Below are 52,340 nucleotides of genomic sequence, written 5' to 3'. Positions count from 1 at the left end.
GATAAAAAGTTGATACATACTGAAACTTAGTTTTAAGTGTAGGTTTAGCAAGCTAAACTTACTTGAAGTGAATTCAAAGTTTATGTTATGCGTACCTTATGAAGGTGAGAACTCCTTACCGTACGTACTGCATTTGGTACACACATTATAATTTTGCGTTTTATTGCAGATCATAACCATTAAAATACACTAAATACAATACAGTTACTGTAGGTAACCATAATTACTAAAGTTAACATACTATTTTGTTGCTAATTGTCAATATGTACACATCTTTGGAAAAAAAAATTGACGATTTTTACCAGGAGGTGTTTGCATTGTTTAATTACAATGGTCTCTATACCCCGATATACGAATTTTTCACCATACGATGCCAACCCTGGAACGAATTAACATCGTATCTCGAGGGTGCACTGTAGTTGTTATTGGCTAATTTGAGTAAGCTAGTAGCCGTATTGCTAAATTTACTAATAAGAGCCGTGAGAGCAAGCTTTAGTGACATTACGCGTAATGTAGGGTGGCTATGGGTATTTTAACCCAGATAGTGACTAATATTGCCCAATGAATCCATTGCATCTCGTATGGCATAATGGGTTAGCGTCTCGCCATGCGAAAGGGTTTGGGAGCCTCGAGATCAAATCTTGGGTGATACGGATTATCATTGCCAGATCTTAATCAGCTATAGCTGAATAGACAAATGTCTAGCTTTGAAATATCATATAGATACATGTAGATATCATATAGATAACATGTAGATATCATATAGATATCATGTAGATATCATATAGATATCATGTAGATATCATATAGATACATGTAGATATCATATAGATGCATGTAGATATCATATAGATACATGTAGATATCATATAGATACATGTAGATATCATATAGATACATGTAGATATCACGTAGATATCATATAGATACATGTAGATATCATATAGATACATGCAGATATCATATAGATACATGTAGATTGGCAGTAATAATAACAAACAAAAATTACTGTTCAAGACTCTGGTGCGAAACTCGCGCGCGCTCGTTGCTCATGCAGTCTGTAATGAGAGCCACCTATAAGTCAGGTTTCATTTTTTGGACAGACACGTTTTCTTAAATAATCGTATGGACCAAGGATGTTTCCTGGACTATCGAAAGTGGAAGAAGTTTGAAGCATCGGGGTAAACTCTAGTAAAATTAGTCATTTTACTATGCTATTAGTTAATGAATCTAATGGAGTTGAATAAAGAGCAGCCTTAAACAACAGCTTTGGGTTCAGTTTCCAAAATGACCGCTGACACAGACAGCGAGGGCATCAGACTTCAACTGGCTCTCTGCCAAGTCAAACCATGCAGATTGACCTACTCTCAGACAAGCACCCGTCTAACTGGAGTTTGATGAGAAAAAACTCATTTTAATGTAGAACTTCTTTGGCAACATTGTTTTCCTATTTCAATATCATTTGTAGTTTGACCTTGACCAATAATGTAGCTGGAACAATGCGCTGTACCAGAATAATTGGTTTTATTGTTTATAAAACAGATATAAAATTTTAGGACTTGCCCCAGTCAAACTCTCGAAGCAGATACTAATACTATAACCTGTTTCTATGATAAGACCTTTCGTCCAATTTCATATCTTAGTCCGTCATTTTGTGTTTGCATCTTGCACCGAGAGCTTGCATGGCTCGATAGCCAGTTTAACACCGAAAACATTTTTTTGATGTAAATACAATTTATATAGACTAGTATGCTGGCAGTCGGTGCGCCATGAGAAATCATCAGGTGTAATAACTATGCATACAATTTAGCGAGAAAACCTTAGTGGCGCAGCTGTTAGTGTGTCAGTCTTCACTCTGAAAGTTGCGAGTTTGAATGCTGTCAGAAGCAAATTTTTTTCCTACCCAACCTCCAATCGTGCCTTCGCACAGATGGACGAACTCGACTCTCAACTAAAGCACAGATTGTAATTGACTGGAGACTTCATTGGTTGATTTTTATTAAAGGTAAGATAAATTTACTGGCTTTTTCATGTTGGTAGCAACTTTATATTATTATTACTACTACTACTATTATTATTATTACTATTACTACTGTCCTTGCTGATTTCCTCAGCTCTTCAGCCGGTGATACGTTGTTATCGGGCTAGGGCCCTTAACCTGAGTTATCCAACACCTTTTTCAGTATCCTCGCTGATCCTAGTAGTGCAGAGAATTGTACTCTATCTACATGTACTTCTTTCTTCTCTATGTCCAGCAGCTGCATTTGCTCGCTCAGGTTTGCCACTGCTCTCAGTGCTCCCACAATGATTGGTACTACCGTCGCTGATGTTTTCCATATTCTTCTTATCTCTCTTGCCAGGTCTTGATACCTCTCCATTTTTCCTTTTTCTGTTTTCCTTGCGTATTCTAGATAACAGAAAAAAGAGAAAGTGGAGATAATAGTAATACTTATTATTATTACTGTTATACTAATAATAATAATTGTAATAATAGTAGTAGTAATAATAATAATTATTATTATTACTATTATAATTACTACTATTATTATTACTCCTATTATTATTATTATGTTTTACAAGAGTATCTCTTACCTGTTGAAATCATCATTGTTTGTTTTATTTCAATGAAAAAAGTACATAACAGTGAGGAACAAAAGAATAGTTAGGTACAATGAGAACGCACATGCGCAGTAGCATAGCTAGTCATGGTGCTGGGCCTGGCTAGCAGTTAGTTAATTTATTTTGGCTGAAAAAATTAAGCACCGACTATTCGAGGGAATCAAAGACCAATATGCCATAAGAAGCATATTAAAGTTTGATTATTTATTGTGTGCATTCCCTAACTTTACATCTACATTACATACATGTAGATATTTATCCTCAGAGGTTTATTTCGCTAAATAAATACCCATTCAAAAAGCAGTTGATTCTGAACAGAAAAATACGACACAGTATGATATTTGCTACCTGGAGCAGGTTCGACAAACAAGGAGCTGTTCTATCTTACCATACAGAGTGTTGCTTCCTCTGGCCATTAAGTATACATCGTGGCTATTGGAGTATTATGTAAGGCAACCATAATGAATACACAAAGTTTTTGCTGTTTCTTCTGACAGTCCTGGCAGCAGCTAGACGCACTTGGCAGCAGACCGCAAGTGCGCACCCATCTTATGCAAAAGCTTTACCTTGCAAACAAAGCTAGCCAGTAAGCCGCAACACGCTTGTGGTGACTTGCTGACGTCAAAATGCGATATCGCTATGTTGAGATCTACTGTTAGCAAACTATGTAAAAAATATAGCATGGGAAGCATCTTAAATGAATTTAGCCTTAAAACTACATAGGATAAGTGTAGCTCAACAACTATCTAGGATAGGTGTAGCCCAAGGGACATTTAAGGTAAGTTTAGCCTAAGAACCATCGAGGATAAGTGTAGCCTAAGAGCTATCTAGGATAAGTGTAACCTAAGAACCATTTAGGATAATTATGTGTAGACCAAGGGCATCTAAGATAAGTCTAGCCTGAGAACCATCTAAGATAAGTCTAGCCTGAGAACCATCTAAGATAAGCTTAGCCAAAGAGTGAGCTTGAGTGACACACTGTCATTTGACTCTATTTCAACCATAAAAAGCCATAAAATAACATACATTTATTGAAGTTTATTGCTACACCAAGAAAGTTTGGTGCACCAAACTAGTTGCACCAAATTAGTTAGCGAAGTGAGACACAAGCAGAAATTTGCTTCTAGGAAATCAAAGAAAAAAAACATGGTGTGTTTATAAGCGCACATAACTTAGGGCTAAAATAAATCATAAAACCTGTTTCTTGTGGTCAGCATGTGACTGTGTGTACTGAAGTGCAATTACCTGTTATGAACAACACGTTTAGCAGGTTAAAATAATCTTTGACAAATAGTTACCATATTTGGCGGAGGCCGGCTCAAAATAAATCAACTTCCAGGCACCTTGAGAAAATTTTTTATTGCACAGTTCCTTATTATTTTTGTTAGAAATTTAGAGGCAGTTGTCTCATCAAGTAACATGCTGTCGTTGCTTGTCTGCACCTATGGAATGGTTGTGCAGTGCTGCTTTCCTAACTCCAAGACCAACACAAGGTTGTCGCTCTGTTCTTACAGCTTACACTTACACTGTTCTTACACTTCTGTTCTGGTCACCTACAGTAACCTCTGACCTACAGTGACCTCTGACCTACCTATTGGTTATCACTTTTCATCTTTAGTAGCCACTCAGAAGTGAGTCCAGTTTTAGCTCATGTTATTATTATAAATAGCCTGTAAGTATCTGTAAACAGGCTACTATATTATATTACATTGTACTATATATACTATATAATATGTACTATATAGTATATATATTACATATTATATATTTTATATTGCACTATAATATGAAATGTACAATATGCTATAATAACGTATAGTTTATACTACATTTTACTGTATATAAAATATATAGGCCTACTAGATCATACTATATAGTAATATATAAAGTAAATAATATATAGTATTTATACTATTTGGTAGGTATACAGTACGAGTATATAGCACATAGTATAGGCCTACATTATATATACTAAGTGCTATATATACAGGTATGTATAGCACTTAGTATATTAGTATATACAAGTGTATACCAATGTGTATACTAAGTATTTATGTAGCATAATACAGTTATATGTGCCATAGTATAGCACTTATATACTATATTATACATAGTATATATATAGTATGTTTAATATGTACTATATATACTATATTATACATAGTGTATATAGCATATTATATATGTACTATTTATACTGAAAATACATATATTATATTATTATATATAGCCTGTATGTAAGTATACAGTCAACTCTTTAGATAGAAAATTAGCTCAATCTCAAATCTATTACATATGTTATAACATCACAAGCCGTAGCAAATATTTTCACAAAAATACGTTACAAGTCATTTAATTTGTTCTACAGTCGAGATGTTGATCACACCTAATAATGAATAATATAATAATAATGAATAACGATAACTGCACATGAAAGTAAAACAAATGCATATAAAATTACATACGAATGAAAGTGACAAACTAAATAAATAGACAATAGTTTTATTGTTTACTTTTTTGCACATATGAAAGCATACAAACTTATAAACGTATAAACGTATAAATGCATAGGCACCGTAACATTCACATAGCATGTCATCCACATCTGACCCGCCGCAAAATAAACATTGTTTCGACAGTCGACCAACATAAATAGTAACGAGCACACTTCTTTCATGTTTTACTTGCACAAAACTCGGTGATGCCTGAACTTTTTTCGTTACCAATCAGATAGTTCAGATTGTTTAAAGGGTTCTTAGGAATTGGATGGAGTTTTAAAACTATATACTTAGAAACATAGAACATTTGCGGGTCAAGTTTGTACCCAATCAATCAAAAAATGTGCAAGCATTTGCATACTTTTTGATTGATTGCGTCCAAACTTGCTTGCGGACACATAGCATTGACAAACAAGAAGGGAAATATTGGTTTGGCCAGGTGTAAAAGGTTGGGGAGAGAAAGAAATGGTTCCATAAAGGTACAGGATGTAACTTGCTTCAAATTAGGCTATGTCAATAATTAAGCAGCTTCACTCTTACATTTTATTTTCAATTTTCGCTGCCTCTTTACTTTCACTTAAAAATCTTACTGTTTTCTTAATGTTTAAAAATTTCGAACATCGAACTCGTGTTTGAGACTTTTTAATGAACATTGTCAAATATTTGCTTGAGTTTTCCATTTTTTCAATAACTCCATCAATCACTTTGAACACAGTCAATCAAAAAATGTGCAAACGCTTAGCGTTTGCACATTTTTTGGTTGAATGCGTCCAAACTTGAAGCATATATTATAATATATGCCTGAAGTTTGGACACAATTAATATTAATTTAGAAAACTTTGGAAAACTTCAAAAGTTAATATACTTTTGAAGTCTTCCAAAGTATATTATAATGGTAATGCTCAAAATTAACGCAGAGTTAGTTTGACAGTCGAAAATGTTAATTTTTGTGTCAGGTCAGATGTTGATGACTGGCTATATAAATGTTATATCATTTATACATTCGTACATTTATACATTCACACATTTATACATTCACACATTCACACATTTATACATTCATTCATTTATACACTCGTACATTTACACATTCATACATTTATACCAGCTTAAAGAACTATACCTTTCCTTCAAAGATCTCTAAAAGTTGCTACAGTATAAATAAACATCATGATACTTGACTATAAAAACCATAGCGATAGTTTGTCATACTGTTTCATTTTAGTGTTTTTTTACAAGCGATTACCTTGCACATATCCTAATTGTTACTCTGTCTACTGCAAAGACTAAAATTGTTGCTATATAATAGACAACACGAGGATATAATTCTAACTGCTTAGAAGATACTGTTAATGTGTCAGTTATGCCAATAAATTATTAGAACCGGAGTGGGCTAAAGTGCTGCCGGGTACTGGGCCATTCACATCTCCCAAACTGATGACAAAAAGCTGATGCATTGTTATGTAAGATATAAAAATGTGACCTCTTGTCTGAGGTCACATTTTTATATCACAGAGGTCACAGAGGTCAACTGTGTAAAGGATGTCGTGAAAGATGAAGATGAAAATATGGTTTTAATTTCAAAAGTATTTGCTTTGTACTCCTAAATATTATGCATTTATACGTATTATAGTTTTACTACATCCTTCTCAAAACGTGTAAAAGTGTGCATAGTTGTTTATTTTGAAAACTCTCACTTATGGCTACCCTATTGAGCTTTTAGTATTTTTGTATTGCATAATATTTGCGAACAAGGTGATGAACTACTGTCCACGCAGTCTGACTCTCAAACTAACAGAACACTTGTCTGTGTATGTCGCAGGTTGACCCATTCACTCGGCTCCAATAAGCTTGACGCTTGGCATCTCAACCTTCAAAACAGCGCCCTGATTATGCCAGTAGCTACAGTTTCTTGTTTGAAAAATTTATTTAATCATAACTATTTTTGGTTGTTTTAAAACCTAACTCTTTCACTATGGAAATTGTTGTGTGGAGTCTATGGAGATTGTTTTCTCCTTGCTTGTTGTGACCGACTTTAGATTTACCAAAAACCTTTAGCTGATGTTCACTAAGTATTTTAGTATTTTAGTTCACTCTTCTATTTTAGTTTACTTTTTCTACAAAAAGTCAGCGTTTTTGTCATTGCGCTTCAATCTAAAGCTTTTTTAAATTAGCCAAAAATTCTGCACAATAATCAGTGCACTTTAGAGTACAGTACGCGTGTTCAATATTTTTTCTGGTTTAATGATAACGGCTGCCAAAGAGAAATGGCATCATTTTCGCAAAATAATCAAATGGCATACCTCAACTATTATTATTACTAGCTGTGCTATCAGGCGTTGCCCGAGTATTAAAAATCAGCTTATAAACAATGAGGAGTAATGAGAGTTGCTTACCACTTTCTATTAGCCTACCAGAATGCCAATGTAAAATTTTAGTAAGCTAACTAAGTACTATCACTTACTTGCGCAATCACCCTGCGTGGTATGCAAAGACGGTGGGTATGTGCTCTCATATAACGACTTATATCGGCAGGCCAACAGCTCATACCCTGTGGCCTATTGGGTAGGGTGTTGGACTAACAAACAGTGGGTCCAAGATCAAATCTTTTACGGTATAGATTATTTATTCCAAGATTTTAATAGCTATAGCCGGAATGCTGACATACAGACATAAAACATACTTTGAGAAATATATATATATAAATTATTATTATTGTTATTACCCCTATTCTCTACTCTTCTATTCTCAGAACTACATTTAGGTCGCTGTTTACAATTTTTTTTTATCTATACTATACCGAAAGGGAAGAAAAACCAGCTGCTTCGCTTTGTTGTGGCAAAATGATGACTTGGTATTCTAAATCTGTAGCAAAATTTTAGGTGAATTTGATAAATCTGTGATACGTAATGATTGTTTCTTTAAAGATGAACTTGCACAAAAATTTGATAGATTTTATTCAAAAATGTTGGTATTTTTCACCATTTCCAATTGTTTTTGATGCTTGAGGTGATCAGGCTTCCAGGATGTTTCAATATTAAGATTGATAAAACTTGATTGCCTATAAAACTCTCCGATCAAGTGAGAGTGTTATTATGATGTCAAAAATAGCTGCAAAGAGACTGACAGAATAGGGATGCGTAATGTATCTCTTTTTTGCTGGTCTCTAATCTGCTGGTCTATTCATTTTGCTGGTCTCTAATCTGCTGGTCTATTCATTTTGCAGGTCTCTAATCTACTGGTCTATTCATTTTGCTGGTCTCTAATCTATTGGTCTATTCATTTTGCTGGTCTCTTAATCTACTGGTCTATTCATTTTGCTGGTCTCTAATCTACTGGTCTATTCATTTTGCTGGTCTCTAATCTGCTGGTCTATTCATTTTGCTGGTCTCTAATCTGCTGGTCTATTCATTTTGCAGGTCTCTAATCTGCTGGTCTATTCATTTTGCTGGTCTCTAATCTGCTGGTCTATTCATTTTGCAGGTCTCTAATCTGCCGGTCTATTCATTTTGCTGGTCTCTAATCTACTGGTCTATTCATTTTGCTGGTCTCTAATCTACTGGTCTATTCATTTTACTGGTCTCTAATCTATTGGTCTATTCATTTTGATGTGTTAGATCAACTCAAACATCAAAAACAATCACAAATGATAGAAAAATGTCGATACTTTTTGATGAAATATACTAAATTTTTGTGTAAGTACATGTTTAATGATGCTAAGGATTGCCATTGCAAAGGCTTCCTGTCAAAAGAACAGTAGACAAGCTGTTATTAAGGCTCTCTGTATCAAATGAGTTGAACAAGGTCATAAAGCGAAGTGATAGTTCACAATATTTCTCGCATGGCTTCAGTTGGATTCTTTTCACCAATCAGAGGGATTATAGTATCCCCTCCCAATTACAATGTCATTAACTTGTAAAAGAGCTTGCCTGCTCAGTATATATCAAACTGATGTCGACACTTAATTCGTTGAATTGTTTATTAGCCTCAGCATCAGATTCACAGGCTATCGCCATGCCGGTCGTAACAACATCAAGTCAGTTGGGCATAGGCTCTTCCCTCGGTGCCATCTGCTTCCCTAGGTGCATCTATCTCTACAGATTCATCATAGTTTGTCATCAAACTGATAGTCAGCGATGCACTACCTCATCTTATTTTCTCTCCTTGTTATAAGCTCAACTCAAGGTTTACCAGGGAAGCTTGAACGTAAGTATTATATACTACTTCATTGGCAATAATTTTATTTTAAACACAAATGTTTTAAAAATTATGATATAGTTCATGGACACTCAGCAAAAGTGCTATTTTAGAATGATTATAGCGTTTTTTTCTGAGCGTTTTAACTGTGATCAAGTTTTGTCAGTTGTTTTCTTAAACATTCTGGCAGTCAGATCAGCTCAAACATCTGTCAAAATCATATTTCTTTTTGTTCTATTATGAGATACAGGGGCCTATTGAAAGCTTTGGGATTGTAGAGTGGTATATACAGTCAGAGTGTAAAGTAAAGAAGGAAATATTTGTAATACAGCAAAAGTAACTCTGTCAGGCGTGTGATTTACTAAAGTTCCACAATGCCATAAGTATCTATTTCCTTTTTGAGTGAGCGACCACCAATGAGCTAACCAACCAATAACTTACATTTAGCCAAAATCTTTTTTAGTGTGATTGCGTGCAGTGTTTGGGTAGACCATTTATTGACCAAAATAAAGTGTTTACTGCAACAGCATAGCAACAGCTTCATTGAGCATTTATAGAATTATTTGAGGGCAAATAAAAGCATCCTCCATGAAAAGGCACATTTTATCATGATATGTATGATCATATTCAACAAATTACAATTTATTAAAAAAATTGGTTTTGGCTTACAAACATGTTGTAGAAATCTTCAACTCCTGAGAAAGCAAGCTGCGCTTACAGATTTTTTGTCTGTTTAGATGGATTAGGCATTTTGGTATTTGAAACATAGCTTTTTAAAAAAAATTGAGATTTGGAGAGTCGTTAATACTTTTTACTAAATTTTAACTGAAAATTCATAAAATCTCTAAAAAAGCAATGCAGAAACTCTGCTTTTTTATCTGTTTCTGTTTTAGCAAAAATTTTGAATCATCCATAATTGAACTCAGGTATGTTCTGAGCTGTTTTTTTTAGCAAAAAGGTGTGTTAATTTGAGCAGCTTAATGCTGTTTCATAGCAACTTTTTTACCAAATAGTTTTTTAATTGAATTATTATTAAAAGCTAATTTATTTTAAAGCATTGAAGAAACGCTCGGAACGATATTTCAGTTTTAAGTTTTAACCCTTAGCCTTTCTAAGAGTATCTGGCTCATGACCCAGATTAATATTACACACACTTACACCACACGATTAGTATTTACAGTGTTACTGTTACTAAAATAACTATAATTTTTATTGCTAATGTTAGTATTATTAACAATGTCTGCCAATTGTAGTTTTTTTCCAGTATAGTAGGTGCTCGTACAACGTAAGTAATCCGTTCCAGAAACGTTTGCGGTATAGGGAATTTACATCATAAGATAAGTAAAATACATATAAATTGCCTAATACGTTTCAAGATTTTCCAAACTCACCCATTAGCCATACAAAAAGAAAAGCCTTGACTTGTTAATTTGTGAGCTGGTATAATTAGTTTCGACAATTTTTCTTTCTCACTTGTTTCATAAACAATGATTACGGTAATTTTACAATAAGTTGATGGGGACATCCTCAACTCATATTTATATTGATTTGCTTATTATTTTGTAAACGGCAGTTTATTCTGCAAAGTAAACTAATATACGTCTACTATAAAGCAAAACAACAAAATATTTTTACTATAAAAAAGCGGTAGACCTACTACTTGTTCGTTGTTTTTTGTATCCAGGGGTCCAGGTTAAAAGTTGACTTGCAACAAAATTCACATTACAGTTATTTGGTAAAAGCGTTCAATTCACGTGAAAACATACGTGACAAGACGATAACCAAATTTCGTGGGTATGTCATCGAAATAAGGAGATTCCAATCTACGGCGGCTTTTCGTTTTTGAGCTTTTAAGAGCTTGTAATCATCTTTCCAAATATTTTGCGCGTACAACATAACAGAGTAAGACATGGTGAATCTTTTCATATCAAATAACGGTAATGTGAATTTTGTTGCAAGTCAACCTTTAAGATAAAAAAGAAATATTGATGATACTCTCAACTCGGGACATTCAGATTGGTGGACCGACAATGTAACACCACCAATTAATCACCTTTAAGTATTTGTGAACAATTGCGCAGCTATCTATTCCCTCTTCTGTCGACACATCGGACGCTCTATTACGACGAAGTAGAATGCCATAGAAATTGTATATGTAATAGATATAATGCTATACGCTCGTCGCTTTTTCTCTCGCAAGTGTGGCGAGGTACACTATATGTTTTATAATGTATTTTCTACCGTATATGTTTTCTTGTGCATACAGGATCTAGACATATTGAAAGTTTGTGTAGATTAAGTGTTTAGTGAAAATCAACTTTACAACTGGTTGCAACTGGTTACAATTGGTCACAACTGGTTACAACTGGTTACATTTGGTTACAACTGATTACAACTGGTTACAACTGGTCTAGACCAACTGCCCTTGTAGATTAGTATTCCTTTGTCTGATGCACTTGTCTTTCTAAGCTGAACCTTTGCTCCACTCTCTTTTGATAGTTTTCATTGCAATTCTTTTTTTCCTTGCTTTCATTCACCTTCTACATTTTTGCTAATTTAGGTCTCCGAAGTGGACTCTTGCCATGATTAGTTTTTTTTTAAACTTTTACGAAGCCGCTACACCAATACTTGGAATGTATCGTTTAACTCTGGGATGATGCGAATCTGTACATGGTCTTAATATAGTATTTTACCTTCCTTCCAACCTTTACTGGTAGAGTTTTTTGGCGCTGTATTGGTTCTCATTTTAGACTGAAACTATTCCTTCTACCAACATTTCAAAATCATTGATGCCGTCTGTCATCTTTAATCCTCTCTTCTCGCGCCTCTGACTCACAGTTTCTATAACTCCTTAAACTTTGTTCGTGATCTGATATTACTCTGTTTTGGCATGCTGCTCTATAGCCTTTTTTGAACAATCTGTTTTTTAAGAAGACTTTTACAGGATTTGCAAGCCAAAGTCATGTCATTTCATTCAGTCTGGCATAAGGCAGCCTCTTACTCTCAAATTACTGTCATAGTAGCATTTGATGTTACGTCATTTTTGAAAACTTCCTTTTACAATAAGCTCCTAGATTCTGCGCAGTATGAGGCCAAAAACTGATTGATACCTGCCAACTCTTGTTGCATTACCTAACAGGTTTGGTAATGATACCTTTACAGTCCTGGCTCCAACAAGTCTAAATATCAGCCCAATTACAATTGTAAAGGCTCAGACACTCCCTGCTAAATAGACCAAATGAACAATGAAATTTGATGTCGTGACGATTTCCTAACGCTTTTGCATCAGGTCAACTTACTGCACTTTTTACCCACGTGTGTTGCTCGCTCCCTATTTTCAAACGATAAATCAAACACTGCCAAAACCGGATATACTGCATCGTTAATAAGAGGTGATTTTTAAATTAATGTTAAACGACAGAAGGTAGAATGAATGTCAAAGCTTTTATTTTTGTTTATGTACATGTATATAAATATATATTATGTTTATATATTATATACATATATGTATAACTTTCTACTGGCATTGGGAATCATCAACAAGCGTTTCAATCGCGATCAAGTTTTGTCAATTTTAATTTTAAAACATCCTGACATGCAGATCACCTCAAACATCAGAAATAATCGCAAATGATGAAAAAGTACCAATCTTTTTTGATAAAATCTACAAAAACTTTGAGTAACTTCACCTTTAAGAGCATGAAGTTTAATGTTTCTCCCTGTAGATGCTGTTAGGAAACTGTTTGTGGTTTGTTATAAAAGTAAATGGGCTGACACAGCTAGCTGCACCTTACTGGGCAAATCAAAACACACAAAAATGCATCAATTATAATTTAGCCATTTTATAATCAGATTTTTATGAAACAAATTCAGCATCACAGCTTCCTTTGTACAAATGTTTATTGTCACTATTATTATTAATATTCTTATTTTAATGTTATTATTATCATTATTATTATTATTTTTATTATTATTATTGTCCTTTTGATTTCCTCAGCTCTCCTCTGCCGGTGATACGTTGGTATCGGACTAGGGCTCCTAACCTGGGATATCGAACAAGATTCTCAGTATCCTCGCTGATAGTAGTAGGGCAGAGAATTGTACTCTATCTACTTCCTTCTTCTCTATTTCCAGCAGCTGCATTTGCTCGCGCAGGTTTACCACTGCTCCCAGTGCTCCCACGATGATTGGTACTACCGTCGCTGATGTAGTACCATTTTAGTAGTAGCATGCTTGTTAGTAGCATCCATCTTTTTGTTAGTACATACTATTTCAAATGAGATAACAGGGTTAGATATATATGTAAAGTTGTCTAATATATGTTGCAGATAATTCCACCAACTCATTTATTAAGCTGGTTTCTCCAGAAGATCAACTCCTTACTGTATACTACGACACACCAGAAAACACCCTCTCTATTGTGCTCTTTGCTGATGAGGACTTGAAAAATTTTTCAATATCTGTGAAAAGCAGCCAAGAAAGTGTGGCAACAATAACAGTAAGAGTAATGTTTTCTGCCTGCAAGCCGCAGCCTTGAGTTACTATCACAAACTGAGAATTTTCATGAGCTGAATCTAAATGTGCCAATAAAGGCTGGCTCACACACTATCGCCGTAAGTCGGGGTTGCCCTCCCAACAAATATTCGTCGACTATGTTCACTGTAAACCAATGGCATCGTCGAGGCAGTGCTAATACTTCAGAAAAGTTTTCAGCTGTCAAGCTTTCTCGATATTTGGCCAAGCATTCACGACAGCTTAAGGAGTGTGCACCATTTTGGTGATTGACCGTTGCGGATTGCTCGTTCCATATTTACTTTTACGAGAGTTCTTGCGAGACTAGTATTGTACCATGAGAACGCTATGCTGCTGACATTTCGCTGAAGGAAACACGGATGAGCTTGTTATAGTGTGAACATTTTTATTACAGACGATCACCAAGTATTGTGGGATTAACGCAATGTGTGCCCCATTTTTATTTACATCGTTCTTTGGTTGGCGACAATCAAGCCTTCTTGGCAATTAGGTCAAAGTGTGAATTCCAACCTTGATGCAAAGGTTAAGGTTAGAAATTGGCTGTAAACTAAAAATAGGGCTTTGTTTGTATTTAAAATATCAAATTTCAGTCAAGTCTCTCTTCTTTGCTTGAAGCTAAGTTGGGCTGAATATTTGAAAGATGCACAATTATTTGATGTAAGATTTTGTGCCATGAGACTCATTGGAAATGGATGATATGCTCATAAGTTTTATTGATTTTAATATAATATTAGTTTTGAGTAGTTGGTTGACAACTATTACACAAAGCTGGGGAACCTAACTGTCTATTAAAGTTTAGGTACACTATAGATACACCATAGATACACCATAGATACATCGTAGATACACCATAGATACACCATAGATACATCGTAGATACACCATAGATACACCATAGATACATCGTAGATACACCATAGATACACCATAGATACACCATAGATACACCATAGATACACCATAGATACACCATAGATACATCGTAGATACACCATAGATACACCATAGATACACCATAGATACACCATAGATACATCGTAGATACACCATAGATACACCATAGATACATCGTAGATACACCATAGATACACCATAGATACATCGTAGATACACCATAGATATGCCGTAGATACGCCGTAGATATGCCGTAGATACACCATAGATAGGTCATAGATATGCCATAGAAGGTAGTTTCAGTCGTACTCTTGACAGGTTTTTGGCAGACATTCTACCATTACCGATATTTTATATTTAAAACTGCTTTCAGTTAAAAAACAATTGACTATAGAGTTCCATTTCAATGGAACTCTGTATTCAATATAGCGTATATATTGAGAATATAGAGTTCCATCTCAATGGAAAAGTCTTTCAAAAACTTATAAAAAATTGTTAACGGTTAGCAGCGTTTTAAAAAGATGTCTAGAGTCACTCGTTAAGCCTGGAATAATCAAGATCGACCTACTATTTGAATTTTAATAAAATAGTAAGTGTTGACTTCATTGCCGAGTTATTCCAACTTCTGTGGGTCCAGCGCCTCAACTAGCTACTGTGCTACTGTACATGTGGGCCTCATCATACCTTAATATGTAAGACTTAGCTTTTCATTTAGTTTTTCTACTTAATCAATATTGTAACTATATCTTTATTTTTGTTTAATGTTTTATTTTTACTAATTGATAAGATAAAACACCCACGCATACACATGCACGCACACACACACCTGCATTGGCGAAGGTTGCAGTAAAACGATGTGCTTTCTAGAGACAGCCTGTCATCACTCTCTGCCAAGAGACGGAGAACATGACCTTCACTACTAACATAACCCTGAGAAGCGACGGAAGCTTAAAGGAATTTGGCACCTGCTATAACCTGACCTTTCTCAGTGAGTTTGTTTATCCGCGTATACGTAACACGAGCCGAGAGTGTATACTGTGTAGGCGGAGTTGTGTTACTACAATAGAACATGTGAGACACCACCTGCGGTTTCCCATTTTACTTGACTTCGGCCGCCGACATGCCAAACTGCTAAATCACCGGGGAATTGGTCGATCTTTTGTCCTGTTTTTTACACAGAGCAGACGAGATTAAATGGTGTCAAATTTGTTTACGGGTAAAGTAATTTCTCATCACTTAGCCTGTCAACCTTTACTGCTTCAGTACTTCCCGGTTAAAAAATATTTATTAAAAGTTGAAGAAAAAAAAACAAAAAACAAAATGAACTATACAATTCTCTCTCATGCTCTGGCTCAGTGAAGTCTCTCTGAGAACATCACTGTGACAGCAGTCACTGCGGTTCGCTGTTTTTTTGGTCAAGTTTTGTGAAGTGTAAATGTGCAAAAGTATGCCAAAATGTGCAATGAGTAAAAGTACCTGTGACACTCTTCATCAGTGTCTCAAAGCCATCTGATAAACTTGAAAAAAATTAAAAAAAATTTACGAATAATGAAATCTATTAGATATGAGTTTATTAACTTGTATTTCACTGATTTTCACTTTTCGAGGGGTGCCAGTCCCTGTGAACTGTGAAAAATGAGTGATTCCTGTAGAGCAAGTTGAGAGCGAACTGATAATCTACAGAACACAGACGTACAGAATATCCTTGCATAATTAATAATAAAAGTAACCAAATGTGCTCGCTGCTATGCGTCTCAGCACCGGTTAGCTGCCAGTTAGCTGTCGCAGTGACATTTATTGCTCTAATGATGCCATTCTTTTGGTTAATTTTAGGAATGTTGGCAATAGTCCAGCACCTGATCTTTGACACTAGAGCACTCCCCCATTCATGTTCATTACTGAATCCTCTACGATGGATGAGGGCAATCTCACTCCCTTCTACTTTGAATAGAACAAAAACACGCTCAAAACAATGAAAAATAGACGTATTCTGAATATATAAAATTAATAAGTTATTGGAAGGTCATTCTAAGAAAAGTCTGTTTTCATACTGCAACAATATATGAATGAACAACTCACTTTATAATCTCTGTCTTTTTCTTGCCTTTTTTCAGTTATCATCTAATCGAAGGGTGGTTTCTTGCGGTTACATAAATTGTGCTAATCCTGTTCAAGACTGATGGTGTTGCGCTATTAGTTTTTTATGTATAGAAAAGATAAAAAATCTGACAACAAAGTGCTATGACAAATACACTTTTTTGTTCTTCCAATGGATTCGTGCACCTGTGAACAACAGCTCACACTTCTGATCAGAAGTCACGAGCTTATGCAAAGTCTGATTTGTGTAGCGTCATAAATTTAATATTTGGCATATCCTAGTATGTGAGCGATGCTAGTGACATACACCAACAATGACACGTTCAAGTACTGGCTCTCCCATAAATAGTTGAAATGATTTAGGGGATGATTTCCATCATTGTCGTAGATGTCTGTTTGAGCAATGATGGCTGTTTTTATGTAATAGCCTACACTAATATAGACAGCTTTATCTGTTTCTTTCAACCCTGTGCCATCCACTATATGGCACATATAGTGGATGGCACAGTATCTACTGTATGTGCCATATATAGTGGATGTCTAAATCCACTATCCTCATATTATGCCTCGGAGAGTAGCCGCAGTCTTGTGGTTTAAAACCCCTGAACTACAAACAATAGGTTGGGTTCAATTTTAAGAAAAGACAACTGGTGGTGCCAGCAATGACATCCTACTCTTATTTACCATCTGCAACTGGGCATGTGTCTCCAGTCATTAAGACTACATTGCCACTGAACTCAGATATATTCCGCCAATTTTCAGCAACATTACTCCTAAAACAAGGGCAGCTGCTCGCTGTCAGCTAAGCAGACATTACACTCGAACTTCCAGCAATCTTCGAGTGCACCAATCTCAACCTTTTAATCTCACCTAGAAATCCCCTGATTACACTATCCCTCCTTCAAGACACTAAAAAGGAAATTTTTTTGACTGAAATTAGAGAACTATTTTACCTGATGATATCGAGTTTTTATATTTTACTAATTAAAATTAACAATCAAATGAAATATTTGATTGTTGTCCAGATACTCACATGACAGAACCTGTAAATTTTCTCTTTTAGGCACCGGGGTGTTTATAGGTTACTCGACGCTGGAGTTCTACGCTGCCTTTAATAACAGCTATGAGGAGATCTACATTGACAGCGTTCTTTTGCGATGCATCAGAACCCGCAGACTGGTTGATACAGCATATGATCTAACGCTTATGATCTTGGTGAGCTATTCAGAAACAAAAATTCTTCTCTTTTATAAGTTGTTTCATATCGATGCCAGACTTGCAACACCACTTGTTCCTAAATATGCATTAAATCAACTACGGTATTTGATTTGATCTGAAATTCATTTCACTAGGCAATGCTACCAAAAGCAAATCAAGTCGTGTAGAAAAAAAACAATAACTTCTGAATTCAAAAGTGATTAAAAAAACTCCTATGATATAAGGTTGTTCTATATATACCCTACAGGATGAAAATATTTGTTGGTTATAAAAATTCGCGAATTCGTGAACAGTCAATTCCGCGAATTATGAAATTCTGTGAATAATTAGTTCTATTTTTAATCACAAGGGAGAATAACTACTGCATCAAATTAAAAACTAGCCGCTAGGCATAAATACTAAACGTTATTGAGTTCTAAAACATTTTCAAAATCATTGCCTGGGCTTTGAGCTACATGTAAAACCATTGCCAATGCATCACATTTCTTTACAAAATTATTCAAGGTTGTCACAAGATATGCAGAATGGCGTCATCGCAAAATAGCCGCTGGGCAGAAGTACTAAATGTAGCCGAGTTCCAAAACTTCTTCAAAATCATCGTCGGTGCTTTGAGTTTTATTGCCATTGCATCAAACTTTACAAAATTATTCAAGGTTTTCACAAGTTATTCGGCATGGCTTCGTCATCGCAAAAAATCTCTCCTAGTCTTTTTACATTGAAATCAACTCCATCAATCTCTAATACCGAAGTTGAGGACGATCATGATTCTGATCTGGAAATTATGGTATGTATTTGACTTGCAGCGCAGATACGTTTTTTTCCATAATTAACTTCATTAGTTAATTCTTTTGTTTAAAAACTGATCACTTTCATTAAATACTTCAGCTATTGTTTTTGCACTTCTGCACCGCAGCACCTTTTTGGTACTTATTAATATGTTTTTTTTTTTGTGTTTACTGCAGATTGAGAATGAAACAACCTACTCCGATTACGAAAACTAGAGACAAGTAGTAATATTCATCAAGGCAGGAATATTGGCAGAGAAGCAACCAGTCAACCTAGACCTCTTCATCGACAACAACTTCTTGATATCGCTGCAACAAACACGATTATATTATATATTTTATTTCGTGTATAGATATATTATAATTTATTACAAACTTGAGTGTACAAATAAAATATTTCAAATACAAATAAAATTTTACAAACGATGAATGGAGTAAATATAAACAGTTTAGCCCATATGGCGGTTGTCTAGCAATAAAATTAAACTGGTACTCTTGATAAGTGAATACTAGCGTGTAATGGTGCTCTCTGACTAGTTATTTTGATAATAGCAGCTCTATATCGCTGTCACTGTCTTGGGTAGATATTAAAGGCGATTCCATCGCTACTGCATGACTGGTAAGGAAGTTATCATCAGAATTCTGCTCGTGGCCTACTATTGCAAAGTTCTGCTGGTTGGCCAAAAGTTTGTGCTCGTAAAGGCGTTTTTGTTCCTTTTTAAAACAGATATATTCTTTTCGTTAGCAGCTGCAGTCACTTCTACCTTATTTCAAGACCTCCCTGAATGATTGGTGATCTTCTAAGAATGACATCTACCACCTTTGTAGTCATGGTGCCTCCGTGTATGATGAAAAATCTCTCTCTCACACTAAAACAAATAATGAAGCGGTAAGGATGGCAAAAATAAATATTACATTTTACCGAAGAACCAAAGTAAAATGCAACTAGTTTAGTAAATGGTTTTGAAAAAAATCATTTCTTCCCACAAATCGTTGGTTCATCAAAGGCCTCCAAATCGATGAATATTCGTAACAACCTCCGAGTGCAGCAAAAAATTTATAGCTTAGCATGATCGACTCGTAGTTGCAAGCTGTGGTGTATACCGTGTTTCGGTGTATGCGCACACCGAAACACGCAATGTGCGCATGCGAAGGGTTAACTCTATTGCAAGACGCAATAGAGTTAACTTTTCATAGAGAGTGACAGTTTTCAGCCGCAAATAAATTAATCCGCGAATATGCATGAAATGGCAATTTTCGCGAAATATAACTCCGCGAATAAATTCATCCTGTAGGGTAGTATGGAAAAATTGTTGATGTAGATATTTATGTCTGATGTGTTCAGTGATTGTTGTTTGTAGGTGTAACTATGAAGTGGTTAGTTTTGTCGGTTAGTCTATTAAAATAGTCTACGAAATAGCCTGTTGAAATACTTTAGACAGCAAAGATTTAGAAATACCGAACGAACGTTCGGGAAGCCTGAGCTCCTAATTCTCCTTATTAGGCATCATCACGCTAACGCAAATTCTTTGTAGACTTTCTAACTTGTCTATATCTCTATCTGACAAGTATGTAAATCAGCACGACAAGATGGATATCCATCTGATATCCATCCATGGTATTATCCATCGTGTCCACCCATGGCAAAACGGATAACACCCTGCTGCGGTAGAACAATGATTAGCTACTTAGTTTTATGCAAACTTTCTGAAGATTGAATAAAATATGAGTAGCGTGTCTAGCTATTATTACATCATACCCTTCTATTAATTACAAAAACTTTAAAAAATGCATATTTGTGTGACAAATACTTTTCATTGGAAGGACAGTACTTGAACATGTCATTGTTGATACTAACCACTGTCACTCTCACACAATAGATGTCAAAAACTAAGTGTATAACAAATCAGCCTTGTCTTTGACGGTCATTCATTCAACTTCTGAAATGTTCATAAGCAATTTATCAAAAGGCTCTATGTACAAATATAGATGATAGCAAATGGAATAAACAGATCTGTAGAACAGGAAATAAGAGGTGGGTATAATGTACAAAGTGCCTATCTACTTACGCCAAAGACTTTAACCTGCAAACCTATGTTAAAGTAATAAATGCTCACTATAACACATGGTTATGATTTAAAATTATCCTCTGTCATCTATATCAACACATCACACGATGTCACCGTGTGTGAGCTTGTGCATGTGTGCGTGCGTGTGTGTTCGGATGTGCTTATTACGTACTAATTATGCGCACAACTATTCTTTAATGTAGCAAGATGACTGAGCAGTGCACTTGGCTACTAAGTTGAATATCCTGGCTTGATTCCTGTGCAATGCATTTTTTCCTAACTCATAAGCGTGGCGTTGCAGATACGAAAGACAGCGGCTCTTTCATCTGTTTTAGATGAGATTTGTTTCCTTGGGTTATTATATTACATTTAGAACAGAGTTAATTTATTTCTTTGGTAGGTCATCGGGGTGACTTTAGCGATGGGCGCGAGTTTGGAGGTAAACACAATAAAAGAACATCTGAGGAGACCCAAAGTTCCGGCGGTGGGACTCATAGCCCAGTTCACCTTAATGCCGCTAGTACGTATATAACTATCTACGGGAACAGCAAAAGCATGAAAGAGTTATTCCAATTAGCATTTAGTTGGGTCTGAGCTTGACCAACCCACTGACTTATCTTCTTTTTGCTTTATAACTAGATTTGTTTATCCTTTTGTCAATATTTCTTAGCTAGAGCCTTTTTTAACCTTTTGTTAGGCAATTTTTGTTTTTGTTAAATTTTTCGAAATTCATCCCCTTTTGAGAGAGAATGAATTTCAAAAAAATTGTCAACAAGTTTAGCATTCACTCTTTTGGTCATAACCGCAAAACTGTTTCTTTGACCTTTATAACCCCTAAATAAAAATTGATCAGTAAACATTTTTTTACAAATTAATACAAATCATTACTAGATTCCACTAATATGCTTGAAGTTTTTTGTGCGATGGTCGTCGTCCATTGACGTGGTTTTAGTGACAAACGTGTCTGAGTGGATAGATGTTCAGAATGATCAGAACTACACTTTGATTCCTAATCACTAGGGTGTAAATATACTCCATTGTCTTCTGGTTTGCCCGTAAAGTGGTTTATGGCCTGATCTGAAGATTTTAAAATGTTTAGACATGATTAGAATGTTCTTCAGGAACTGCGTTCGACGTACTAGCATCTGGATACGCCATTGTTATTATGCGTCGTTTTCTTACTCAAAAGTTGTCATGCAAGTGCCTAGTATTACTGGTACTTTGCCAACAAACATTATGCTTTTTAGCTAAAGCTTTATACAAGCTAATATTATATAGTACTGTCTCATTATAGCTATTAATAATGCTTGTAGCTTTTTACAAAGCTTTTCTATGACCAAACATATAAATACTTGGGTTTTCTGTTATCAAATCAGTTGTCTCTGGAGTGTGCAATAAACCATTTCTCTAATTTAATACTCTATTTAATTACTTCTGTGCAGAAACATAACAGAAGCTAATTGGCGACAAGGATTTCTCTTTTGAACAGTTACAAAGAGTTTTGTTCAGATTTTATCATTGATAAAATCGATACAAAGAGTTCTAGTTTATTACAAGAGTAACTGTTCAAAAAATTGCACCACTACAATGGCAGAAGTAGCAGACCTGATCAAGCTAATGCAGAAGCAGCAGGAGGACCAGAGACAGCAGCAAGAGGAGCAGAGAAAGCAGCAAGAAGAGCATAGACAACAGCAGCATGAGGAGTTCAAGCAGCAACAAGAGGAATACAGACGTCAGCAAGATGAAAGAATGGAGGAGAATAAGAAACTGATGGAGCTACTACTACAAAACCTACAACGGAAACAAGAAACAGCTGCAACCGCTGTTCCAGCCTTCCCAGGTTTTGACCCAACAGCAGAGCTACTAACAGATTACATAGACAGATTCAACACATTCATTGCAGCAAATTCTATTCATCAAGACAAGATTGCTGGCACTTTTCTCACCAACCAACAGCCTACACTCTACAAGCAGCTTAGTAATATGGCAGCTCAGCTTTCAACACCCAAGCAGATCAACGACCTCAACATGGATGAAATACTGGAATTTCTCAAAGACCAGTATGACCCTAAGCGCTTCATTGTTAGAGAGCGTTACAAGTATTGGAGTGACATGCAGAGGAAACCTGGAGAAACTATTCAAGAGTTAGCTGCCAGAATTCGTCAAGATGCAACTACATGTGCCTTCATAGACATTACAGATCCATTAGATGAGGCTCTCAGAACAAGATTTATCTGCTCTGTAAACAATGAAGCAGTTCTCAAATCTCTCTTCAAGGTCAAGGACAATGAACTCAACTTCAACAAAGCTATACAGGTAGCACAGGAAACAGAAGAAGCAGCTAAAGTTGCCAAAGAGACAGTTTATGGAAACTCGTCTAAAGTCAACAAGGTTGCTCAACAGAAATCAAGATACAAACAAATCCAGAAAAACAACTCTACACCTGACAAGCAGAAGGAAGGAAAGCTATGCTACAGATGTGACCGAACTAACCATACAGCGGATGACTGCAGATTCAAAGCAGCCACCTGCAACTTTTGTTCTAAACAAGGTCACATAGAAAGAGCATGCAAGAAAAAGAAATCATCTGCAGCAGAAAAACCAGTAAAGATGATAGAATGCACATCAACCAAGATGGTGAAACTTGCTGAAAACATCAAACTGGAGGGAGACAACTTCACACTTGAACTGGACACTGGAGCATGTGACAACTTCATCTGTAAATCAATATGGGAGAAGCTAGGAAAGCCAAACCTAAAACCTACTACAGTTAACTACAAATCAGCCTCAGGACATCTCATAGAGACGCTTGGCAGATGTGAGCTAACTGCCCAATTGGATGCACAGAAAGAAGTCAGACTACCATTTGTGATTAGTGCTGTACAAGATCTCAACCTACTAGGAAGAACTGCTATACAGCAACTAGGCATCTCTATTGATGACAAGCTACAACAGAACCTTGTATCAACAATCACAGAGAACCAGCCAGATGGGAGGTTACAAATCAAGTGTAAAGAGATGTGCAAAGAATTTCCAGAAATATTCAAAGACGAGCTAGGATGTCTCAAGAACTTTGAACTAGAGATAAACTTCAAACCTTCAACAAAGCCAGTCTTCTGCCGACCCAGACCAGTTCCTATTGCCTTGACAGAAGAGCTCAACCAAGCATACGAAGCAGGTGTAGCTAAAGGCATATGGGAACCAACTCAATTCAACCAGTATGGAACACCAGTTGTACCTGTACGCAAATCTACAACAGGTCAAGCTGCAGGGAAGATCAGAGTATGTGGAGACTACTCCAAGACTATCAATAATCAGCTAGAAACACATAGGAAACCTATCCCACTACCAGAAGATCTAATCAGAAAACTAGGTGGAGGCTATTGCTACACAAAGATTGATTTAGCAGATGCCTACAATCAAATATTGTTGGCACCAGAAAGTCAACGACGACTAGCACTATCAACACACCGAGGAGTACTACTACAGAAGAGGTTGCCCTTTGGCATAAGCTCAGCACCAGGGTATTTTCAAGAAATCATGGAGCAACTGACACAAGACCTCCCAGGAGTAGCAGTATACCTAGATGATATACTAGTGAGTGGAGCCAATGCAGAAAGCCATCTACAAAACTTACGTCGACTTCTTCAAAGATTAGAAGAAAGAGGGCTCAGATGTAGAAAAGACAAGTGCTGTTTTGCTCAACCTACAGTAGAGTATCTGGGACACAAACTCACTTCAAAGGGAATCACTAAAGGAAAGAAGGCAGATGCAGTACAACAGATGCCAGTCCCAACAGACTTAACTCAGCTAAGATCTTTCTTAGGAGCTACACAATTCTACAGCAAGTTCATACCCAATCTGTCACAACTCACAGGACCATTGCACAAACTGACACGCAAAGGAGAGACCTGGAAGTGGGGCACTGAACAAGAAAAGAGCTTCAACAAACTGAAAGATATGCTATCAACTGATAGTGTCTTAGCACACTTCAACCCAGATCTTGACATTGGAATCTCATGTGATGCTTCAGAAACTGGACTGGGAGCTGTACTATTTCATCGTTATCCTGATGGAAGTGAGAGACCAATAGCCAATGTTTCAAAAACACTGACCAGCACACAGAGGAAATATGGACAAATACAAAAAGAAGCTCTCTCAATCATATTTGCTCTAAAGAAGTATCACCAGTACCTGTATGGTCGACGGTTTATCTTGGTAACTGACCACAGACCTCTTCTCACACTTCTAGGACCTACCAAAGGAGTTCCAGCTCTAGCAGCCAACAGACTAGCAAGATGGGCACTGGTACTAAATCAGTATGACTACACCATAGAATACAGATCTACCCAGCATCATCAAAATGCAGATGTCCTCTCAAGACTGCCAGTTGGACCTGATAAAGAGTTTGATGCAAGAGAAGATGAGGATGATGTTGATACAGTATGCACTATTCACACTATTGGACAACAGCTCAACTCTACAGACTACAATGTTCTAGCAAAGGAGACAAAGAAAGACCCAACACTAGCCACAGTAATGCGCTACACAGCAGAAGGATGGCCTGGTAACAAAGAGATGAAGGAGACTCAGCTGTCACTCTTCCACAAGATCTCAGATTCACTTTCTATCACTGAAGGTTGTCTTCTATATGGCAACAGAGTAGTCATTCCTGTCAAGTTACAACAGGAAGTATTAAAGATCCTTCACCTTGGACACTTTGGAATGGAAAGAATGAAGAAGCTAGCTCGAACTGCTGTCTATTGGCCTCGCATTGACTCTGATATAGAGGAGACAAGCCGACAGTGCACTGCCTGTGCTGAACACCAGAAGCTTCCACAGAAGTATCCTATACATCCCTGGATGCTACCTGAGAAGCCATGGAGTCGTCTTCACCTAGATCATGCAGTGAACTTCATGGGCAGCCAATGGCTAGTGATGATAGATGCCTACTCAAAGTATCCATGCATACACAGGACGTCATCTACTTCTACCAGAGCTACCACAGACATCTTAGAGGAGATATTCGCACACTTTGGATACCCTCACACCATAGTCACTGACAATGCTACCAGCTTCACCTCAGGAGAGTTTCAGCAGTGGTGTCAAGAGAGAAGCATTGTTCACCTCACTGGAGCACCCTACCATCCAGCTACAAATGGCGCAGCTGAAAGACTAGTACAATCCTTCAAACAAGCCATGAAGAAATCGTCACTCTCACCTAAATCTGCACTACAACAGTTCCTGATGCACTATAGAAGGACACCACTTCCTACAGGATACTCTCCCAGTCAGCTGCTGAATGGAAGACAGATGAGATGCAAGATTGACACCCTATTGCCATCACCCGCACACATAGCACAGTTTCATCAATCCAGAGAAGTCAACCGATCGGCAGAAAAGACAGTTAGCAAGATACACAGCTACAATCTTGGAGCACCATGCTATGCCTTGTATCATGGACCTAGACGCAACAGACAACCTAGATGGGTTCCAGCCATTGTTACTAAGATATATGGAACTCGTAGTCTCAATGTCAAAGTGGTACCAAAGGGACCTACTTGGAGAAGACATGTTGAACAACTCAGACCAAGATACTCAACAGAAGAAGATCAAGACCCTGGAGATAAACCTGATATAACAGAGGAGACAAAACTGCAACTACCAGCCCCTACAACTGTAACAGAGCAACCTCCGTCTAGAAGAAGACCACGCAACCCTCGTCTACCTGATGGAGATGAGTATAGCAGAGACAAACCCCGAAGGTCTAAGAGAACCAGAAAGAACCTTTAGCTTAGTGAGGAGGTGTCATGCAAGTGCCTAGTATTACTGGTACTTTGCCAACAAACATTATGCTTTTTAGCTAAAGCTTTATACAAGCTAATATTATATAGTACTGTCTCATTATAGCTATTAATAATGCTTGTAGCTTTTTACAAAGCTTTTCTATGACCAAACATATAAATACTTGGGTTTTCTGTTATCAAATCAGTTGTCTCTGGAGTGTGCAATAAACCATTCCTCTAATTTAATACTCTATTTAATTGCTTCTGTGCAAAAACATAACAAAAGTATTTCGGTATTTTCTCATATCTTTGAAAGCAACATCACTGAAAACAGTAATAACTTTATGTCTAATATTTTTACTTAAATAATCTCTTGTTTAATTCGGTCTGATATTTTGACATCTATGAATACTGCAATTGTTTTAACAAAATACTGACGATGGCAATGTTAATGTCGCTGTTCCTGTGAAAAGGTACAAAAAATAGGTGATATAAATGTCACTGATCTTACTAAAGAGTTTAGCGTGATCTCTCCTCTTCAGAGCTCTTCCAAAATTTTTCATGTACTCTTTCTTCTATACCTTACCTTCTGCGTTACGTAGACCACTTTTTTAAAGCTTATCAATAATTTTAGATAGCTTATGGAGCCATTTGGCTGATGGGATACACAGGTGGAAAGGCCTTAGGGCTCTTTGCTCTAGGTTGTTGTCCTGGAGGGGGCGGTAGTAACATGTTCTCAAAATTACTAAATGGGGACATGTCTGTCAGTGCAACCTTGACAACTCTCAGCACAGTTGCCTCTATTGGTGAGTACAGATTGGTCTATCATATTGGTAACATCTGCTGTTGGTATCGTAGTAGCGTTTAGTTCTGGTGAGTATAGATGTTCATACTGTCACATTGGTAGCATCTGTTGTTAATAGCCATGTAATGTTTAGTTCTGGTGAGTACAGATGTTCATACTGTCACATTGGTAACATCTGTTGTTGATACCATAGAAAAGTTTAGTTCACGTAATGATGAAATTAAGTTTCGTCTTGAGGTGAACTTGGCCAATTGTATAGTCAATGCGTTTACAAAAAGAATATGACAGCAAACTGCCAATACAGACACACCTTCACATATCACGGTTATCTCCTTTCGAGACTATCACATGGTGGAGCAAATGCGCCTTTATGCGGCCTATACTATGCCTTGATAATGTGTTGAAATTGTTTCATCGCCGAAAAAATTTGAGACAGCTAGTTAGTGCAGCTAATTAAACACAGCATTCAACCAAATTCACTATATATAACTAAGTAAAATATCAAATTTAATTAACTAAATAGTCAATGAAGTTGATTTTTGCTTTTTCACTTTGACGACATTAATGAAAATGAGGGCTCAGCAATGTGCAAGTTCTGAGGGGATGTTAGTGATGGAGATACATGGCCTTACTTATTGATAACATTGTTCACATTGTTATATTTGCATCTATGAATAGTCTGCGGTATATATCTCTGATTATGGAATCCAGTTACTGAAACAATAAAATACTAGTACTACAGCAACTAACCTGAAATATCTATCAAGCGATCTGAGACAGCCTATCACCATCGTCAAGGTGGTACATGTTGTATATACTGTTGTGGATTTTTGACGAAATATCGGAAAAGTTTGAGGGCTGACATTTTTCCTGACATTTTTCAACTATGCCGTCGGTTTATGAATAATCACAGAGAGGGTAACTCCAACATACTGTAATACGGTGTATACCAACCAGCCTTTAGATCGGCTAAAGCTCACACAGGATTGGTTTGTACCTTTCTGTTATTGCTGTAATTGTTTTGCCATATTAATAAGTTTACCAACTTTTTTGCTTGTACTTACTTTATATGTAAGTACTTCTTTATGTAAGTAAGTCATTACTTTACAGACCAACACTGATTAAAGTTTACATATTATGTTGGAAAATGGTTACAGCATATGTCTTATGTTGAGATGACATCAGAGTTCTCCCTATTTTTACTATCATTATAACTACCACACTTTGTCTTTTTCGTAAAGATATTTCTAAAAGTCAACCATGTCCTTCTCCAATTTAAATGAGTTTCATTGAAACAGGCTATGGTACTAAAGCATGATGAACTAAAATGCAACCTTGTTAACAAGGATAAGGAAGAAATTAATTTTAGCTCATGAGCCCCCTTATTTGGACGGAATAAAAAATTACTATGGAACGTTTCCAACAGGAAACAAGATTTGTTGTTTGATCTGAGAGAGGTTATCCACGTAAATCACGCTGAAGCTATATCTAGTTCTTTCTCGGAACTCTCCATCTTGTGTCTGAACACTTGGTAGAGTTTTCCTTGATGAATGACCCTGGTTTGCTTCTTCATCTCTTCTGATGATGACTGAGATCGAAAGAGGAGACAAGCAAATTTCATGAATGCATCTACATTGCCAAAAATCTTATAGTTTAATTGTAGCTCTGTTGTCAGCTTGCCCCAATAGCAGTCGTGACCCAGAGGTCTAGACCCCCTGACCTGTGAACAACAGGTTAAAGTTCATTTCTCACAAAAAGCCCACTGGTGGTGACAGGAATGATATTCAACCTTAAATTGGTTTTTGCAACTGGGTATGTCTCCAGTCTTTGAGGACCACTGCACTCAGAGATGTCAAGCTAAAATCACAGAGCCATTATTTGTGTAACAGTCCTCCTAAAAACACACACAGCCTACGCTTGCAGTAAGCTAAGCAGACGCCATACACGATCTTAGGTGGATTACTCACTCAAGCCCTCAGTCTTTAGTCCTCTGTTAGTGACCTACAACAACCAGGAACTCAAGTGAATTTCACAACATTAGACAATCTCTTGGTCAACAATGTCTTTTGGAGTGAACCTTATAGGAATGCTTCTTTCTGTTGGACAACTTCTAGCTTGTGCCTCGATTTCCTCCATCTTTGACATGCATTTTTCTATAGCTATCAGAGTAGCTAGCTTACAGAATAAGTTTTAGCTAAGAAGCTCAGCCATAAATTATTGCTCTTATTACAAGTTTGCTATGATGACTTGGAGTTTAGCTACTCCAAGCTGCACCTCAAACATATTTTTTACCACTTCGCAATATTATGACGCAATGAAATACTAGGTTGACAATGATTTGGCTCTCTGTCAAAAAGCTTAACATTAGTTGAGCTGGGTTGCCGTTTTGGAATTGCTGGAATGTATTTTTAAACAATTGGCTATCCATAATAGCGTAGGCCTATGACCATATCCCAATATCAGGTATGTGCCAGTATAATGTAGGAATTAATAACGTTGGTTCAGATCTTTAATAATAGACTCCGCATCGTCATTGTATGCGCACGTGAGTCCTTGCATGTCTGTGTGTCTGTCAGACGGCGTAAACGTTATGTGATCCCATATATTTTGGCCAATTTCATCCAAGTTTCACATACCTATGCTCCATGCCTTCTGCTAAGTTGCTAAAATATTAGATTTCTGAGCTTTACCTGGTTCCTGAGAATTGGCCTCTCAAACACCCACCTGTGGACTCAAACACCCATCTGTGGACTAACATATTGAAAATGAAAGAAATGCCTGAAACCGCTGTGTTTTCTGTTAGTTTATAACCAATGAAAGAATAAGTACTCCTACTTGCCGTGTGGTGCAGAACTTATTGAAATCTTTTTTATTTCAGCTGGTCAGCGCTAGACTTCCTGTAAACCTTGACTGTGTCAGCGCTAGACTTCCTGTAAACCTTGACTGTGTCAGCGCTAGACTTCCTGTAAACCTTGACTGTGTCAGTTGTTTTTTAGCATTTTACCGTTTGCGCAGTAGTTTTTAACCTGGGCTCAATCAAACCCTAGGGGTTTGGTGAGAGTTAGTCTCAGATATTCGGCGTAGGTGAAGACACATAAGTAAAAGGTAACAGCAGAAGTTACACTGATATTCAAGGCCCTCTTTATAAAAATATGCGTTATTTGTTGGGAGTTCATGTATCGTAATAGTTTTGTTCTATGAATGCAGTGATGTTAATGCACAGTTAATTTTGTGCAGCAGTAAAAAACACATACATATGTTTTTAATGCGGAAAAATTTTTTTGTTTTTCAATGAAGAAAGCTCGGATAAAAGTGCATATGAAACTGATAGGCTAATACATTTAAGGTCAAGAACCACAGCACGAAATGCTTTTTTCGCTTGAAGACATACAGTTTTTTTTCCCAAAAACTACCTATTGCTAAAAGTAGAGCCTGTTGAGGTTGCTGCAAACAATCACTGTTTTTCTGTTTGAAATTAAAATCTTGTTTTGCAAGACACTTTGCAATCTTTCAATGCTCAGTCTAATCAGCTAATCTGCTGACAGTGAGAGTAAGCTGATAGCTATGCTGCCCACGTTTGTGGGAGTTTAGCGTCTGTCAAACAACTGAAGGCCACGCTGTCTGTATTTAATTATAGCTTCTTGTAAGTGTCTTTAACTTCCTTACGAGAAATATAAACCAGCCATACTACATGTCACGCACTTGATAAGGTATGCTGCAAAATTGACCTTGAAGAATGTCAATAAATTTAATTAACAGAAGCGGGAGGAACCCCGGTTCAAAGATCAAATAAGGCAGCGCAGCTGAATTTATATGGTGTGATTAGTTAGCCCTGTTCAAGCCTATTCTAGTGGTTCCTTACATCCCTTTTAGCCTCGCTCCTCTAGGCCTTTTCTCTGTTTCAATACAAAATATTTTTCCAATAGGAAATGTCTTCACTCTGCCTTGCTTTTAAAACTTGTTCATTGAATGTAATCAAGGTTTGACAATGTTTACACTCAGCTATTGAAATACCTGATTACTTTTGAGTGCATCACCCTCTTCTTTCAATCATATAATGTTAGTCTATAAAGAATAAGTTAATATGATAAACTTGTGGAAAGTTGTTAAAAAGTTGTTACTCACAACGGTAAAGGGAGGACTGGAAAAGATCTGACCTCATTCTGCAACACATTTGTAGACTTTTTATGGCATCAGATGATGTAGAATTTTACTCCGATTAATGTGGTGTCAGCAGCTTGTTGATAAACGTTGTGGTGCAAAACCTATGGCAATTTGTATGCCCATTGTCAAATATTAAAATTTATTAAGTATTATGTTTTACGCAATACTTAATAAAAAACTTAACTGACTAGTGAAATAGTTAAATGTTTGCATAAAAATTGAAACACGCAAGCTCTTTCATGCATATTGAATTATTTTTTATCATAAACTATAAACCACTAATTTATTCATGCACTTACACTTTTACAGGAATGCTTCCGCTGTGGATTTACACTCTAGGAATGACGATTCCAGCTGATGAAGGTGTAGACAAGATTGTGATTCCATTTCTTGGAATTCTACGGAGCCTCGCTTTCATCATCATTCCTTTGTCAGTCGGGGCTTTTGTCAAGTTTAAACTTCCTAGACTAGCTGACGTTTTGAAGAAGTGGCTCAACGTTAGTATGGAGTTACCTTTCCTTAGTAATATTCCCAACTACTCGTATGCCCCGTGGCCTATTTCAGTACAGAAGATATCCTTGTAGCATAATTAATTTGTTCCAAGAACATTTATGTTATAAAAATGTACATGATATGAAGCATACGTTTCATGGAACATGGAATTTCTTACGTAAAAACTTACATAAAGTTTTTACTTTCAATGGAATTTGCAAACAAAGAAGCTTGTGTTACACACACGTGTACTGTACTGTCTGTTGACTAAAACCAAATTGCTATATGCAAACTTGATAAAAGTAGAAAATTAAACACAAAAATTATGTAAACAGTTATGTTACTTTGGAGTTTACATGGTTTAAATTAGTCCAGTTTCATATTTCTATCGGTGCCTCTACCCACACACTCACTTCTGTCGGAATTTGTAAGGCTACACTTAAACCCGCCTGGGTTGAACAATAGAAGCCTATTTTAGTAACAATTACTTTCGTATTTACATAATTTATATAATGTATTTGTTTTAACGCTATAGATAATCACTCAATGTATTTGTCATTGGTTTTAAAGTCAAAAATGAATTAAACAAAATGCTATGTATTCTTATAAAAGCTTATGTCCTGAAATATGGTGATTTTATACACAAAGTACTGTGAATATCAGAGCAATTTAAGTTTCTATATCACAGTAACAGAATACACGAGAAATCATGCATGGCTTTTCCATGAGACTCCAGTTTTATTGCAGTGGGATTTGTAAACGCATCTGAGGTCCTCTGTACAATATGAACATAACAAAAGTAGACCAGCTATACAAAAATTACAAACAAATTGTGGCATGTTTCGATACCTACAAATGACAAACTTTTTTAATGCTAACCTTTCTGAGGTATATCACTCAATAATGAGATAGCCTCAGCTACCAACATTGTTCTGTGCCTAGTAGTCCGAGTATTAAGCACTGAATTAACTTATCCTATCCACATGCTGTTGCTTTTCAGGTTATGTTTGTCTGCGCTATCCTTTTCTTCTTCGTCTTTGCTGTCTACGTGAACCTCTACATATTCAAAACATGGGACACTAAATTCTTCCTAGCCGCTGCCATGCTGCCTTATGGAGGATTTATATGTGGAGGAATGTTAGCTTGGATATGTCAATTTGATTGGAGTCTGATTAAGGTAAGGCTCACTCTATTGGAGCAATAATAAGACTAATAATAATGATATAATAATATGGTAATAATTTAATAATAATAATGATAACAATAATGATATATAATAATAATAACTCTTTTGCAATTATTAAATTATTTATTCTATTTAGCCTATTTAAACCTCAATAAAAATAAAAAACTGATAAAGAGATTTATGCAAGAAAACAAGACATAATTATTTGAGGAAAAAAACAGTCACCTTGATCGAAGTTACCTGCTCCATGGGTACAAGCGTCAACAACAAAGAGACAGAGAAAGTCATGAACTATTAAGAGTTGAGAATAGAAAATGAAAACTGAGAAAAGTATGAGGAGCAGCTATAGTGGTAGAGTGCTTGCAGTAATGAACAGAGTACTTTCAAGTCACCGTGCATTTGTTTAAAGAGACTTGAATGTGCTCAGTATACGAAAATCATCCTTGCTCACTAGGTGTCATATCATCTGCAAGGCGCTACAACTCCTCAGAGAAGAACTGCTCTGTAGCCAGATACCAACAAATCCAGCTTTCAGAAGCATTACAAGCGTTCAGAAGCTAACATGTTAAGACTACGAGAATTAAAAAATAACAACTGTTCTTTTTGTAATCAGGGCTTTCGGAACACTAATCAAATTGCCTGGCATCATTTCCAGCTCTGCTTTAAAAGTCTGCTCTGCTGAAAGTGACGCACATTCTGCATAAAAATTTAAGAACGAAAATGTAGTTCTGGAAAACTTAATTCATGAAAAAAATTCAGTCTCAGATAAAAAACCAGCTTTACCGTAAATCGAAACAAACATAATACCAATAATATTCTTATTAAATCTTGGTAGAAAATAATAGTAATGAAAGTGGACCATATTTGGAAAAGCAAAACCATGGTGACACCGATAGCGATTGAAAAACTCGAGGTTATCTATTTCAATATTGTTGATGTTCTGCAACCACCCCGACAGCGACGATGATCAGAGCAGCGATGTTTAATAAAACATACCAGATAATTCTTATTGTAATAAAACATGCTAAAATCTCTTTTGCATTTGAGTGTATGATATAGATCTAAAATACTTTTGTACTTAGCTGTTTGTGACATTGAAGATGAAATTACACAAAATTTTAGTAGACTTTATTAGAAAGTATCCATATTTTTTTCATCATTTGTAAGTGTTTTTGATGTTTGAGATTATCTGACTATAAGTTTGTTTCAAAATTGAAATTGAAAAAATTTGAGTGCGGTCCAAAAGTGTGATTATGATGTATAGGTAATTGCACTTCAGTCAAGCTTCTGCTTCAGTGACGCTGCGACTTGAACACAATATCTGACATCAACTATAGAAATGATAGCAACTAGTCGTAGCATTTTAACTGCGATTCGGTTTTGTCGCCTTCAACCTGGAAACATCCTGGCAGTTAGATTATCACAAACATCAAAAAAAGCGCAAATTATAAAGAGCTACTGATACTTATTGATAGAATCCATGCTTGCCAACTTTCCCGGTTTGGCTGGGACCCTCCAGATTTTTAAGTCAGTCTCCCTTTTGCAGAAAATCTCCCGTTTTCCTCCAGCTTTTTTCAATAAAAGTAGTGGTTTAATTTTTTTACTGGTCGGTTTCTCTTTGTTTACTAGTTGTGAGCCCTCATCATCATACAAAGTTAGCAAAAATGAAACAGACCGCTATTAAACCGTATGTTTGCCATAAAACCTGGGCTATTTTGATTTAGCAACATTGATGTCTAACGATTTGCTCTACAGTTTTTCATCAATAAACAAAGATTATACATGGAGCTGTGACATATTGTTGGCAAACTACCATGACCTCACATTAATAGCAGAGTAACCGAACATTAAATAAAATCATGGAAGGGCCACCTATGTAGGTACCAATGAAGAAAAAAAAACTTCACAAATAAATCCAGGCTTCAGACTCAACTACTACATTTACCGTCAATCTCACGCTTTTTTTCTCAACGACTTGGCAAGTATGATAAAAGCTATTAAAATTTTGCGTAAATCCATCTTTAACGTTTAGCGTTTTCTCTTGAGTAGAATATAGCAGTATAAATAGCTGCACAAATGTTATTGCTATCACAAATATTTGATAATCCGTATTAGTTTAAAAATATTCTGGAGATATATATGAAAACAAGTGTAATGAAAAATCTAGGGAGAATACTAATGGCTTCACATGAATGAGGCCAATTCTTATCGGTCAATCAACTTGTTAATCGTTGACTAGTAGCATCGATGTGTAACCACAACACATATCTTCATAATGCCTCAGCGATGCATTTCCTTGATATATTGTAGCATTTATGGCGCCAACTGCTTGACCTCTAAAATGCATAAAATTACTAATTCAAATTACTCACTCTGAGCTTTAGGATGCTTGCTCAAAGCTCTTAACAAGCACATTTTACAATTCCTGTTACATATTGTAAGCATTTATCGATCCAAACAGGAACAAGATGGCATCTATTAAGATGTATAGGAATGTTTGTGTTGCAATAATTGTGACACATCTAATCATATTGTTATTTTTAGCAATGCATTGGAGGCATCGTTCTTGATACGCTTTGCGTGTCACACTTGGGGTACCATGTTTAACATGTAATTATTAGTAAAATATATTAGTAAATCCTAATTTGTCATTGTGGACGTGTGGGCATGTGAACTCAGGGACACATGGGCATGTGGGCTCATGGACACATGGGCGAGTGGACTCATGGATGTTTAGCATGTAGACTCATGGACATGTGAACATGTGAGGGGTGGGCATGTGGGTGCCCACATGTGGGTGCCTACATGTGGGTGCATGGGGGCGTGAATTGTGTTAGTCTGTGTAAGTTCCTACCTTTTTAACTGATTACATCCAAACTACTCAGGTTGCCAGGTGGTCAAAAATATATGGTTTCAGAACTCCATCAGGTTCCTGAGAACTACCCTCTTCAACACCCACCTGTAAACTGTCTGGTTGAAAATGAAAGAACAATCAGGCATCATCAGACTTACTGCTAATAGACTTATATATTGTAGGCTTTTATAGACTTCAACTCACACAATAAGCGGTATAACATATTGTGTGGTCAACTGCTTAGTTTTCTTGAAGTTGTCTTCTACTGGTGAGCTGAACAAATTAGCATAAAATAGATTAAACCCGCAAGATCTTAGCGTAAACATAAATACTTCAACCATATTATTGATTCTAATGAGGAAATTTTAGTTTTAACCATTAATCAGGAATCATGCCATAAATGACATACGTTAGCACAGATGTTGCTTAGTTCAATTTGAGGTCACGTGAAAGCCACCAAACTGCAAGCCAACTCTAAGACTCAAAAAAATTGAAATCTAATTACTAGTTGGTTTTTTGCAAGTTATATGCTTTTGTTATTTTAGTACTTAAATACTGTTTTTGTAACAGCAGCAATGTTTCTTTTGTTAACTAAATAACGTTTCCTTTGAGCTTTTGTTAACCACTATATTCTACAGTTGTTATTTAAAAATGCTGCCTTAACTAAACGAAGACGGAAAATTGTTTCAAATTTAAAACAAAAACAAAAAAGCATCAATTTAAATTCATAAAAACTCTAAGGAAGTATTCATCAGCTTAAACCACGATACAAGATAACAAAACATGTATATGACTAGTAATAAGCAAATATAAATGTATGTTCTGTGATCATATCTGTACAGGTTGTTATCATCACCCATTAAAAATTTAATGTTCAAAATTTAGCTTACATAATGTCTCGAAATCATAATTTACAATGGTTTGGTTTACATATACGAAATCAGGACAAAATGAGAGTTAATTTAATATATCATTTATGGCTATTGACTAAAATCAAAATGCTTAACATTGTTGTAAATGAGAATTTTAGATTTTTAACAAAAGACTCCAGTTTATTTTGCACACCACTGTAAATTCGCTAGAGATTTTTTAAACGTAATTAAAATGTCAAGTAATACATGTACATACTTATTTTCAGCTTCATGTACTTATACTTATACCGTTTATAAGATGACATAAACAAAAGGCCGTTTTTTTATTTTTACAAATGTAGAGATTGGTCAATTTTGTCTTTCATTATAAAATAGGTTTTAGGATGGTTTTTGTTCAAAGTTAAAACTAAAGAGAAGACAACTGCCATTGAGTTTATTCACAATGTCCAATACTGTATAGGTATAATCAGTTTACCTGAATGCAATAGAGTTATTATAGTTTAGAGTTGGAACAGATCTCATCAAGTAAGATAACAGTTTCCAACGAATCGGCCAGATTCCATAGCAGTTGAGATACGTTAGATCTGTGCCTAGAAAAGATGGAGGTGTGTGCTAGAGTAAACAACTCCCTCTTGCAAACAGAGACATTCTTGTCACTGGATATCCTTAAGCTGCTTTGTCTCCTATTGTTACCTTTTTTAGCTAAAGCGTGCTTCATGGTTTTCTTCAGATAAATGCATATTAATTATTATATCTAAACACTATTTATTACGTTATATATTATTATAGTAGTATTATAGTACTATATTATTATATTGTTAAATATTATTATACACCTACGGCTTTTTGACTATTTGAGTTTTTATTATCTAAAGTTTCTATAGTTTACAAATTATTTATTCATTCAGTTATCAGCCATTAGAATATACATTTTAATCTTGCTTGCTTTGCATTACTTTATTGGACGGTGGATTTAGAATAAAAATGACGTTATTAAAATGCTATCTTTTGAAAAAAATTGGATTTAGGTAATGTATTCGCAGAACATAAGCTTTAGTTGCCATTCCGTATTTTGTGAGGCATTTATATACTCATAGTCTAAAGCTACCAAATAAGCACTCTATGGTAGCAAAGACAATTCTACATCTAAAAACATTGTCCCATGTTCAAATTAAAAACCATGATTTCTCAGAATAGTGAGATTCGTAGGTACCTTCCGTTTGAGATGCAGTGAAGCAGTTTAAAACTCCAAAGCCTGGGTCGAGATTATTTGGGGAGTTGTTTTCTCACTTGATCCTCTGCCTGAGTAAACTGGCTTTGTGGTTCCAAATTATTTTTCTATATTTTCTATATTTTCTATATTTTCTATATTTTCAGTTTATGCAGTACTACAAAATTTTGGTTGCTTTGTGCAAAATATCTTTTCAGTGTAATTCCAAAGTTTCATAATAATTAAACTATCAGCTCTTTAGATATTGTTAAAAATACCAAGGACATTTCTAATCACCCGAAAAATAAAAAATGGCTGCCATTAGAACATTAGCTCCTAATGACATACTGATTGAAATTCTTCCTAAGGAAAATTAAAAATAAACAAAATGAGAAAGTATTTTTTCTTCAGTAAGTAACAAAAAACAAATATACACACTGTAATCATGTTTCTTCAGTTATCTCTAAAACATCTCATCTTTAAAAGAGATCGATACAAAAAACTATCTACTCTATTTGATTTCAGTCTTTTTATTGAGTTCTGTAAGATTGGAACTTTAAAATATGTTCAAAAGGAGTTGTGCTATCCTAAGTGCTCTCACAATTGAGTGAAAGTTGTTAATACAGTCTAGGGTCAGAGGTCATGCTTTTATATACAGAGTTAGGGTTCAAGGTGTTAACCCTTTGAACTCTAACGGCGGAATACTGGCATTCACATGGCTCTGTTTATAAATGCTGTTTCTAAGAAACAGCGCAAACCAATCAAATTAATTCTTGCACAGGGGCACAGAGGCACAGGGTATAAGACCAAAAACTTCACTTTCATTTTTACTGCTTTCAAATATCATTATTCACTTCTTTCGCTATAATAACAGCTTTTATTGGAAGGGTATCACAAAAAATACAACTCGTTTGTGGATGGGTCATGGATGATTGTGATGCAGATGAAGAATTGTATGATACTAGCTATAAGTTTCCAGATTGTTTTAAGTCATAAAACGATGATGAATGTGTGCTCGATGAATATAATACTGCTGCAAAGATTTTTACAAGTTTTTAAAATTACATGAATTTTTTTAGTTTTAGCCCGAAGAACTGTGAAACAATTTATTTTTATTTGGTGACATTTGCCATGTGTTGCCAGACTTTTTTACCAGTGTTTTACCAAACATTGTATTATGCGCATGTTCAGATATTTTTATTAAAAGTTTAAAAACTTCCGATCGTTGGACAAATTGCCCAGGGATACTGACACACATTGACAAAGACGGTCAGGGTTAGCTTGTCTTGACAAACTGTTGTTTTTGCGGAGTTGTCCCCAGCAAGTGGAGCGAGCAAAACAACAGCTTGTCACAATACGCACTGCATCTGATGCACCAGCTGCACTGAAAGGGAGTTGTTCTCTTCCGTCTATGCGGCTTGGCTGCAATGTTATTTTGGTCGCTCTATTGGTAATCATAACGGATTTAGCCCAAGCATCTATGTAGAGAAAAAGAAAATAAATACACTTAACCCGAGACCAGTCTCAGCTGTAATATGTCTAAGACACAAGAACTTAGGCAGCAACAGCAACTAAACATGTTGTTATTTGTGCGATCAGTAAGTTTTATTTGTATTTTTGTATCAGACAGTTTTATTTGTTCTTAATGATTTTATTTTTAATTAATTTTATTTTTAAGTTCTACTAAAGTTTACCGCAGAGACTTGTCTCTGGTTAAACGTTTTTATCTTGTTTATTTTCTACATAAATTTTTGGGCTAAATCCGTTATGATTACCAATGGAGCGACCAAAATAACATTGCAGCCAAGCCGGATAGACGGGAGATAACAACTCCCTTTCAATGCAGCTGATGCATCAGGCGCAGTGCGTATTGTGACAAGCTATTGTTTGCTTGCTCCGCTCGCTGAGGGACAATTTCGCAAAAACAACAGTTGGTCAAGACAGGCTAGGCCAGGGTTCAAAGTGTTAAGCGTTTACCAAATCCTAATATTTTAAAAGTATTATAGAACTACCAGCTGCACTGAAGTTACTAGCAGTCTGTCACGTGGTTGCTTACACAACAAGAGAAGCCACGTGAAAGGTTTCCACACCTGGTTCTCTAGCCAAAAAAACTTACACAAGACAATTAAACTGATTTTAAATAGATGGATGGATGTGTCAAATGCTTCCAGGGAGCATGCCATAAAAAGGACACTGACATTGAATTTTTGGAACACTTGTGCGTATGACTATTTGTGGTAATTTTTTAGCCTGTCATCGAGAATATCTCATAAACCACATTTCCACTTGCAGACAATTGCTATAGAGACAGGAATGCAGAATGTAGCTGTGTCCATTCTCGTTGTGATGTCTCTCTCAGGTCAGCCTGACAATGACCTAGCGATGATGCTGCCTGTTGCTTCTAACATCGTCGCACCTTTTCCTCTCTACATAATCCTTCCAATATATCTAGTCTGGCAAAAGATTCTCAAACGGGTGAGTGCTTGTCATACAGTGTCATACATCAAGACATCATTGGTTACTAGTTCTCTTTGAGATACCGCTGTCCTACATTATACCGCTGCCCTACATCGTACCGCTACCCTGAAATTTAGAATTATGGGCCGAAGCACTTAGATATTTGTAATCGGTATTAAATTAGGCAGCTGAAGACCTTGAACCTAGTTCGGTAATGTTTCACTCTTCTTATGTGTACATTCCGATAAAAGCTTTACGACTTGCCACTGAGAGCACAGTTCTATACAGTTATGTGAAAAAGTACATGAGTGCTACTATGAAAAAATTAAGCATTTTGGCAGTTTTATTTAAATTTTATTTTTATTTTTATTAAAATTTTATTTAAGTTAAAAGTGAATTTTATTAAGAATGATAACTAGTTGCTTCAGATTGGCTTTTGCTGGTAACATATACTCTCAATAGAAGTGGTTATTTTTAGTCCAATTTGTCTTGTTAGAAATAGCAAGTCACACATGTAACTACAGAGTTCATGTAACTACTTGTCCTACAGAGGGCTAGTGAGTGCAACAGCTTTAGCATCTCAAATAAGGTGCTGAAATTAGTCGAAACCATGGCCTAGTACAGTTCTGTTTAGATCAACCTGTACCTAGGGTGCCAGTGTTCGCTCTGAATGCATTTGCATTGCTTTCGCCTCATTCGCTATAGGCCTATTGCCATGATACAGTTAATTCTCAGGTCTGTGTCACCTGCGAGTCACCTGCGAGTCACCTGCGAGTCATCTGCGAGTCACCTGCGAGTCATCTGCGAGATGAAAATGGAAAAACCCGCTTGTCTAGGTAGTTTTATTACTCGCAAATTATTTTTGAATGTATCTTCTTTGTGAAAGATGAAAACAGCACTTCCGAGTGATACACCACAAAATGTCACACAAGCTATTCCATTTTAAACACTTTCTACACTACAGTCTTGCCTATTTCAATTTGAGCAGTCTCAGGTACTCCAACTCGGAAGATAAATTTCAAGTAATACTTATCCTTTTAAACACTGTTCAACACTCCATCCATTACATAACTATATCTGATAGAAAAACTTAATGCGCAAAATCGCATTAATGGAAAGGTTCCGAGGAATCGAGAGATTTTCAGAAGTTTGGCGGAGTAGCTTGGTGGCAACAAAAGCTACAAAAAACCAAAAAGCTGGAAAATGGACTACCATATGAAAAGCAACGGCGGAAAAATTAATTGCTATTGATGTAACCAAATCAGTATTTGTACGATTTTGTGAACACATTTCTACTGATCACTTGCTATTATTGTTTCATAGGGATCAAAGAAAGTCCAATTGGGGGGTCAAATGGAGGTGGCATTCAATTAAAGGGTGCCACTTTATTTTTCAAATAAGGGTGGTGTTCAATTAGAGGTTTTATGGTACATGGTCTTGCAAACATACTCCTAGGCTAAAAAATATATTTGCAGTATGTATACGAAAGAAAGTAAAATATGATTATACCTGCAATAGGGTACAGTATAATATTAATAGTAGTGATAATAGCAAACAAAAATACAGTACAACACTCACTCATGCGCAAGCGTCGCTTGCGTTGTCTGTCGCGAGAGTCACTTATTAATCAAAGTTGTTGTTCTCCGGACAGATGCGGCCACACCGGGGACACCCTTCTAGACCCAGGCATTGTACGAAAAATTAAAGTCGGAAGAAATCCAAGTCTGAAGAAACGGTGGCCGACTGTATTTGAAAAGAACTTGCGCCACGCTTATTGACGCATCGCCTTATTCATTGCCAATGGAACCTACCTGACTCGTTGTTTGTGCATCATTGAGTTCTCTTATCAAGACAAAACTACCATATTTCTCTTAAAACTGTGAGGGCTTACGACGCAAGTCTGTACACTTCCGCAATTGTACAACTCTAGCTATAAGAGCTACAAGATACAGCAGTTCATATATGAGTTGTGGCCATAGACAACAATATTACTGTAATAAATATAACTTGTATATTCTGAGGCCATATCAAGATTTTCAGAGTCATTGCATATCTGGAAAAGCAATTAGACTATTTGTGATATTGAGGAAACACAGATGCTTATGCTGTTGTTTTATTATCATAGACATCTAGAACCCTGTTGCTATGAAATGCAAAGAATTTTGAGTGAAGCAGTGATATTTCTTTGAATGTTGCAGAAAAAAGGCAAACTAGGTACGATAGCGTCGGATAGTCTGACCTCTGTGCAAGAAATTGAGAAAAAATTGCGGTTGGAATCAGCTGCCAATGAGAATCAAAAACCTGAAAAAAGCGACGAAAAAGCTGCCGTTGAGATGAAGCTGCTACCTTGATGAAAGACTTTTTCTTTATAGAAATTGTACATGAATATTTATGGTACATGTGCACTCATATACTTGAGGGTATTGAAATAAATGGAAAAATTATGCATCATAGGGTAACGCCACTACTTGTTACAAATTTACAAAATTCTTTGGAAAACATTTCAAGGAGTGCTAAAAAAATTTTTTGGTTGTTACGAAGCTTTGATTAAATTTAGCTTTAGATGTGAAATAAATAAAATTTATTATTTTATTTAATTGTTTTAACATCATAGTTTGAACATAACAGTTTATTCAAAATGGATTTACTAATGTAGTACTGAAACGATTTTTAGTAGTTATGGTTAGTGGGGCAGCATTGGAATATAAGCCAGTGACATTGCTGCCAGGCATTGACCTTGGGTTGCCTTAAATGCCCTACCTAAAGCTTTTTTGCTTAGCTCATATATATGTATATATATATCGGTTGACCTTTGAACTATTATACACCGATTGACCTTTGTTCTTGCTGCATCATGCCTCAAGGACTTGAAAACTCAGATAGTTATATAAGCCTTTTTGTCAGAGAGAGTCATCCTCTCATTGTAATAATAACTTGTATTTTTTTCTTACTAGTCTTTTTTAATTTTAGTATACGTAACTATTTGCTAAGAATATTTTTCTTATAAAACTCAAAGTAACATTATTTAGAGAGCTATTTGATGTCGTTATAACCAAATATTAACCCCAACTTGTTAAACTAGCGTATACCTCCGTCAAAAGCCATGCTGAAAACTAAAGTTGGCTATATGACAAAAGCAACAGTAACAGTTTGGTATTTTGTAAAACCAGTTTTTTGTGCAATACTTGTTAATGCTATGGCCCGTCAATACCATTACCTGTCAATGCCATTGGCCGTCGATGCCATTATCTGTCAATGCCATTGCAGTTACATATAGTTTTAATGTCCACAAAGCAATGTAAGCCCTTAACATAGTGTTTTGTTATCAGTGTGATGGATAATTATACTATATCTATTTTAATACAACAAATATAGAAAAATGACCAAATCAAGCTTTAGTGCAATTTAAAATCTCACTAGCCAGTGTTGAGAGTTTAACCAATTATTTTCTACTGCCATGAAAACCACCGAAAAATTTTGCAAAATAAAATTTGATCTGATTTTATTACTGAAATGTACTCAATAGGTTGTCATGCTCTGCTAGAAAAAAAGCAAATTCATTTGGAATATGCACCTAGTACGCAGTACTGAAGCAACTAATTTTTGAAAACTGAAAAGTTAAGCCGTTTTTTAGTCTTGCTTTCACCTTCTGACATGTGAGCCACGAGGTTGACATATCCTAATTGTCCTCGCAAATGCCAACTTGAAAGTGCCAAAAATTACTCAAGTGAACAGCTGGCATAAGAAGAAGTCTTTGCATTGAATGTTTACTGTGCCTTGTCAGAAATAGCAGAGCAGAAAGTAAATCTATTAGCACTTACAATGTCTTGCACGGAAAACTATTTTAATGAAGTTTTTTGTGAGGTGTAGTAAGCTCTCCCACAAATATTCCTTGCGGTAAATCTCACAAAAATTACTTGCTTATGGAAACTCTCACAATTAACAAAATTACAAAAATATAATATAATAGCAATAATAATATAATATATAAATATAATATAATAGCAGTAATCTCAATAATCTTCACTATAATAAACATCCGTGTGAATAACAATTAGAAAACTTGCTTCTTGCTCTCTGGGAACAGCTACAAAGATACTGAAGCGGTGTTTCTGAAAGAAAACAACATTTTAACCAAAAAGATTCTTCTTATTTAACTCACTGAAAACCCCGACCTTCTCAACAAGATGACATAACTATTGTTAGTTGCTCTCTTTAATATTACGAGTATCTTAGCAGTCTAGTGTGCCGTGAGAGATCATCAGGTGAGAGAAATCGTCAGGTGTGAGAGATCGTCAGGTGTGAGAGATCGAAAGGTGTGAGAAGTTGTCAGGTGTGAGAGATCGTCAGGTGGGAGAGATTGTCAGGTGGAAGAGATCATCAGGTTTAAGAGATCGTCAGGTTTGAGAGATCATCAAGTGCGAGAGATCGTTAGGTGTGAGAGATCATCAGGTGTGGGAGATCGACAGGTGTAAGAAGTCGTCAGGTGTGAGAGATTGTCAGGTGTGAGAGATCGTCAGGTGTTGCAGATCGACAGGTGTAAGAAGTCATCAGGTGTCAGAGATTGTCAAGTGTGAGAGATCGTCAGGTGTGGGAAATCGACAGGTGTAAGAAGTCGTCAGGTGTGAGAGATTGTCAGGTATGAGAGATCGTCTGGTTTGAGAGATCATCAGCTGTGAAAGATCGTCAGGTGTGAGAGATCATCAGGTGTAAAAGATTGTCAGGTGTGGGAGATCGACAGGTGTAAGAAGTCATTCGGTGTGAGAGATTGTCAGGTTTGAGAGATCGTCAAGTACAAGAGATCGTCAGGTGGGAGAGATCATCAGGTGTGAGAGATCGACAGGTGTAAGAAGTCGTCAGGTGTGAGAGATTGTCAAGCGTGAAAGATCGTCAGGTGTGGGAGATCGACAGGTGTAAAAAGTCGTCAGGTGTGAGAGATTGTCAAGTGTGAAAGATCGTCAAGTGTGAGAGATCATCAGCTGTGAGAGATCGTCATGTGTAAGAGATCGTCAGGTGGGATAGATCGTCAGGTGTGACTATAAAGCACAGACATTAACTATTTGTACAGTTATTCTTGTACACATGATCGCGGTTTATTAGTGTAGGTGGTAGCGTGTGGCGCTACTCAGCTGAATATTGTGAGTTTGAACTCTGGAAGAAGTAACCTTTTATTCGTGCCTCCAATCGTGGCTTTGGAAAGACAGAAGGACTATTATGTTAAAAGCCTAGTGTGGTGTGAGAGATTGTCTGGCGCACCGATGAAGCGCAGGGAATAACTATGTGTACAATTATTCTGACACGCAAGAATGCAGTCGAGTGGCGAGGATGTCAGAAAGCCTAAAAAGCGTTTTAATCGCGATGAAGTTTAGCCAAATTAAATTTTGAAACATCCTGATAATCAGACCGCCTCAAGCATTGAAAACAAACACAAATGATAAAAAAAATACTGATACTTTCTGATAAAATCTGCTAAAATTTTATGCAAGTCTATCTTTAAAGGAAAGTGAGAAGTTGTTATCTTTTGTAATAGCGACCTACCAGTATCACGACTGGCAAGTTTCAGACAGCATCTACTGTACGCCGCTAGGTTCATCTTTAAAGTAATCTGATATCCCAACCTCTAACAGACAGATGAGCAAGACGAACAGACAACCTCAGGACAGATGATTAGATAGAAAAACATTTTTAGTTATAGATCAAATAATATTTTCACCTGTTTTTAGCATTTTTAGTAAATACAAAAGTGACTGAGTTGTTTCTTAATTATATATTTGCATATCAAACTTGAGATTCAGTTACTTAAGTCTAAAGCCAAATGACCTTGATTTGACCCCAACTGTTTGACTTTATGTTTTTTGGCTAGCAACATTTAGATGTTAAATCAAAGTTTTCTGTCATAGGAAAATGATTGCGTGGACAATTGCGGAAGACCTTGACATAACTACCTACTACACAACTACTTCAGGTCAGCATGTTTGTCCTAAAGTAAATATTAGTTGATACTGTTGATGTCATGGTGTTATTTTTTCACTGCCTTCAACAGTGTGTTTGAAATTTAATGTTTTTGAACAACAGCGCAATTAATGAATCAAGCCTAATGCGAAAACAAAAATAAAGGGTTGATGTAATCAACAAGGAGGACAATATGTTGGCCATTCAAAATTATTTGAGGGCTTAAATGGGAGAAATCTCTGTTTTGTTGAACGGCACACAAAAACATAAATTCCATATTGACACAACTTAATTTTTAGTTTTAAAGAGATAACATTGTGTCCAAAATAAAAAATCAAGCCCTATTGGTGCAATAAGTTCACATCCTGTGCTTACGTACGTAACTGACAAGGAGAAGGCGTGAGTTCAAAACCTTTCAGGAAATCTTATTTTAACAATCTTACACCAACTTTTGTTATAAATTGTTTGTAATATAAAATGATGTCTTAATATTACAATCAGAAACCCCATTAGCGCTATTGGGTTAACTTACTGTATTTACAAACGGAATGAGATGTAGAACTTGAGAGATTGACATTTTTGCTCAGCTAAAAAAAATTTGTTCGTAGAGATTTGTATAGTATAACCTTGTCAAAATACAGAAAGCTTGATTTAAATACAAATAAATAGATTAATATTTATCTGAATTTTTTAGTTTTCTACAATAAAACCTAATTTCAAATCTTTTAGATTTTAAATTTTTTCAAATTTAATTTCAAACCTTAAAAACAGTTAGGGCTAAACATGTACATATAAACAATTTTATGACATAATGAATTAGTATTTATGACACTTATTTGATTTTATTGGCCAACTGTTGCCCTTTTTTTCTGTTTTACGATTCTTGTATGGCATAAATTGAAAAACATTTCTGTATGAAAATAAATTATTGCCAATAAAGTAACATATATTATGAACTAATATTGATACTCAACTGTTATAGAGGAGGAATTATATAAAATACGTTAGTTACTAACTTGAATTCCTAAAACTTTGGCATATTTGCTTGACTGCGACTGTATTAACCCGAATGCAATTACATTTTCAAAGAGATAACAACTCCTAGCATGAATCTAAAGATTCAAATGCAATAAAATTAAAGTGTTTGTCAAAAGTTGGCTTGCTTGTCACAGCATTCTTTTACTGCCGGATCTGGTTTTAGGGTAGGGTACAAATATCAAGAAGAAGCCTCATAAAATTATGTGATGCTATACTATCCAACAGGACTTGCTATTGAGCAATAAGTTTGCAACAGGACATATAATTTTGCTTAGTAACCCAAAAGCTAGTTGAAAACAGCTACTTGCATTTCACGGTTGAAACTCATGAGAAGCAAAGCAGCGATGACGCTGATACTTTGCTCAAACAAAAAACAAAAGAGATTTTACAAAAATCAGGACGGCCATGATCTAGTGAAAACATGGAATACTCCGCGAGCTGAAACACAAGCTTCTATTGATGAGCTCAACTAGTTAACCTTACAGAAGATCAAAAATATTCATGTATATGTGATTTGAGTATGTAGCATATCTTTAGTTGCACTTGTTGCCACTTGCTGTCACTCACTGTCATAGCTTTTTGGCAAACTTAGTGCTTTTTCTCTAGTAGATCTCTGATGACTCGGCGAAACCAGTTATCAAACAATTTCAAGGTTTGCGACAACCGACATACAATCAACAATTCATTAACCCCCTAATGAAGGCCTTGAGAAAGGTTTATGGTAACCAGGAACCTTAAGTGACTCTTCTGCTCCCACTATTTGCCAGCTAATCTTTTGTAATCATTTATTTTAAACATGATTATGCATAGCTACTGATGGCTGCCTGGGCTGGCTTTGAGAGAATTATTCTTTTTTGACACAACCCAGTTTTTTGTATATTGTTTTATATATTTATTTGATATAAAATAACCATGACACATAAAAATAAACATTACTTACAACCCTGTTTGCTAGCAGCATGTGTTACTTACAACCCTGTTTGCTAGCGGCATGTGTTACTTACTACCCTGTTTGCTAGCGGCATGTGTTACTTACTACCCTGTTTGCTAGCGACATGTGCTACTTACAACCATGTTTACTAACAGCAAGTGTTACTTACAACCCTGTTTGCTAACAGCATGTGTTACTTACAACCCTGTTTGCCAACAGTGTGTGTTACTTACAACTCTGTTTGCTAACAGCATGTGCTACTTACAACCCTGTTTGCTAGCAGCATGTGTTACTTACAACCCTGTTTGCTAACAGCATGTGTTACTTACAACCCTATTTGCTAGCGACATGTGTTACTTACAACCCTGTTTGCTAACAGCATGTGTTACTTACAATCCTGTTTGCCAACAGTGTGTGTTACTTACAACCCTGTTTGCTAACAGCATGTGCTACTTACAACCCTGTTTGCTAGCAGCATGTGTTACTTACAACCCTGCTTGCTAACAGTATGTGTTACTTACAACCCTGTTTGCTATCGACATGTGTTACTTACAACCCTGTTTGCTAGCAGCATGTGTTACTTACAACCCTGTTTGCTAACAGTATGTGTTACTTACAACCCTGTTTGCTAACAGCAAGTGTTACTTAAAACCCTGTTTGCTAACAGCATGTTTTACTTACAACCCTGTTTGCTAGCAGCATGTGTTACTTACAACCCTGTTTGCTAACAGTATGTGTTACTTACAACCCTGTTTGCTAACAGCAAGTGTTACTTAAAACCCTGTTTGCTAACAGCATGTTTTACTTACAACCCTGTTTGCTAACAGCAAGTGTCACTTACAACTATGTTTGCTAACAGCATGCACAAATCACTGAGATTAAGTTGAAATGCAAATAAATTTAGAAAACTGGACTCTGACGCTAACCTAAAATGTTGTATTAATATTTTATACACCAAAAGTAGCATTGGACCCAACTACCTATATGGTGAGCCTGGTCTGTACAATAAGCTGCTCTTTTACTTATCAGACCTAAGGCTAAGTCCCTTTGACCTAAGGCTAAACTAGAAAGATAATTTTATAGTTATAAAATTCTAACTGCTTCCGTAAAAAGCAGTTAACATGTTTAGTAAAAATGGTTTGGGAGCTTTGTCTAAAGCCTTGCGCAAAGGTTTTTATTTAATGGTTTAACATTTTTATTGCATATACATTATTGAGTCTTTCTCAGAGCAAGATAGCAAATCTTTTTTGCAACAGCTTTAAAAAGTTTGTTAAAACTTATGAACTCTGCAGGTTTGAAGTTGTTCTACCCCGTCATTGATAAAACGAGGGTAATATTTTTATATGATGTTATTCTTCCATTTGAGTAAATCTTCAACTAGTTACTTTAAATTAAAATAATTAATTTGATTAATGAGCTATAAAGAACAAATGTGATGTTTTTTAAACTCAAGCTATTTGGTATTTAAATATAGCACATTTAATATAAAAATTGAACAAACGTTTTTTACAAATACTTGTATGTACCCTGGCAGTCTAGTGTGCTGGGAGACATCGTCAGGTGTGCCAATAAAGGGTAGATAATAGCTATCGGCACAACAGTCCTTTAAGTGTGTAATCGTTGTCGATTAGAGCTGTTGTTAAACGTTGGTCTACCATGCTGTCGGTTGAGTTGAAATCTCCATATAATGTAATCTTTTTTTTTACCTCAAACTGTGGCTTCAAAAAACAGATGAACATGACTCCTATTATAGTAAAAATGAAACTTCCTACCGTTGATAAAGCAATCTACATCTTTTGACCATATTCCATCCTGAAATTGGAGAAATGTGAGATAGAGACCACTCCTAACTTTATATACCTTCAAACTATGTTTTCTTTTGGAATACTTTAATTCTATTACAAAATTATCATGATCACATAGGAGTATTTACCATATATCAAAAGAAAACACTGAAGCAAAATATCAAACACATAGTTTAAAATTTAAAGTAGTCAAAGGCTGAATAAAATCGCAGTTTCTATAAGATGAAGCAAAATCTTTTTTCAAATGCTCAAATAATCTCTTTCTAAAATTTATGGTAGACGGTGACCAAACATTCGAAAAATATAGTTATCAGTATGGCTTAATAAAAAAACTTTATTTAGTGACCTCATTGAACTAAAATATAATTTTATTTAAATGCTTTGTATCATAAACGTGTTGTCTGACAACTTATAAAATGAAGAAAGCGATATTTCATAGCTAATATAAGTTGCCTTCTTCTACTGTGCCAAAAGACACTGATAGACAATCTCGGCATGTTGACAATGTTCCCATGTCAGTCAAAATGAGCCCATTTTATCGCTCTTCCACATCCTCTTAGCGTCTTCTAGTTTTACACATTAAAGCTTCATTAGGACAATCAAGGGTAAGATTTTTGTGCAAAGTAATGGCTCTAGATCAAGCCAGTTCTCAAAACAACTGTTTAACCATTCGGGATGTCTGCACCGCGTAGTAAACAATACCTCAAAATATTTTTTTAACGTTAGAACAGCCAAACAGCGATTGTGAAAAACATGGTCAAATTTATATCAAACCTTTAGTATTTTTAGTATTATTATTTATTTTTAGAACTCTTATAAAACTAAATAAATTAGAAAGCCAAACAAATATAATACATTGTCTACTTTATGCAATGACGTGACTAGCTATGGCGGCTGAAGTAGTTATGTACTTCATCACCATCTCACTATCTGATAGAATACTACCATTGGACAAAATGTCAGCATTTTTTAGCGAGCCAGCAGCAACTAACATTCGAGCATATTAAAATTAGTATGCTACAAAATCCTGCTCTATGACCTTTTTGTAAGGCCGTTGAGCAGTATTTTGTAAGCAGATTATAATTCTTTGGCAGCCTGTATGAGTTTGTTCAGAACAGCAAGTGAACGAATAGATTTTCCATTCTTTATATGTAATCTATGTAATATATGTAATCTATGTAATATATGTAATCTATATAATACATGTAATCTATATATATATATATATGTAATCTATATAATACCTGTTAGTAATCTATATAATATATGTAATCTGTTTAATATATGTAATCTATATAATACCTGTAATCTATATAATATATGTAATCTATATAATACATGTAATCTATAGAATATATGTAATCTATATAATATATGTAATTTATATAATATATATAATCTATATAATATATGTAATCTATATAATACCTGTAATCTATATAATACATGTAATCTATATAATATATGTAATTTATATAATACATGTAATTTATATAATATATGTAATCTATATAATATATGTAATTTATATAATATATGTAATCTATATATATGTAAGTCCTATATATACATATATATGGAATCATCCTCGCATAAATCTCTGTGTTTGTCTCAGTGTCTGTGTTTTGTTCCGTCCAGTTAGAGCAATGAGGTTTTGGGCATGAAACATCTGCTTCACAGAGGATTTGCATTGGGAACCATTAGGTCTGCAGACAGGCAAGCCAAACCATTAGCCTATGTGTCCAACTGGCTATAGCGATTAATGATAGAGCATGTATTCATTACATCGGCCAAAATAGGCACGCTGAAAAGGCTCGGATAAATACTAGCACACTTGATCATTACGCGTAACGTAACATTTATTAAACTGGTTTCCAA

General features: G+C 35.8%; 1 protein-coding gene across 2 annotated transcripts; it reads left to right on the top strand.

Annotated features, from left to right (window-relative positions):
• The first annotated feature begins 9,171 nt into the window (after positions 1 to 9,171).
• Positions 9,172 to 44,172, top strand: LOC137401665 (ileal sodium/bile acid cotransporter-like). 2 transcript variants are annotated; one of them, XM_068088118.1, is made up of 10 exons: positions 9,172 to 9,323; positions 13,643 to 13,812; positions 15,609 to 15,729; positions 17,902 to 18,053; positions 21,311 to 21,430; positions 27,331 to 27,502; positions 31,975 to 32,162; positions 33,158 to 33,334; positions 40,572 to 40,754; positions 42,935 to 44,172. In XM_068088118.1, the coding sequence occupies exons 1-10, from the start codon at positions 9,254 to 9,256 to the stop codon at positions 43,085 to 43,087; spliced, it is 1,506 nt and encodes a 501-aa protein (XP_067944219.1). In that variant the 5' UTR covers positions 9,172 to 9,253; the 3' UTR covers positions 43,088 to 44,172. The 2 variants fall into 2 exon arrangements, with proteins under 2 accessions (XP_067944219.1, XP_067944221.1); XM_068088120.1 differs by lacking the exon at positions 9,172 to 9,323 and adding an exon at positions 12,530 to 12,629.
• Positions 44,173 to 52,340: the final 8,168 nt, after the last annotated feature.

This window comes from Watersipora subatra, chromosome 8, assembly GCF_963576615.1.
Source record: "Watersipora subatra chromosome 8, tzWatSuba1.1, whole genome shotgun sequence".
Classification (NCBI taxonomy): domain Eukaryota; kingdom Metazoa; phylum Bryozoa; class Gymnolaemata; order Cheilostomatida; family Watersiporidae; genus Watersipora; species Watersipora subatra.
This window is presented reverse-complemented; position numbering and strand designations above follow the sequence as displayed.

Excerpts from the sequence above, each read along its gene's own strand:
- LOC137401665 (XM_068088118.1), top strand. The coding sequence starts at position 9,254 with ATGCACTACCTCATCTTATTTTCTCTCCTTGTTATAAGCTCAACTCAA. Across the intron at positions 9,324-13,642 it reads TTTACCAGGGAAGCTTGAAC|ATAATTCCACCAACTCATTT; the intron begins GTAAGTATTATA and ends TATATGTTGCAG. Across the intron at positions 33,335-40,571 it reads TTGATTGGAGTCTGATTAAG|ACAATTGCTATAGAGACAGG; the intron begins GTAAGGCTCACT and ends TTCCACTTGCAG.